This window comes from Pinus tabuliformis, chromosome J (genome assembly GCF_031772625.1).
Source record: "Pinus tabuliformis cultivar Carrire ecotype Pingquan chromosome J, CPIR1, whole genome shotgun sequence".
Lineage (NCBI taxonomy): Eukaryota > Viridiplantae > Streptophyta > Pinopsida > Pinales > Pinaceae > Pinus > Pinus tabuliformis.
This window is the reverse complement of record NC_142295.1, coordinates 601,673,909-601,745,997: the sequence shown is the minus strand read 5'-3', so window position 1 is coordinate 601,745,997 and position 72,089 is coordinate 601,673,909. Positions and strand designations below refer to the sequence as shown.

The 72,089-nt window shown below is 36.7% G+C and overlaps 2 protein-coding genes and 1 long non-coding RNA gene across 3 annotated transcripts; 1 reads left to right on the top strand and 2 right to left on the bottom strand.

Moving 5' to 3' along the window:
* The first annotated feature begins 20,006 nt into the window (after nucleotides 1–20,006).
* On the top strand, nucleotides 20,007–22,438 carry LOC149228408 (uncharacterized). Its single transcript, XR_016247863.1, has 2 exons — nucleotides 20,007–20,398; nucleotides 21,918–22,438. It is a non-coding gene; the product is annotated as an uncharacterized LOC149228408 (long non-coding RNA).
* Nucleotides 22,439–25,757: 3,319 nt separating this feature from the next.
* LOC149228407 (uncharacterized) lies at nucleotides 25,758–28,232 on the bottom strand. Its single transcript, XM_089380769.1, has 4 exons — nucleotides 27,863–28,232; nucleotides 27,660–27,759; nucleotides 26,502–26,745; nucleotides 25,758–26,180 (listed from the first exon to the last, which is right to left on the bottom strand). Exons 1-4 carry the CDS (start codon nucleotides 28,230–28,232, stop codon nucleotides 25,800–25,802), a joined length of 1,095 nt encoding a protein of 364 aa, XP_089236895.1. The 3' UTR covers nucleotides 25,758–25,799.
* Nucleotides 28,233–53,785: 25,553 nt separating this feature from the next.
* Nucleotides 53,786–54,664, bottom strand: LOC149228406 (uncharacterized). The gene has a single exon (XM_089380768.1). The coding sequence runs from the start codon at nucleotides 54,662–54,664 to the stop codon at nucleotides 53,786–53,788; it is 879 nt and encodes a 292-aa protein (XP_089236894.1).
* Between the last annotated feature and the right edge of the window lie 17,425 nt (nucleotides 54,665–72,089).

Genomic DNA, 72,089 nt, shown 5'->3' with positions numbered 1-72,089 from the left:
CAGTGATAGTGCTGGGTTTTTTCCTCCCACACTTTTCTCAGAACTCTCCGAACTCAGAACCCTTTACACATAATTTTCATACAATAAATAGACTCAGGAATGAGAAAACAAATCGATGAGAATAGGGGCGGTTTCACCTAAAATCATGAGAATAGGAAAAGTCTGCTCTAAAAAGGAGTGGCATTACATTTTGTTTGTTGATGACCAATTAAAAGACGGAATATGGAACATAGACCCTTTGATTTTGCAACTGCAGCCAAAAATAGACCGTTGGTTCTTTTTTCTTTGCCATGGTAGATGTCTTTGTGGCGTTTCGGGCTTTGACTTATCACCTTCCCCGTTTGAATTAAAACCAATTTTTTTATAATCAGCATCCAGATGTCTAGTTTTACCAGCATATCTCCCAACGTGTCCTGAAAACATTTCATAGCCGCCATATGCTCTATATTATTTCCATTCTTTCTGTTGTTCACTTTGATTTGGCTGTCGGTCTTTGATTTTCCACCTAAATTATAACATATTAAGCACAGAATTTGAACAGAGTGAAAACTGGAATCTTTTTTATGATATAGACATGCAAGCTCGAGGTTTCTTGACCAGGAATGTTAAGGGGTATCAAATTCCCAACGCATTCACTTATAGACTATAAATTAAATCACGCATAATTACTTCTTATGCAGAATTAATGACAGGTATCAAGAATAGATTCAGGCACCCACTTCGTGCTATTGGGAGAGGCATGCTAGTGATGAAAAACACATGCAGATGGTTGTTTCTTCTCTCTTTGGCAAAGATGCCAAAGGGGCCACCGCCGCCATTCCAACTGCCTCTCACCCGGTGAATGCCGATGTAGGTAGCCGCATTGAGCACTGGACTCACCCTCCCAGCTGCCCCACTGATCACCAAAATCAATGGAACTATGATCTTCAACTTCACATGATTGCTCTGGTTGGGCTTCATTGAGATTCTTCGACTGTAAGTTTTTCCAGTGTGATTCTAATGCCCCCTCTAAACCATGAAGGAAACCAATGTTGATACCTGGAGAACATTCAAGAATCGCATCTACAATTGCTTCTTTCAAAGAATGTTCCTCTTCCCATGAGAATGGACCTCCAGAGCCAGAACTTCTGAAACTTTCTCCAGCTAAGGAATACCCAACAATTGAAAGGATTATGGCATCTCGGATTGAAAGAAGACCAGGAGGTGGTTCATGACCCTTGCCTTGATTTTGGGTTCTCCATATAACACTTCGATTAATAAGATCTTGTATTTGACTAGAGAGACTTTGGCTTGTATCTCCAGCACTCAGCATCAACATTCTCTCTACACTTGCAAAAGCCTCCCAACATGTACTCCATGGCTCACTCAAGGCCACTTCAACAGCTTTTGCTAGTTGGATGATCCCTCTATTTCTCATGATGCTTGCTGGGTTTGAGGCTAAGGCATTTATGAAGGAACGCAAATCAGATGCTGTAACAGCACCAAGGCGACTTCTTATACTAACTTTTTCTTGACAGAGTGCTTCTTGGAGCCATTTCTTTATAAGCAGCGTCCCATCTTTTGTTCATCTCTTCAAGTAATGCTTCTAAACAGTGCACATCGTTACAACTTCCAGAAGAAGCAAGTGACCCATACATTGGATCTAGCTAACTGCACCCTTTCTCTAGGAGAAGATTTCTACTCTTATCATCATGCGCACCTGAAGTTAGCAAACCAGAACTCCCCTTCCAACCTGATAAAAATGCAGTTACACCCTCATTAGAGAAATGGCCCCCATTGTTCATAGAATTTCCTGGCTTGAAAATGCTCTCTAGTGGAATTCTAAAATCGGTTGTATGATGTCGCAAAGAAGATGAGCTAACTGTGTTGGTTGCACCATTATCTGTTGATTGTGGAGTGAATATGCTTCTGTCCCTCCTAGGCAATGCTGAGAACATTCGATCAACTAGTGAATCACCATGACAGCATGGTGTCACAAGATCAAGAGAGCGGTCTATAAGTAGTAGGCCTGTTGATCGTTTTGTACGCCATCCCACATCATAAAGGCTCGATAAATCTGTCAAAACTTTTCCGATAGCTTGAGACAGTGGGCCCAGAGTAAAAAATCTCCATTTTAAGATCCATTTGACTAGCAAGATGATGAAGAAAGTGTGCAATTAGAGTTGCTCCTGGTGGAATATCATCCCCATCAGAAGTCAATTCCATACTAATTGGTGGCAACCCTAGGCTCAAAGAATTTTGAAACTTGTCAGATAGGCGTGATTCTACAATGGCATTCTTTGATGGTAAAACAAAGAATCTGGGTGAAAGTGGGCAAAAGACCATAGGAAAGTGTTTCACTGATACTTTTATCTGTTTCCAAGACTCTTCCTTTGTCATTGTAGAACTGAGATCATCTAAGCCCTTTCCAGGGGAATTGTCTTCAAGACCAGAAATTGTGGCTTCACTTGAAGTTGGCCACAACCTATCCTCTTCCTTGACAGCAATGCTTTCCCGTAACACCTGTTGATTTTGTACTGAGCTTCCAACGTCATCTGTTTCTACAAATCTTTGGGCAAAGTCAGATTTCAAAACAAGCTCTTGGTAATCCTGCAATAGCAAGGCTTCGTATTTTCGATAAGCATCAGGGCCCAAGGGTGCATCAACATATGCTGAATGTGCATTCTGATCAGATATCTGGCGAATTCATGAAAGGTATGAGTGAATTGGTGCAATTTCAAGCAATTTTCGGGCTTGAGGATATATGCGCCACGCTCTTCATATGCGTCGCGCCCGTTATAATTTACACTGGGTGAAAACTCCCGGTGCACCGCGCGCTCTATGTGCGTCGCACCACCTGTTATATGCGCCGCGCTGCCTCCAAGTCACACAATCGGCCTCTTCCACACACTGTTTTGCTCTTGCGCTTTCAAAACACAATTTCTCCCTTGGATTATGAAAGACACTGGTTGCAAAGGGATAAATAGCTTTTATTTCTTCAAGAACCCACTTCATAATGTTTTTGACTCTGGCACTTTGTCATTTAATGAAACTCTGTCTTTTGGCTTTCTCATTGATTTTCTGGACTCAAAATGATGAAATTGGTTGATTTTTTGCAGGGATATAGGCATGATTTGACTAAGGGAGACCAGGGCCTGCTTTTGAAATATTTTATGGTGGAAAGATTACAAGTGTTTTGTTGCAAAACAAATTTGACAATTTCTTATTCAAAACGAAGTTTTGAACAAGAAATGTCCTCAAATATGCCTGATGATGAAATTCTGACTGAGAACTTCTTTGAAAACCATCCTCATGGCCTGTGGGCATTTATTAAACATGTCAAAAGACTAAACCCTAGACTCAAAAACTAAAAGATTCTTTTTGACCAAAATAATCATCTATGACTGTGAATGACATGAACTAAGTTTTGACGATCATAGAGAGATTTTAACCAGCCCGGCAGGTACAAGCATGAGGGAAACAAGAAAACCAAGCCCTTTCGTCAAAGAATGGCATGCCCCTAGCGGAATTTAATGAAGTGAATCGAGCGAGACACCTAAAAATGAAATGCAAAAAGAGTCTTGATCTTTGATGGAGGACTGACAAGACCGACTCTAACAAGGGGATCGAATATGGTCTTTGGGCTGCTCCAGGCATCGAAGCCTCTGGCCCCTGAAATATTTCCTCCACAGCACTAGCTGAACCCATCCTGGCTTTAGTGCTATGGTCTTCCAAATCAGTTTGGCTCCCATTGCTAAATTCTGAGTGTTCAGATTTTTAAAATTTAATCCTCCCTCTTGAAGTGGCCTCGAGACTGTTTCCCGGTTTACTAAGGGGAGTCACTTCTCATTATTCTTACCTCCTTTCCAAAAAAAAATTCTAATAAGCTCCTCCATGTTTTTGATAATTCCCATTGGCGCCAAAAGAACAAAGAAATTAAAGAGTGGCAGGCTGCTTAATACGGATTTGATAAGCACTGATTTCCCGGCAATGTTGAGCCAAGTTGACCCCCAGGCCTGCATTTTTGTTTTGAATTTTTCTATCTGTGGGAGCCAGTCCTTGCTTAGAGCCCTCTTATGAAAGATGGGCAGCCCAAGGTACTTAAATGAGGTCCAAGATACTGAAGCTGCAAAGCCCAGGCATCTGGCTATGGAACTTGCTGCAGTAGCTGAAATATTCCAGCAATAAACATGGCACTTACCCCTGTTCAGTTCGCTGCCCGATGCTTGGCAGTAGTCTTCCAACACTTCTTTGAATTTACTTGCCGACAGATGAGATGCAGCCCCAAGAAGCAGAGTATCATCTGCAAAGAGGGCATGGTTGATGCTTTTGATCCCCCTTGCTATGCACAGTCCACCTATCTCTTGATCTTGTTGTTTCTTGTTTAAGTGAAAACTGAGGACAGAGGCCTGCAACACAAAGAGGAGAGGTGACAAAGGGCACCCCTGCCTCAGCCCTCTCGATGCTTTAAAGAAATCTGCAGCCCTGCCATTCACTAAAGGTGCAATCCAGGGTTCGGAAATACAAGCTCTGATCCACTTGATGAATTTTTGACTAAAACCAAGTTTGTGCATTACATCAAACAGAAATCTATGTCTTACACGATCAAATGCATTGGCTAGATCGAGTTTAATAACCATACCTTTTTCTTTTCGACGAAGACTGGAGTGGATCGCCTCTTGGACCAAAATGAAATTATCTACCAACTGCCTGCCCTGTATAAAGCCGCCTTGATTCTCCGGGATGACTTTAGGGAGGATTTTCTTCAATCTGTTTGCTATAACCTTTGTGATCACTTTGTATCCAATGTTACATAAGGATATAGGACGAAATCTATTGAAAGAATTAGCACCTTTTTCTTTAGGAATGAGGGCGAGGAATGCTGAGTTTGTGCAGCCTCCAATCTTCTGGCACTCTTGAGACTTTTGGATCATTTTCATAAATTCCTTCTCAACTATCTGCCAGCACGTTTGAAGAAATCTGGGCGTGAATCCATCTGGACCCGGGGCTTTATCGGGCTCCATTGCAAAGAGAGCTTCTTTGACTTCATTTGTGGTGATTTTATCTTCGAGAACCTGGTTCATTTTTGCAGTGATGAGCTTGGGGACTGCGTCTATCAGATTGTCGTTCAGGCTGGCCTCCACGTCCTCAGTATACATCTTCTCAAAGTGGTTTGACGCTGCCCTCTTGATGCTGGCAAAGTCTTTTAGCGTGCTATTATCATTTTTAATTTCTGATATAGAGTTTCGGCATTTTCTAGCTTGAGCCTGCTTGTGGAAAAAGGAGGAATTTCGATCTCCAGCCTTGAGCCATAAACTCCTTGACTTGAGCCTCCAGAATTCTTCTTCTGCCAGGCAAGCCCTATGGAATTTTTGTTGGAGCTGATATTCCTTGTCTAGCTCTTCTTTGGTGATTTCGGCAACTTCCAGGTGAAGATGATGATTTTCCAGGTCGATTTGAATTTTTTTCCTTTCTAATGCGGGATTGGGCAAGGTCTTTACCCAGCCTTTCAGCATCATTTTAACTCTGCGAAGTTTTTCCTCCCATACAAAGAATGGGGAGCCCTTGACTGGCTCTTTCCAGCAATCTCTGATTTTTTGCAAGAAATCTGTCTCTTTGGTCCATAGAGAGCTAAATCTGAAAGGTATAGGTCCTAGATCCTTAGTAGATATCAGATCTAGGCTGATAGGCTTATGATCTGAGACACTACTATGAAGAATACGCATTCTAGCCTCTAAACCCAGAAGGAGGAAGGAGATTTGAACAAGAAATCGATCAAGTCTTGCCGCTATATGACCCGGTCCCACTCTCTTGTTTGACCAGGTGAACGTGCCTGTGACTGGTTTTATATCTAGCAGATCCCAGTCTTGCATGAGGTCTTCCACCCATTCTCTTGCCGGATCCCTGACTATGCTTCCTCCTCTTTTTTCTAATGCGAGGAGGGTGAGATTTAGATCTCCAACTATAATTATATTTTCCAAATTTTCTCGATTTGCCAGACTTTTGATGGAGTCCCAGCAGTTCTTTTTCTCACCTGCATTGTTAGGAGCATACACATTGAACAGACAAATAATCTCCTTTGATTCTAAATGTTGCATTTTTTAAAAAATCCAATGGGTATTCAGGGACTCAGAGATTAATGAAAACTTATTTGTGTTCCAGAGTGACCCAAGCCCTCCCGATGCTCCGCGGGCAGAGATTGCATGCACTCCATTTTTATTCCAAAATTTTTTGCTTGCTTGGAGGAAGGCTGCATCCTCCAATTTGGTCTCCTGGATGAGGAGGATATCTGGGGATTCCAATCTTATTAGGCTCTGCATTGCTTCTTCCTTAGCTGTGGTACCCATTCCCCTACAATTCCAGGAGACTATCTTCATCATTTATTTTTGCCTTGGTGGGCTCCCTTAGAGCCCTGGGATTGAATCCTAGTCATCTTTGGAGTTTTAGCTAAAAGCTTCTCTAGCGTTGGCTGGCTGCCCTGGAGCTTGTCCTTATAGGTTTCTTGTTCTCTCTTTTCTTTTGCCGATTTGCGTCCTCTTGTAGATCTTCTAGGAGAGGACTGGGATTCCTCGATTTCCCCTTCTTCCTCCGATTCCTCGGACTCTTGGGTTTCCTCCTCTTCTTCTGAAGCCTTCTCTTTGGATCTCTCTGGAATGCTTTTGATGGAGGGGGAGGCTTTAAGGGGGGAGGCCTCCTTTGGAATTTTTGTCTCCTACATGTTCATGATTTCAGATCTGAGGATTTCAAATTTATTTCCTTGGCTTTCCCTGGCTGGTTTTTGAGCAAGGCCCTCTTGAGGAGTTTTGGCACTTCTGTTTGTGTTCTTCCTGTGGGCGGTTTTGGATCTCTTTGCCTGATTCCATCCATCTTCCTTTCCTTTTTCTTCCACCCCTTTGGATGGGCAGTCCCTGGCAAAATGCCCGTAGACGTGGCACTTCCGGCATTTGAATGGCAGCTGCTCATAATCCAATTTCTGTATATGAGTCTAGGGACCTACAACTATTTTGATGGCTTCTGGTAGTCCGACCTCCAGGTCTACCTCCACACAGATTCTCGCACAATCGTACTAGTCCTTACTGTTAGCCTTGTCTATAAATTTTCCCAGGGTATTTCCGATGTGCTTCAACGAATCCCAGTTCCAGCAATGAACTAGGAGATTGGGGAGTCTCACCCACACCAGGACCACTGTGGGCACATCCACCGCCAGATCAAAGTCTGGCGTCCACTTGTTTAAGTACAGCCCTTGGGGGCCCATGAAGTAGGGGCCATTCCTGAAAATGAGATCTTTGTCTTCTTTTGCAGAGAATTCGAACAAAAAATATCCTCTCCCGAGGAAGTAAGAGGTTACCTTTTCTTGGATCAGAGGTGCCCAATTCCTGGCTACCCAGTTCTCGGTCGACTTCGTGGAAGGCCAAAGTCCTGTAAACTGTCCAACCAGAGCCCGATCTGCCAGAGAAAGTGCTACTTGGATCGGTCCTTCTGGCGGAAGAGCGATCTCGGGGATGTCTTCAAGTCTTTTCACAAACTTCGCTACTTCCATGCATTTCTTCTTAGGTAGGGAGGCCAGCAGGGTTTTGAAGGCCTCTGCTGCGGAAGGTGAAGGAGGAAGGGGAGATGGCTCCTCCATGGAGAGCCAATAGCTCCAGCCAGGGCGGCCGCGGCCTGAAGCCGAACCCTCGGCGGACCCCCGCAGGCATAGAGCAGATCCCGCCGCGAGCTCCCTCGCAGGCTCCAAGCAGGTCTTCCGCGGACACCCCTGCAGGCTCAGAATGCACGAATAGCGGGCGCGCTCGCAGGCTCAGATCGCGCGGAAAGCGGATCTCGCAGGTTGCAGGATGTGGTATTAAAGTTACCCAACATCTCAATACAAATTAGGCATAAGCCTTGAATGTTTCACTTCCTCACAGGAAGTTATTTCTCAAATTAAACAAAATAAATATGCATCAGAGGAAAAACTTGAAATCTTGTTCCTGACCACAACAACATAACAATCATGCTCATGCAGATGAAGTAACCAAGGGTTTGGGTCATTCAACCTGGTAAACATCAATTGACAAAGTCCCATGAGCAGGAAGAATACTTTAAGTCTCTTCATCAAAAAATAAACGTTTAAAGAAACTTGCAAGCCATAATTACCTGTGCATATATGCCACCACATATTTTATGTTAAAATTTATATACAAAGGAAAATACTACATAATATATATATTAAGAAGTTATCAAAAGGCTATGGAAGTAATAAAAAGAAACATTACCTGAACAAAGTCTAGAAAATATAGAATACCTTGTCATTCATCTACATTAAGAAGGAATTCGAGTTAGTATGAATGAATCTGCATTTTGTGTAATATCAATTAAATGCAAATACAATGGAAGCAAATGTTAGCATATGCAAAAATGTATGGAACATTAAGACCTATAACAGGATTAAACTTGTCCAAAGAAGTTAGGAAGAATACACTGGATAACCCAAAGGGTTATGGTATGTAACTTTAGATACAAATTCTAATAGTAAAAGACATACGAGTTTGAAAAACAAAAGATAGAGCTGAACTTGGAAATGAAATATAGAGTCAGAATTAAAACCCTACTGTGGAACATCTAGGGTAAGAAAGAAAGTCCCAGTCACATAGTGTATCTATATACATAAGGGAAAATGAAAGAAAATATACACTGCAAAAATCAAGCTTTAAATACTCCATTTGTTGCTAACCCTATGTTCAAACTAAGTTGACAAGAATGACAACCCAAAACAAAATCATTGAGAAATGTAATCTTATAAACCCATACAAGAGTAAAATAAGAAATATGCTTTCCAACTAAGGACTTTAATGGAAGTAAAGTAGTTGTAAGAGTAATTATTTGCATAAATTATTCTAACTTGAACCGCAAAGAGAAACCCTCTGAAACCTCGAGCCGAAATGTACTATACAAGTATTAGAAGTTGGAAAACTAAATGTCATGGCTGGATTATCATGACAAAGTATATATATATATATATATATATATATATATATATATATATATATATATATATATATATATATATATATATTCCAATAACAAAAACCTAGGGTTATAAAAAATACCAAAGAGTTGATGAGCAGTGACTATTAGTTTGAAGTATATTGTCATTGCATGTTCAAACCAAACGATGAAGGTTTTAAACTTGCAGAAATATGGTGATAGAAGTGTAATTGCTCAATACATTTTAATCTAAATCAAGAGACACAATTCTACTCTACTGCTCTGCGGAAATGAATTCACAATTTAGAAAGCAATCTTAGACATGCAATAAGAAATAACACACAAGCACAATATTTTTGTTAGGGGAAAGCAATTGCTAAAAACCCCTTAATCCTACTTGCATTAATCATATGAATAGAGAATTTATTACAATTGCTAACTCGCTTTGAGCTCAACCTACGAGTGAATAGCCTATCTCTCTACTCAAAGAGAAGCTCTGACCCATACTTAGTCAATTTCTGCCTCTGCTTGAGCCCCTATTTCCTTATGTAATTCCTGAGGAATTAGGTCCCTATTATTTAGGAATTTTCTTCCAATTGATTGCGCAATTCCACTGCATGTAACACTTGTACACTCAAGACTAGTCTACAACTGATGTTACACTGCCTTGGAATCTCCACCACAACTAGGGAACTTGAATTCTCTACATGCACTAGCTATTTTTAGTTGATTGATCAGTTAATTGAATGATCATTGAGTTAGACTATTGTCCCACTGCACAACTAAACCTTCCACTAGTTCTATCAACAATTAGAACTAGTTTAACTGAATACAATTAAAAATAATTGACATTGATTGCTACAAATTAGCAATAACACATACTTAACTTAACTCCAAGTCCTCTAACTCAAATTTATCGAGGTAACTGAGTGACAAGAGCCATGTCAAACAAGTTAACTGCACCCAAGTTGTCTGTTGATGTGGAAATTCGAATTTTCTCAATTTGACCAAGGCAAAATCAAATTGATACTTTCTCAGCAAGGAAGAGATTTTCAACCACCCCTATCTTGCACCTATGGAATTCAAACCTCCCTCTTGACAAAGCCTTTTTCAAGATGTCAACGTCTTGTTCCTCTATCGAAATGTATTGTAGCAACATTATCTGCCTCTGCACACAGTCCCGTCAATGATGATACCAAATATTTATATGCTTGGATTGATCATGAAATACCAGATTCTCAAATAGATTAATGAAACTATGATTATCACAATAGATCACAGTTGGATCCATAATCTGACCAAACAGTCCCACAAGTATATTTCTCATCTAGATCACCTCACATGTTGCTTGACTTGCAACCATGTATTCTGCTTCTGCCGAGATGAGCACCACAACTATTTGCTTCTTGTTGTTCCAGGAAACCGTTGCGGACCCAACACTAAAAATTCCACCTGATGTACTCTTTTAGTTAGATGGACTCCCTTCCCAATCTGCATCTGTGAAGCCACACAACTTCACTCCTTTTGTCCGTCTGTACCATAATCCATACTGGGTAGTGCCTCCGAGGTACCATAAAACATGCTTCGCCGCCTTTCAATACAGTTTGGTCAGCCTAACCATAGCTTGGCTCAGTTGGTTGACTACATAGAACATATCTAGTCATGTGTTCACAAGATACATTATTCAAACCACTAGCTGTTCGTAAATGCTAGCATCAACCTCTTCACCTGAAGTGGCATCCTCCTTCCTCTAATTGGTTGTTGGAGGTGTATCCATGGGTTTACAACTCTCCATGCGAAATCTATGCAGTTTCTCGTTGGCATACTTGCCTTGAGACACAAATAATTCCCCATCGCCTTACCATACTTCAACCCGAGGAGGTAATGCATGGGACCCATGTGCTTCATTTCAAATTCCCTTATAAGGTCCTCCTTGCAAGAGATTATCAACTGCTCATCACCTGTTAATATTAAATCATCAACATAAAAACATTGACAAGCAATTTACCTTCTACCAATATATGATAGAGGTTCACATCTGCTTCACTTTTGGTGAAGCCCAAACTAGTGAGATAATTGTCGATCATGGTGTACCAAGAATATGGTGCTTGTTTGAGACCATACAATGCTCGCTTAAGTCTGCACACATGAGACTCTCGATCAAATGTCTTAAAACCTTCTGGTTGGTCAATGTACACCTCCTCCTCAATAACACCATTGAGAAATGTTGCTTTTACATCCATCTGGTGGATCTTCCACCCCATCTGCACATTCAATGCAAGAATTGATCTAATGGATGAATACCTTGCTACAGGAGCAAAGGTTCCCTCATAGTCAATTCCCTAAACTTGAGAGAATCTTTTGGCCACAAATCCCGGCCTTATACTTCTCTATGCCTATGTCTATTGTGTGCTTAACCTTGAAGATCCATCTCAAACCCACAAATGATTTATCTTTCGATCTTGGGACTGCTTCCCAAACACTGTTCTTTACAGTGGATTCATATTCTTCCACCATTGCATCAACCCAAACAAGTTGCTCTACTGCTTCCTCGAAAGAGGATGGCTCAATTTCTACAAGCTTAGTCATTAGAGCCATGTAGCCCGCATACCTCTCAGGTGACCTCCTTTGCCTACGCAAATTTGAAGGAGTTCACACATTCTCCCTCGTATCTTGCACCAATCTATCACCTTCCCTGGTTCTTTTTCTACCTTCTATGGATGGTTCTGCTTGAGCGAATGTCTCCACTCTGCTTCCTCTCTACACCTCCAATTATGGTTGCTCCACAACTTCTTAAGGCTTCTCCCAAGGCTCCTAAATTGGAGCTAAAAGCTCCTCTTCTGGTGGGATCTGAAGCTCCCTCTCAAGAGAGCACTACATCAGTTTCTACTAATTCAAACTTTACATCCCTTCGCACAACTATCATTCTCAGGGAAGGTAAGTACACATGTAATTGTGTGGAGTTTTGGTGTAACCCACGAAAACTCCCAACTTTGTTGTCGGCTCAAGCTTCTTCCTCGAATCTTTGGAGACATGGCAGTGAACAAAGGCTCGAAAAATACTAAAGCGAGACACATTTGGATTTCTCCCCAAGAAGTCCTCCTCCGGTGTAATCATACCAAGAATCTGATAAGGACTCTAGTTCTACAAGCAGACTATTATGTTACATGCCTCTGCCCACAAATGTAGTGGTAGGCCTTGGTCATGTAACATAGCTCTTGCAACTCCAACAATGCTATGGTTCTTTCTCTCAGCTACCCCATTCTGTTGTGGGTTGTGGGGTGTTGTCAACTCTCTTTGAATGCCTTCTTTTGCACATAAATCCTTGAAGTCATTTGAAACATACTCACCTCCATTGTCACTCTTGAGAGCCTTCACCTTCTTGCTGGTCTCTTTCTCAACTAGTGCCTTGAATTCTACAAACTTGGAGAATGTCTCATCCTTCTTCCACATGAAGAAGATCCAACACTTCCTTGAGAAATCATCAATAAAAATAACAAAATATTTATGTCTAGCAGTGGAGGTTGTCGAGAAAGGTCCACAAACATCAGAGTGGACTCTTTCCAAGACTGCATGTGCTTTGTTGTCTCAATCATGGAATGTGGATTTTACATACTTCCCTAAGGCACAACTTTTGTTGCATAATATTTAAGGCACCATGATTCGAATGGCCCAATATCTCATGCCAAAGTTCGCCAACATTGCGGCTCTGCACTTTCTCTGCCTTACTGCTTAATGTAGCACAATCTTCCACATCAAGTTTATACAGGTTCTTCACACGAACCCTGATCTACTTCACCTATGTGTCTTAGAATCTTTAGCTCTGCTAAAGATAACATCATAACCACGGTCTTCCAAAATTGCTACAGAAATGAGATTCTTCTTTAGGCCTGGCACAAGCATGACATATTTGAGGTGAAGAGGGGATCCCAAGTCCCTCTGAAAGGTTACTATACCAATCTCGGTAGCACTATACCTTCTGTCATACCCCAGCTCAATATTCATCTAGAGATCTTTCTCCTCCAGGTCATTGAAAAACTCCCTACACCCTATCATGTGGAACGAGGCACCAGAGTCCAAGTACCACACACTCCCCATCATTGTGTTGCCCATGCATGCGATAAGGGTGAAGTGAAGCTTGATCTATGCAGGCAAAGCTTCACCTGCTGCTCCTCCTGAGTTCTTCTTGCTAGACTTTTTGTGTGGACACTTCGTAGCATAGTGCTCGAATTCATGACAATTGAAGCATTTGATTTTGGACAAGTCTTTCTTCTTCCCCCTTGGGCTAGATTCTGGTTTGGTTTGATATTTTCCCTTTTCCATTCTTTCCCTTTCCAACTAATGCAAATTTTTCTTCATCCTCTGCTTTGGATGAAATTCTATCCCAGTTATTTCTACTGAAATCTTCTTGAACCAAATTAGACCATAACCTTTCCCACTTCAGTTAATTTTACCTTCCATTCATCAAGTTCTAGTAGCTATGCCAGCTTTTGGGAAGGCCTGGAAGAGTTAGGCTCACCAGGTCATCTTCTGTAATAGTCACACCAACCCATCCAAGCTCATCACGAACTTGTGTAAATTTGTAGAGATATTGCGGAATAGTGTCATTCATCTACATCTTGATATTTCAAAGTTTGTCTTTGAGGGCCATTTTCCTATGATCAATTCTATTCTCGAACAGCTCTATCAGTGCCTTCCACATTTCTAAAGGAGTTTATTTCCCATGTATATTTAAGACAATGTGGTCTCAGACTCCCTCCAAGATTATTCTCCTCGCCTTGGCTACATCTTTCTTCCATTGAGCTAGGTTATGGGAATCAGATGATATTGGTTTTGCAATGTCCGCCATGACATATTCTAGCAATCCATTGTCATCGAGCACTGCCTCTATACAAGGAAATTCGAGCTTCCTTCCAAGGCATACTCTAATCTCAACCCGTTGAAGGTCATATTCCCAACTCTTAAGAGATCCTGCTACACTGAAGCTGCAAATTTGAACCTCCTGAGGAACAACTTCAAAATTCCCATTCTAATGTGAATCTCACTATGATACCATGCAAACATATGGTGATAGAATTGCAACTGCTCAAGAAATTTTAATCTAAATCAAGAGACACATCTCTACTCTATTGCTCCGTGGAAATTAATTCACAATTTAGAACAACAATCTCTTATATGTAATAAGAAATAACACAAACGCATATTATTTTTTTATAGGGGAAAGCAATAACTAAAAACCCCTTAAGCATGTTTGCATTAATCAGATGAATAGAGAATGTATTACAATTGCTAGCTCGCTCTGAGCTCAACCTGCAAGTGAATAACCTATCTCTCTACTCAATGAGAAGCTCTGACCCATACTTTGATCTTGATGGTTTCATTATGATTCTTTCTCTATGATTGAAAGCTAATTAACATGCTACCAAATGGGAAGGATCCCTCACTTGGAACATGTTGCTACTTTTTACATTGGTTAGTGTAGCCTATAGTTAGAAGGTTTCATTACAACAACTATGTTGCTTTCCTATAGTGGTATATTAACTCCGACTTGTGTTGTAATATGCTATATTTGTAACTGTGTGTGTAAAGTGTTTGTCAAAGTAAAGTTGTGTGACTTTATATATATGAGCAATGTTGATGTTTATTCTTAGGCTTGAATTTGATTAAATATCGTATTAAGATTTGCACTATGTAATACATTGCTCCTTTACTTGGTTTAATTTCTCTTAGTCTATCATGAGATTTAAAAGAATATCACTAACCTCTGATATTAAATTGATTACATTTGTTATAAGTACAACAATGCTTTGAATATTTACGAGATTAAGTCATAGGAACCAACAACCATTTCATTCCTAATTGTTATACTTGGGTTTCAATATTCTATTTGAACAACATTTGATTAAGCATTGATTTAGTTCATAGTTTTCACATATGAATTTGATATTCTATTTGGATGTTATTTGTTGCCTCTATATAGCTAATTTGTTTCATATTCTTAATACACTGTTTACATAGTATTTGGTTAGCATCAACTTTGTTCATAGTCTTTACACCTAGGTTTGATACTTTGTTTGAGCGCTCTTTGATTGTCTTAATGTAGATACTTTGTCTGACATTTTCAATGCCCTAATTTGAATTTCCAGCACTTGGTCTTGTGTGATTAAGTACAATTGCTAGAATCCACTAATTCTTCAATCCAACCTTCTTTTGATAACACGAACACTGTCTCACAGAGTGAATGATTGGATCCTTGATTTTGCAAGGGGATTTAGGGAAAGGAATAGTAATTGGCCTTTAAAATCAAAGTGTGTTTACTAGCATCAAGTCTTCTCTTATGCATAGATCACTTAGTTGTTTATGATTACATTCATAGGATTCAAAATAAGAAGCTTTTGACTATTAATTGAATTTAGTATTAGTTTTGGGACTAAGCTAGAATTTATTTATTGATTTAGACCATAGAGTGATTGCTCTGCTTGATTAGTCAGTGGGACAATTTATACTCCATCTCATTTCCTTCACATATTATGCCAACAACTCGCAAGTTACAACCCTAATTGACAAAGTAAAGGATTTATTAGTGACGACTAAATAACACAACACATGTTTTATAGGTTTAACATCTACCAACCCCACTTCTTCTATCTTATATTTGCAAAAGTTTACCATATGATCCAAACTTACATCCCCCATCCTATCCAACCTTACATTCCCCCCCCCCTTGCCCTCCCCACACACACCTTTGATCTATTTAAAGTGAAACTCAAGTCTTCCCCAACAATTGCCTCTCATTCATTGTGCACTCCACAAAGAAATAATCCTCCTAATATGCTTTTATTTCATCACAAGGGCCATAGCAATTAATCACATAAACCTTCTGACCTAATTGTTGAAATTTAATATATGTCCATGAACTTGATATATACCATAATAATTGACTAAGGAAATGGAATTTTTCCTAGCAATTAGGAACCCCTAAAATTTCCTATTGTTTCCACACACAGAAATCCCAATCCTTCATTACTTTTCCTAAAAAACCTATAGTCTTATGTTGGTAGGTTTTTGTCATAAGAGAAAACAAGCCCCTTAACTTAATGGTTGTGGATAAAGAAACAAACAAATGATAAATGCATTGAAAATTGTAGTGCTTAGTTGTGTTTGCATTAATGGAAACTTAATTGATACAAGATTTGAAATCCAACTATGTGAAGAAATATACTTAACATGAAGAAAGAAATAACGAATATGAACATTTTATCTCTTTAATGGTATGGCAAAGTACAACAATACTTGATGGAGAAGCTTGATGAAGGAAAATTGGTTCTAAAGCCCCTCCTTGGGATGGGACCTTTGCATCCTTGGTGTGCTCCAACTCCAACCTTGATTAACAAAGAAGGCAAAACTCTGAAAAGTATAATCAAGAGAAGAATGTTCTTAGGATTCTGGTGGTGTTATTACAACATAACCTTATATGGATTGATGTGGATGAGTGACCTCAACAACTTTATTTATAGTTATAGGGTGAACAATCTTGTTAACACGGTCTTCCTTGCAGTGGTTAAATATGACTAGATCCATGGTTAATGATAGAAATTAAGGTTTGATGAGGTCTACGTATATCTAGCATTCCATTACGACAAGTCAAGTGTGTAAAAATTCCTTGTATATTCAAACTACAAATTGTAATGTGCTAAAACAATTGGCTTGAATCTACTCTACTCATTAGCGGAAACAATAAACCATCGATGAAATCACAAAGCATACAAGAGAAATAATTCAATCACACACAACACAATGATTTCCTGGGGAAAACAACAGCTAAAAGCCCCTACTATCTATATATTGCATTAGTCAGAAAATATGAGAAGATTACAATGCTTTCCTCAAGTCTGAACAACCTCTGCATTATCTCTATTTGCCTCACTTCTTCTTAAACAAGCGTAGACCAATACTTAGCCAATTTCTTGCTTTCCCAAGTCCCTATTTCCTTGCGTTGTTCCTCACGGAATTAACCGCTATTTAATTGGGAAATTCCTCAATTATGAATTGTGCAATCCTCATTGGCATTCCTCTAATTGCATGCACCATCTGTTTAATTTGGATGATTTTAAAACTGATAGTACAGTGTCCCAGAACTCCAATCTCAACTGGGTCTTTCTCTGATTGACATGCATGAGTTAATTATGAGTGAACCTTCAGTTTACTGGTTGATCACTTCAGGCAACACCACATTGCACTTCAGGCAACACCACATTATACTCCAGGCAACACCACACTACACTTCAGAAAACACCCCACTGTACTTCAAGCAACACCACACTACACTCCAGGCAACACCCCACTATACTTTAGGCAACACCCCACTTGACTACAGGCAACACCCCACTCGACTGCAGACATCGCCACAATACTAGACCTCCCACTAATTACGCCATCAATTGGAACTAGTTTAACTAACTTTAACTCAATTAAACTGAATTCATTAATTACAACTCAAAATAAACTCAACTAGTGCTCCTAATTGTAGGAGATACTCTACATGACTCTAGTTAGACCCTCAACTCGAATTAACTGAGCTAACTAGGTCAAATTAACTTAGTTAACTATTACAAGTTTTCATGAGATGTGGAATTACAATTTTATTCCCAATTTAATTCAAGAACAAAATTAAATTAGGATTTTCTTTTTGCATTTTCAACAGAGTGCATTAATTGGATAAAAAAATAGTTGAAAAATAATGAATTTTGGGGTAGTGCAGTTTTTGGGCTTTTATCTACACTATTTGCACACAGTTAATGAGCCAATACTTGCATTGGATAACTTCGGTTAATTTCTAAGGTTGGCTTGACTGATTCTAATAAGTTTGAATCATATGACGATGAAATGGAGCAAAGGATGATGGCTATGCATACCAAAGCAATATATTCAAGTAAAATTGCTTAGATTGATGCAAGTGAACAATTTTAAGGTGATAACACCTTATGCCCTTCAACCATTGTTTCTTACAACAAAATCACATTTGGTTCGTGAAGTACCACTGAGTGAGACACATCATGTTTTTGGGGAAATTTCTTAGACCTCCACACTCATGGATGAAATAATCATTGGGTAACCCTTGAGGGGGTTTGTCATCCTCCAAGGACCCCTCTAATTGATTTTTTCTTACCTCGTTGAATTTCTTTTAGAGGTTTTTCTAATACATAATGGAGAAATGAGATTGGATCCCTCAAATGATTAAGTCCTAAACCCCATTCAGAAGCTTCTTCCCCAATGGATGTTCCTCCCATTCTAGATCCTAAATGATATCTGAACATACTATTGGCATCTAGAGGCTCCTCCAAAATAGTTTATAAGGACCATGACTCTTGTGTTTAAAATCTTCCTAGGACCAACTACCATTTTGAAGTGATGGGTTACCATTCTCTTTCGTGGGGACTATGTTATGGTCACCCTACCCATTTTTGGATGATTCATTCCTTTTATTTCCTTGAAAACCTCTTGATGGGATTCTGCATATTTATACAAGGGTGAGCCAACTGCCAGTGTGCTAAAATTAAAAGTACCCTTTTTCAAATGAGGAGTAATTTCATAATTGCGAGGAACATAGTTACTTGAAACATATTTGATTGTTATAGAGTCCAACTCTTCTATGATGGCTTTTTATCCTGTGTGTCATCTCTTTTCGAAAGAGAACTTTGGCTAGGTTCTTCTTGAGATATTTGATTGACCTTCCCTTGCACCATGTAATCCTCACTTGCATTCAAGACTAGGCTATATTGGATTGATTTGAGTATGTTTTTCTTCTTCTTCTTCTTTTGTGTCAAAGCCAATCCTACAACACTTGGCATCCTTTTACCATCCTGTCCATTCGTCCCTTGAATTGGCTTTTTTGGCCATAATTTTTTAGAAAAAGATTGAGTACAATCCTCCAAAATGTACCATAAACATTTTGAATATGGGTTACTTTCCATGCCACAAGCTCCAAACTTTTGAGAGTCCTTCCTTGAATTCAACTCCACCAAGATATAAGTCAATGTCCTATAAACATTGGATTTGTATGAGTCATCAACATTAATTGTTTTGTCTAGGCTATCTCTAATTCCTCTTAATATTTTGTTAGTATAAAAGCTCAATATAATCCTAGGAAGCTTAACCCATTTCAGAATTTTATAGGAGGCTTCCATCCCTAGGTCAAAACAAGTAGAGAAACTCTGTAGAGATAAGAATGAGGACCCCTGATACCTTGAGCTTCTAACATTTTTTTCTAGGCTTCCTTCCATCTAAACATAAAAGTGAGCCAAAGTTTTGTGAAAAGATGAATTTTTGTTCTTTAACCTAGTACTAGAACCTACATTTTGTAGCCAATGAAGCATGTATGTTTTGAAAATTGGTGACATGAAAATTTCATATTAGGGTTTTCTTTAGAATACTCAATGCCCTAATCCAACAATAAGTCTTCCTCTAAAATCATTCTAACTTGATTCTTCATTTGGTTAACACTATTATTTTCCCTTTTCACCCTATTTTCAACTAGATTGCCCTAACTATTCATTATCGATCTCTTATTTTTGCTAATAACTTCCAGATCCAACCCACTCCCTATAAACCTTGAACCATGTAGAACCTCCTATGAACTCGAGATATTGCCTAGGCCATTCAAAACCTATGAAAAAACCCAAACTCTGGCTCTAATCAAGTTGGGTCCTCTAGATACAAAATTGACATTAAATGCCCCTTTACTTTCTACCCTTATAATTTGTGCCAACAAAACTTATAGTGCAAAATTGTGTAGATACTATATACTTTACAACCTAACAAATTTTACACTTTATGCTATAGATACATATTTATACACCTTTCCCACTTTTTCTAAATAATTCACTACTTGCCCACGAAACTTGATTGATTCACCCCATGATTAGGACCTTGCTCATTAAAGAGACAAAAACTTAACTTATTTACTTTGGTAGGAGTGCTTAGGGCCATGCTCATTGAAGAGACAAATTTATCAACTCTCATAGCAACATTTTGTGTAACCAACAAGTTGATCACCGACTTCCTTCCTTGCTTCTTATCTCTCCATCTCAATGATATGTTGTTATTAACCATTCAAATTAAAAAACTATATAATATTATATCTTTTAATGAAAGCAAATGTTAAAAACCATGCACTAAGCCAATAATTGACTTAGTGCTTTTTTCATCTTGTATATTGAATACAACTTTATTTACATCCAACCAACCATGAAGATGAAAAGATACTAAGCCAATTATTAATTTAGTCATGGTCCTTAAGATTTGCAAAATAAATGTAAAACCCTAAGGAGCTTCCTTTTAGCGTCTGGCTGGAGATGTGGAAGGCAACTCTGTTGGAGGGTTAGAGTAAGCGTTCTGGCGATTTGATAGCGATCGGAAGGTTTTACTCTTCGCACCTGCAATGAGGGCCAAGGTTAGTCTTCGTTTCGATTTTACGGACTCTTGCGTATATTTGTTCGTCCTTTGCTTGGGTTTGTTATTATGCTATGGTTTTTTTGCTTTTTGGTTATTTATTTGGATGTCCCTTAATTCAGATGGAAGGCTTTTCTTTGAGATGCCTGTATTCTTCGTTTTTTTCCTTTTTTTGCTCCATTTACAAATTTATGGCTTGGTTGTTTGTTTTCCTCTTCTATCATCTGGCTGTCCAGGACAGGAATTTTGCTGTAATTTTGCTGTAGAGGTTATCTAGTAAATGGGCCGCATTGAGATGTAATTACAGTTTCAGTCTTTCCCCGTTCAGAGGAATTTTCACTGCTACGATTTTGAGTGACCCAATGCTCCATTTGCATTTACACTCTTATGTAACAAGTCTTGGAAGGCCTGCACTGTAGACTGCAGTTGTCTATTATTTGGAGCATTTTTCCCATTCTCGATTAGGTCTTTCCATTATTCTATTAGGAAACAATCGATGCCCTTGTATGTAATTAATGGGTCTACGCAAATGGGATATTCATTCTTCTATTCCATGGCCTGTAAATCTCCTGATTGACATTTTAAGGTTATTTGAATTAATTGCCGTCTGAACGTAGACGTTAACAGAACTTGAAAAATTTCTCTCTCTTCAATCTGGAATCTGGATATTGATAGCGCAATATTTGTAATCCACGAAAGTCTCTATATTTAATCCATGCAAGTATTTATATTTGATATTTTATAGTTGAAATCAGAATATACATAGACATGTCTCTTTTCGATAACATTCAGAGCCGAATAGATGTGTACTGTCTTCTCTCCAAAAAAGACTGAAAAAAGGAGTAACAGATGTGTAATCTCTAATTATTGTTCAACATTTTTAGAGCACTTAATTGCAAGTGTATCCTTATTTTTAATATTTATTGCATTTTACTACTTGTGTATTGGGTTTTCTTATCCAAAATTAAGTGGAGTCTCTTCAATCTTCAATGTCTAGTTTTTAATTTCAAACATATATGGCCTTCAAATGTCTAGTTTTTACTTTCAACATATATGGCCTTTGTTGACATAATGTATAAATACATCAATTGTCATAGATATTCAGTCAAGACTTTCGGATCTTTTCATTTCATTTCATCAGATTTGGAGAATATAGAACTTGTATTGTAAATAAAATTGTATTTTCTGTTCCACGGGATTGAAGGTCAAGACTTTGGGATCTTTTCATTTCATTTCATCAGATTTGGAGAATATAGAACTTGTATTGTAAATAAAATTGTATTTTCTGTTCCATGGGATTGAAGGTGCTCGAGTAGGAGATCGGTTAGACTGAGTTTATTTCATGTAAATGTTTGCTCATGCTGTCATTGTTGGTTCTCCTGGTTTTAGATATCTCTGACATTGTATTACATTATGTAAAGGATCTATCTAGTTTGAAACTTTATTCTATTTCCGGTTTCTCCAGTGGTGGATATTTTTCCCTTAAATAGTAATTTTAAATTACTTTATTCTCTTCACAGTGGAAGAAGAAGCGAATGAGGAGGCTCAAAAGGAAGCGCAGGAAGATGAGGCAGAGATCTAAGTAACTTAACATGGGTGGCTGTTTCCGGAATAGCTTTGGATGCTGGAGACATCTAATACTGTTTTTTGCAGTTTTTGATGGTGTGCTTCCTAGCCCTTGCTGTGGTGGAGAATGCAATTTTTTGCATGGTGTGTAGCCTGCTTGGATGTTCTCATCTTTATTTTCATCAGAGGGGTAGCACATGGAAACATACGCTCTACATGCGTTTCAGAGGCCGTTTCTTGTTATTTGCCACTATCGGACTATAATATTTCGCTACAGTTGAAATGTTACAATGGACAATACTTTGTTAAAGTTTTGCTAGTGTTACCATATTTTGAATTCAGTGCTTTTTAGAGTATTGAATATTGAAAATATTACAATGGACAATACTTTGTTAACGTTTTGCTAGTGTTACCCTATTTTGAATTCAGTGCTTTTTAGAGTATTGAATATTGAATTTGTTAGGTTTTTTTTCAATACTTTTGTTTTCATTACTGAAAAAAATACTTGTATTATCTATAAGTACCTTTGCTGGTAAGTGCGTTCCGAGTGGAATATCACGTTACAACTACTTTTGTCATTGTCTATCTGCTTTAGTGTTGTTGACTTGTGATAATTTGATGCCTTGGAATGTTGTGGCCAATAAGTAGACATTTTTTTCTGTTTGTTGTGAAAAATGCGTGTTGGTAAAAGTGGGATTGCAGGCATTTGAGAGAGAAAGGGCAATGGATTTACCATTTAAAGTATAACCTGAAGAGTTTTAAAAAGGTTGGCTGTGCGTTTGGGAATATCACGTTACAACTACTTTTGTCATTGTCTATCTGCTTTAGTGTTGTTGACTTGTGATAATTTGATGCCTTGGAATGTTGTGGCCAATAAGTAGACATTTTTTTCTGTTTGTTGTGAAAAATGCGTGTTGGTAAAGTGGGATTGCAGGCATTTGAGAGAGGAAGGGCAATGGATTTTACCATTTAAAGTATACCTGAAGAGTTTTAAAAAGGTTGGCTGTGCGTTTGGGCTTTCAATCTCGTTCTCCTTGGAAAATAACCGAGGGTATTACTTTGAATTAATATCGAAGTGTCTGTGTTATGCATGTGCATGCTAATGCTGTATGTATATGATCGAACGGTAAATTTATTTCGGGACGGTCTATAGAGTGTTTCAAGATTTGCACATGTTGTGTGAGTAGATTTCTCTTATACTATCTCAATGTTATAGAAAAGCTAGGGTCCTTTCTAATCAATGCATGTTTTGGCATAGGCTTGCAACATGGCTAGGCCTCATTTATTGGCTCAGTTATTAGATAACCTCAATAATGTGAAAACAATGAATCTAATGTTAATTAGATAATGAATTGCAATGTAATAATGAATTTTACCATTTTCTTTTAAACTGAATGAATGGTTCGTATTCTGGTGTTTTAATTTATTATAGTTCGGAGGACATGCTAGGGTCATTTATGTTTATTTTTTTCACTGTAAATATTACTTTTTTGTTATTCCTTTGAATAAAAAAGTACATTTTTGCTGTTTTACAACTTTTCAGTTTTTGTCTGAATCTGCTACCAGTGTAATAGCTCAAGGCTCTACATTTCAAGACTGTCTGGGAGAAATCTGATTACATTCATCGATAGGACCCAAGAAAAACAGAAAATTTAGGTGGGTTTATTTTGTCAAGTGAAGAAGAGTTTTAGCTTGACTAATCTTGGCAGGGGTTATATTAATCATGAAGCCTATCTATTGTACAATTTATTACTCGACCGCTTAATTAAGTGATTCTTAGTGCTGCCATTTAGCTATTCGTAGGTATGAGAAATAGGTTTTTAATTTTACATACCTTTGGATTTCACGCGTTTACAAAAACAGTTCTCTTTAATAGTATTGAGAAAATTGAAATCCACCACCATAAAATAGCTCCACAAGCACGTGTTAAGAGTAAAGACCCCCATCTGGAGTTGAATTAAAGCTTAATTTGTTTTTTTATTCTTTTCCTTGTAAAACCATCCAAAATTTCTTAATATTTATACAACATTACATTTTTCATAAGCATATTAATCTTCTTCCTAAAAAGCATAGACGCATGCAAACAGTCCTAGCTTCTAATCTTTCCCCAAAGAAACGACAATAAGCACGTGTTCCGAAAAAAGGCCTTGTTAGTATACAAAAAGTCCACGAAATGATATATTTCTGGTTAAAAATCATAGCAGCATGCAAGCACTTTTTCTGCTTCTTTTGATCTTTCCTACAAATTAGTCCGCAAAAATGGTCCATGCATCACAACAATTGGCAAAAAGTTCAAAAGTTAAATATTGAATAAAAATACAAGGATCAACATAACAACAAACGATTCAGTAAAGTTATATGCTCTGTTACACGGGAACGGCTCCCTAGAGGTGGGAAACCCGTTCCAGTGGTTCTCGCGCTCCCGGAAGCTTTGGAACTGTATGGGAACATTCCCTCTTTTGTGGGAGCTGCAACGGGAGCTTGAGAAAGTTCCGGGAGCTTTGAAGACTTTTTTTTGGAGTTCCCGCGTTCCCTGGGGTTGGGGAATACAAAGCACGTAGATAACTATGTTGAATTGCCCACAAAACATGAAGCTTTGTTGAAACCTTCGCAGGAAGAAAGGCCAAAGACATCCTTAACATCGATATCCTTAATTGAGAAACTGGAGCAATCTCTTGATGGGTTAAGGAAGCGTGTAACACCTCAATGTGAGGGCGATATCTGGGATGTCATGCTGATGAGTATTTATTTTTTTGTTTATGTATATGTATTGTAGAAGATTGTGTGCATGTTGTATGTGGCAGTCAATGCTTAACCATTAGAGTCACTTTACTTTTTCTCATAAGAATAACTAGAGAAACATAGGTAAAATTGTTCCTTTGTATTTTTAAGACCGATTGTTTCAAATACTGGTCATGTGTCAGAGAACTGATAATGAACTTGACATTTTAATATTTTATATATATAAAAGGGAGAGACTCAGGAAGAGAAACACCCAGAGAATATATTTATATATAAGAGAGATTATATATTTAAATTGATTTTAATATTTGAATATTTTGATTTAATATTAATTTTGATTATTATATAATTATATATTTTTTTATTTTTTTTATTATATAATATTACTGTTCCCAGTTTCTTGTAAATTTTGGGGAAACCTTTACCCGTTCCCGACACCCATACCCAAGTTCCCAACGTTCCCATTTTCCAGAAACTCATGCAACATAGGTTATATTAGACTCCGTCTTGTCAGTCAATGAGAGATTGATTCTTCTTCAGCAAGTTTGTATCTGGAATGGCAAGACTGCTGAGGAGCTGACAAGGGCATAGAGGATGAATCCTTGTCAAACAGAAGAAAACATTAAATATGAACAAACTTATAGGCAGAGCATAAAATATTATGAATTCTACCTAAACACTTCATTTGTTCAATTGGAAATGATCATGAAGTGAAATGAAAACATAACAGGTTACATATGAAACAGAAGGAAAACTTATGCTAAATTGTCATACCACAGGAATCTCAGGGGTCAGAGCGGTATTATTCATTAAAATCTCTGTCTAAGACTGTACAATAAAAGCTCTCTGTTCTCCACCAGCTCTCGAAACTCTCTCCTCCTCTCCCACTCTTACAAATGATTTTTAATACATTAAATAAGACTGTTGTAGGAGAAAACAGATCAACCCAAAAACCTGGGCGCTGTTTCACCTGAAGTTACATAAATAGAACAAAGAACAACTTTCTCCTCGAAATTCTCTAACCAAAAAGACTAAAAATTGGAGCGCAGACCCCATTGTGTGACTAACTGAGGTCATAGATAAGAATACGAATCCTATTCTTCTGGTAACAGATGTCTTTGTTTATTTTTAGCTGAAGTGAAGGGCCAGGTGTCAAGGATGTGCGCCAAATTCTTCTCTGCTCCGATCAGTGGATCTACTCGTGATGGTGATATGCTGGAAATTATGTATCTTAGTTTGCTAGTGTAGAAATTCATTGCAGATATATTTCTTTTCTGAACAGTAAGCATCACTGCCTTCATCTGGTTCTTGCGTGCGATAAGCATCAAAAATTTGCCAAGCCCTCTTCCTTGCACACATTTCTGTAACTGAAGTTTATAAACATAGACTACAGGAATTTCTTCCTCAACAATGAATCGATAATGCACAAAAGCAACCGCAGGGTCTCCATCACCTGTCCACTGACACTCATGCACCTCTTCTTTATTATTTATATTGCAAAGATGTTCATTGTCAGCACTTTGAATACTCCGCACAAAAATATAGCAGTTGTTTATAACGCGACTTTTTGAAAGCTTTTCTGGCGGGTTTTTTCGGTCGAAATCCGGCAGGAATTTATTGGAATCACAAGTTTGATAGCTAGTTTCTGCACAATGAAAGCGTCCCAGGGGTTTTTCAGGGCGCTGAATCCAAATATGCAGTTAAAAATCCATTTTAACTGCAACAAATCAAGATTTAACCTCAATTTCTTCCGCCGGATTCCGTCACCGGAATCTCCAAAAAGTCGCATTATAGACAACTCCAAAAATATATCGCGCTTCAGGAGCAACCATTTCTCTGCGTTTTATTTTCTCTTCCGCGGCCCATTCGGCTACATATGCACTCTGCATATTCACCTTCAAAAGCTCTTGGATGTAACGTTTTAGTGAGGAGGACAAATGTTCTCCTGATCCTGATCCCAGACGAACTAATAGGCCATTTCGGTCATATGTATGAAAAGCTGGGAAGTCGACGAGATGATCGTCTTTCATATCTATACAACTGCATTACAATCAAAATTGCAAGAGATTCCCAAATATTCTCAAACAAAGAAGCTCCAGGCTTCGACCCTGTATATGGATAAAGCAATATCCTTCTAGAGAGCCACATCTGTAAACTTGGGAAGCTGCTCAAAACATAGGTGAAGATAAAGACCAGCATGGCATAAATCAGTAAAGGTAGCCACAAACGCTTCCTTGTCTTTTCCGGCAGTTGTCGGCCTATGATCCAAACCAAAAGAAAGATGAGGTAGCCAAATGCTATGTAATTAGGATTGACCACGTATACTGTGACAAGTATGGTCAAACATGCAATGTAGGTCCCACAGGAGCGATATGTTGCTTGAAACATTTGGCCTATGGTTAAAAGATATATATATTTTTTATCCAGTTCACTTGCTGAGTGTGGTGTGGATCACTATCTGTCAAATTCTGGGATGAACATATTGTCCACAGTACAGATTTGTTGAACCCATCTTTCATGAAGCCAAAACCAAATGGTGATTGCGGGCTACACTTCAGAATTGCAGAAAATGAATGGAGTGCTTCTATGCCATGATCTTGAACTGCAGAAAAGCATAATAATACTGCAATGCTTAGAAAATCCCAAAGACCTGCATGACTTGATACACCATAGTGAAGGAGAATTGACCTTATTGAATCCCCTTTGCTGTCCAGAACCTCCGAAAATAGATCTAGCTGGAGTAGGTACAGAAATGAAAAATGTAATTCACAAAGGAGAACTAGAAGCTTCCGTGTTTGTCTGCCCACTGTTGACCTCATCAAATATATCAAGAAAAACACCATATAAAAGGCATGGAGTAGCCCAGGTTTCACTCCCAAAAGGAATATAAGCAACAAAGAAATTGAACGTGAGCTCTTGCGGAAACACCATGCAACTACAGCAAAAATCAAAACCTTTTTTCTTTCTGTTGCCCTTCCATCTTATGTTCATCTTTGCATGATCTCAAGTTGTCATTTTTCAGGCTCCAAATGAAATTACTCACATAGATAACCACTGCCACAAGAGTACCAAGAAAAAACTGGGCAAAAATGAATAGCCCTGGAATAGAGTAATGGAAAAGCCCAATTGCGTCCCAAATTTTAGTATCCTTTTTTACTCTCCTTCCTCCACACATTAAAAGTTGCGTTGAATGCATATGTTAATGCAAGAGCAAGAAGAGACACGGGAAAACCATATGTGAAGAAATTGATGACAATATGCTGGAAAATGACACCCTTTGCCACCTCCTCATTCCACATAGGAATGTATATTGATTCAGGAGATGAAATTGATTGCTGAGGAGGCAGAAGATGCTGTGTCATATTATTGCTTGACTGCGACAACAGGTACTCATTGCAAGTTACTCTTGAAGTCCTTACAAGAGAAAACCTTACAGATTCCACTTTCTCCAAATCATGTAGGGCACTGCAAAGCAAAATATAGAAAATCAGAGGGGAAACTCCAGAAATAATTTCTGGCCATCCCATGTCCCTTGACACTTTATAGAGACCGATGTACTCAGCTGCCGTTGAAATTAGTTCATGTCTTCTGTTTGCTCCAGCATGTGCACTTCTCCGGAGCCAGTTACACGGAGATATCTTGGATAAATGTCAAACACGTTGACTGCATTACTTGTCCCATTCAAGACATCTAGTAAACCTGAAGAGTTAACTGATTTAGTTGGATTGTATTTTACAACCTCCTTTCCTTTTGGTCTTTCCCTTGTGAACTCAAATTTCTCATAGACAAATTTCATGAGACTCTTAACCGTTGAAGGTGGAACCGACCAATATGTGTTTGCATCAGCTTGACAGCAAATCAATTGAATATCTTCGGAGTTATATGTTTTCAGATAACCATCAGGATCCAGGTTATTCCCTGCTGCTAAGATATCCTCCCAAGAAAGACAACGACAAAGACTGTTTTGGTAGAGTGTCAATCTACCGCCTCCTGTTTTGATATCAATCTGGGCGCTTACATCTTTAATTGGATTTGCAATGTTAGTTGGATTGCCACTACTGTACATCAACATAGGAGCCCAAAGGACACACATCAGAACAAGGAACAGACATATGCCACTGCAAAATTTCCTTGCCTTACTTTGCTTTTCACCTAGCCGATGCTCTGTTCTGGAAAAGTGTTATATCACACTTGACCAGATACAAACTTGCTGAAGAAGAATCAATCTCTCATTGACTGACAAGACGGAGTCTAACAGGTTATATGAGATATTTAGATTCCATTAACAAAGATATTTAGTAACTCCCTCTTCAACCCCACTAGAGCCAGGAATCTACTGTTATCTGCACCCTAGAGGGAATCTGCCACTGTTGTAAGCCCCCAATCTATAGGTTGCAAAGAGATATCTATGGAAACTTTATTTGTTTCAGCGGACAGGACCTAATAACAGTTACTTCATCTTGAGTTTTCCTGTCATCCAAGTTATAACTACTGAGGAGTTTCTGAAACCAGAAGAGATGACTTCTCTTTTTCTGCCGCCAATTTTAAGAGAAGTTTCTGATCGAACATCTCTGCAAGAAAATGTTTGACGTTATTGTCTTCACCCAGTCACCTTTTGAAATGCCCAAAATATACTAGTTTTATGCTTTTATGATTTCTTTCTGTAAGAGGATTGTGTCTTAGTGTTCTATTTTAACTGAGGAAGCAATTAGTATAATAGCACCTTTTTTTCTATCCTAATTGCTACCTTGTTTGTCTTTGTGCCCTCGATACTATATCTTTTGTGTATTTTTTTGGGTCTTACCGTCCCTGGTTAAGGCCAGCAACTGTTCTCTTAACTTTGCGCTAATGATCTTTTATTATATGAGAATTTTTGCTGTGATATTACACAGGAATAAGCAGAATTGATTTTCATATGTATGTATGTTACTGCAGGTCCGTTATAGTACTTTCGTACAGGCTATTGCCAATGCAAGTCTTTTGCTTAATGCTTTCTTTTCGTATAGGATTAACGTAAATGAGTGTTTCGCCAGATATTTTCATGACTGTTAATACAATACCTTTTTGCTTGTATGCTCCTATCCTGGATGTGCATTTCTGTTATGATATCTTTCTGCTTTGTTAGGATATGAAATCCTGTATGTTGGTTATTTCTTTGATTTATGATGTTGTGTGTTTCTTTTGAATATTTGGGAAAATATGAAAAGCATGTTTGACGAGCTAAGTTGGTTTCAATGAATGTGATTTGGATTTTTTATCCTTGTATAGGAACTGTGGGACTAGTATTATAATATTCAGCAATACTGCTATAGGGTGAGATTTATATATAATAATTGCTATAGGGTGAGATTTATATATAATAATTGCCTATTACTGTGTTACAGCTAGCTGTCATGTAAATAGTCCAAATTCATATACCAAAAGTGTTGAGTTCATGTGTGTGCGTGAGAGGGAAAGTATTTCAAGTAAATTTTGATATGATACTTTATCTATGAAATAAGAATTGTGATGCACTAGTCTTATTTTTATAAAATTTCAGCAACTAGAGGTTGAGGCTTATATGCAAGAACTGTTTTGTACTGTGGGATGGGTTGCTGCCATTTGAACAGGACCTAATAACAGTTTCTTCATCTTGAGTTTTCCTGTCATCCAAGTTATAACTACTGAGGAGTTTCTGAAACCAGAAGAGATGACTTCTCTTTTTCTGCTGCCAATTTTAAGAGAAGTTTCTGATCCAACATCTCTGCAAGAAAATGTTTGACGTTATTGTCTTCACCCACTCACCTTTTGAAATGCCCAAAATATACTAGTTTTATGCTTTTATGGTTTCTTTCTGTAAGAGGATTGTGTCTTAGTGTTCTATTTTAACTGAGGAAGCAATTAGTATAATAGCACCTTTTTTTCTATCCTAATTGCTCTACCTTGTTTGTCTTTGTGCCCTCGATACTATATCTTTTGTGTATTTTTTTGGGTCTTACCGTCCCTGGTTAAGGCCAGCAGCTGTTCTCTTAACTTTGCGCTAATGGTCTTTTATTATATGAGAATTTTTGCTGTGATATTACACAGGAATAAGCAGAATTGATTTTCATATGTATGTATGTTACTGCAAGTCCGTTATAGTACTTACGTACAGGCTATTGACAATGCAAGTCTTTTGCTTAATGCTTTCTTTTCGTATAGGATTAGCGTAAATGAGTGTTTCGCCAGATATTTTCATCACTGTTAATGCAATACCTTTTTGCTTGTATGCTCCTATCCTGGATGTGCATTTCTGTTATGATATCTTTCTGCTTTGTTAGGATATGAAATCCTGTATGTTGGTTATTTCTTTGATTTATGATGTTGTGTGTTTCTTTTGAATATTTGGGAAAATATGAAAAGCATGTTTGACGAGCTAAGTTGGTTTCAATGAATGTGATTTGGATTTTTTATCCTTCTATAGGAACTGTGGGACTAGTATTATAATATTCAGCACTACTGCTATAGGGTGAGATTTATATATAATAATTGCCTATACTGTGTTACAGCTAGCAATCATGTAAATAGTCCAAATTCATATTCCAAAAGTGTTGAGTTCATGTGTCTGTGAGAGGGAAAGTATTTGACTTGCAAACCAAATTGATGCAAGTAAATTTTGATATGATACTTTATCTATGAAATAAGAATTGTGATGCACTAGTCTTATTTTTATAAAATTTCAGCAACTAGAGGTTGAGGCTTATATGCAAGAACTGTTTTGTACTGCGGGATGGGTTGCTGCGATTTGAACAGGACCTAATAACAGTTTCTTCATCTTGAGTTTTCCTGTCATCCAAGTTATAACTACTGAGTTTCTGAAACCAGAAGAGATGACTTATCTTTTTCTGCTGCCAATTTTAAGAGAAGTTTCTGATCCAACATCTCTGCAAGAAAATGTTTGACGTTATTGTCTTCACCCAGTCACCTTTTGAAATGCCCAAAATACACTAGTTTTATGCTTTTGTGATTTCTTTCTGTAAGACGATTGTGTCTTAGTGTTCTATTTTAACTGAGGAAGCACTTAGTATAATAACACCTTTTTTTCTATCCTAATTGCTACCTTGTTTGTCTTTGTGCCCTCGATACCATATCTTTTGTGTATTTTTTTGGGTCTTACCGTCCCTGGTTAAGGCCAGCAGCTGTTCTCTTAACTTTGCGCTAATGGTCTTTTATTATATGAGAATTTTTGCTGTGATATTACACAGGAATAAGCAGAATTGATTTTCATATGTATGTATGTTACTGCAAGTCCGTTATAGTACTTTCGTACAGGCTATTGCCAATGCCAGTCTTTTGCTCAATGCTTTCTTTTCGTATAGGATTAGCGTAAATGAGTGTTTCGCCAGATATTTTCATCACTGTTATTACAATACCTTTTTGCTTGTATGCTCCTATCCTGGATGTGCATTTCTGTTATGATATCTTTCTGCTTTGTTAGGATATGAAATCCTGTATGTTGGTTATTTCTTTGATTTATGATGTGTGTTTCTTTTGAATATTTGGGAAAATATGAAAAGCATGTTTGACGAGCTAAGTTGGTTTCAATGAATGTGATTGGGATTTTTTTTTTTATCCTTGTATAGGAACTGTGGGACTAGTATTATAATATTCAGCACTACTGCTACAGGATGAGATTTATATATAATAATTGCTATACGGTGAGATTTATATATAATAATTGCCTATACTGTGTTACTGCCATGTTGCTGCCATTTAAACAGCACAGGTTTATATTTTGGAGGGTGTGGTCTTTGTGTGTCTGACATGTTTGACAAAGATCATGCATTAATGACATTTTTTAATCCAATTGTGTGTTCATAAATTTATGCACCCCTTTAGGTTGAGGTTGAAATTAATGGTCATAATAGTTAGAAAACCTAAAATCTTTTTTAAATTGTGGCAAATGCCAAATGGTGACTCTAAAAATCATGTTAAAGGTGGGTAGGTGAAGGGAGCACATTTTATGAAAGGATCGTCTTTAGTAGCGTCAAGGGTTGCAAGTTGAGATATGAAAGTAAAATGCTTTGAGAACAAAATAGACTAACCATTTATTTATTCAAAAAAATATTATCTCAGTATACCCAACACACAAAGACATGGCTTGTTGATAAGGCTTATCTTCTCGTAAAAGCAAGTTCCTATTTGTAAGGAAAGTATGAAGGTCCTTGATGTTATTGCAATCAACCCTAGTGTTATTGATGTGACCATTAATAGGATCACAATGAGGATTTGGGAACCTTTAGGCAATTGATATATCTTAAATCCATGGATACTTCTTTCAATTGGGCTTTAGGGTACCAATGGTGGGCACACTTTGGGATTTGCACCCATTATCTCGCAATCATGTGCAACATATGGAATGTGCAAGACAACTAAAACAACATTACATTGGTCATATCATGACATCATATGTATAATGTTGGAGTCTCAATGTTATCATCACAAGGATTTGGGGCTATGATGGATGTGTGTAAGTTTTTGCCAAATGTAATCTAAATGGCCGACTTAAATGTGTATAATGAAAGATTTTAGAGATTGCAAGTTTGTTTTGATGTTAATTTGGTGGAAATAGTGGCATATTGTGTTTGTGCATTGGCTTTATCACTGCGTTGAGTTTTTAGTTTGTTCCTACTAATTTACTAAAGGATTATTATTATTCAATGAGTTTATTGATAGGAAGCAATGTTTATTATTGTGAAATTAAAAAATGCCTTCGATGTTTTACTAATATGAAATAACATTTTTAAATATGATGTTAGGTTAGACTTCATCTTCTATCTTGTGTTTTTTATGACATTTTTTTTTTGGATTTTATAAGTGTTGGATTTATCTTTGTTTGTCCCTTTATTTGATCATGCATATACATTATGTCAAAAACATTTATGCTATGAGTAGTAGAGTCAAGTTGATAAATGAGCACTTTTGCTCACCCCACCTTGCTTTCATTGATGTGGTTCCCATGATTTGGGCTTCTCATTTCGAAAACTAGGTTGGCATGGTACAATCTTTACCATTTTCCCACTTTGACATGCGGGCAGAACTCATGTTTGATGGCAAGTCACCCTTGATCATGTGAACTCTTGTGTGTTGAAGACTTATTATGACATAAATCAAATGCAACATCGTAGAATCCCAATGGGAGGCCAAACGTGTTCAAGTACGCTAATAAAAATGAAACATGCATACAACTCGAGTATTTGATGGAGCTATTATGTGGAGACTTGTAGACATGTGGTAGTGCACTTGAGTAAATGCATTTAAATAACAAAGCTCACATAAAATGTTCAATTAAATGAAATGTGGTAAGGCATGCATATAAGCAAATTTTCAAGCTTTGACTTGTCTCACAAGAAAGATTTGTCACATGCTCATTTTGATTGAAATGTAGAGAATGATAATAAGAAAAAAAACGTTTAGGGCATCCCAAGCATGACAATCTAATAAAAATGAAACATGCATACAACTCGAGTATCTGATGGAGCTATTATGTGGAGACTTGTAGACATGTGGTAGTGCACTTGAGTAAATGCATTTAAATCACAAAGCTCACATAAAATGTTCAATTAAATGAAATGTGGTAAGGCATGCATATAAGCAAATATTCAAGCTTTGACTTGTCTCACAAGAAAGATTTGTCACATGCTCATTTTGATTGAAATGTAGAGAATGATAATAAGAAAAAAAACGTTTAGGGCATCCCAAGCATGACAATATCATTGGTCTTCAATTTATCATAATTATCATATTATGCTATAGGATTAGAGGAGTAGGATGTCTCATGGACATCATGACTCATCTAAGTTATCTTGTGTTCCCAATGCTTTAACTCTTTGTAAGGTTATTGATTGGAGTATTAAAAACCTTTGACATGGAAAATACATTGATAAGGGCAATAAAACAAGGCAAGCCCAACATGCAACCACATATGCATTGCCAAGAGACTCAATAACAAAAACTAGAAAATATTGATGTGAAAGTCATTATGCATGTGAATTAATGCTCCTAGGGAGTAAAATCACTAAGCGAGCTAGTAGCAAGAGATAAGTATCACTTATAAACCCTAACTCAAAGTTATAAATAAACAGGCTATATGCTTATAGTAATATGAATGGTTGAAATCTATCTATAAATTACCCAATTCTATTGCTTATGTATTCACATATCATAATGAAAATTGTTACTTTTATATTGGGATTAGATAAACTATGCTAGGGTTGCATAACAAATTATTGTACTACAAATGGAAAATATGTCTCCCTATGTATTAAATATTTTTTGAATTTAGAGACGTTCTAGAGATTCCCATTAACATTGATATGATTCCTACATGGCCCAAACCATCCTTGTTCTTAATTTGAGACACTATTTTTAGATTTGTAGTATAAAGAGTGTACTTCATTGCGAGGAGGAACAATTTTCTAAAGAAGACACTATAAAATTGCATGTAGTTGCTATATTGGGGTTAATTGTTATCAATTTTAGTAGCACATTGTACCAATTTTATATACTATTTTCTTTTTTATTACTCAATGTCTAGTTATGTGTGGACTTTGCAATGTGGTTCTTTTTAATGAGCTTTTTAATGATCTGAAGGACACCATTATATGTTATGGTGCATTATGTTGATTTTTTTATCTCATTAGATGTTATGTTGCTTTAATTTCATCATGTTTATTTTAAATAAGCACATGCTTTGATAATAATTAGTGTAAAGGAAAATCTTAGAAATTTGAAGAATGATGTTCCAGAAATAAATCCAAAGTAGTCGTTTTAAGGTCTATGTTTCAAGTCACAAACATGACTCATCATTAGGACGTGTTTGTTGAGAGAAGGGAGAGGAAGACAAATGAATAAATATATAAATATAAATGAATACAAGGAAGGAGAGAAGAAATAATAGATGAGTTAGCCCACCAAGAAAAAAGGAAAAAAGCAAGAGGGAGAAATGAAGGAGGAAAGAAAGAGAAGGAAAAAGGGGGAGGGAAGGGAGATAAGGGAGGTTAGATGTGTGAGAGTAAAGGAACCCAACTATTACTAACCTCAGCCCCCCCATCCCTATTAAGATCGTTGGGATGTTTAATGATCTCTAACGTTTCTAAACTTGCGCTTGAAATAATGACATTTAGTGATAATTTTAGTTTCTTCAAGGCACAAGTGGTGCTTAGTTTTTGACGAATTTTTAGCAAGGGTAGATGGGCGATTTTTTTCTTTCTTTATGTCTGCCCATGTTCCTTGAGTCTTATTTTGAATGATCGACTAGTCTCTCCAATGTAGCACATTCCACAAGAGCAGTTAATCATGTAAACTCCTTTAAACTGAAATTGGTCAACCTTATCTTTAACATATCTCATTTTGTGCTAGATGGTCTCAAGGAGTTTGAATGATGTAATAATTCCATTTCTTTTAAGGACCTTAGCAATTTTGTCAGTGGTACCACAAATGTATGAGAGGAATGATTTTCAATTAGGATTAAGAGAGCTCGTTGTGGCTCTTTTGATAGCTCTGTAAATGCCTTTGTAATTATAGCCAATATCAAGAAAAATCTTAGTAAGGTGGTCAATTTTTTGATGCAAATACTCCTTGTCAGATAATCTTGAGGCTCTACTGATCAATTTATTGAGGGTCCCCATTTTTTTTGTGCAGGATGATGGTGAGAATAAACCTGGAGATAATTGTTTGTGTGAATTTTCTTCTTGTATACTTGATGCCCTATGCTTCCATCTTTTTCCCTTCTGAGGAGAACATCTAGAAAGGAATGGTATTATTATTTTCGAGTTCCATGGTAAATTTGATATCATCAGAAATTCCATTTAGATGTTCCAAAAACTTGGCAAGTTCCAACTTACCATGGGGCCATTTTTTATTTGAACTTAAACATGAATGCAACAACTTACATATATAATCATAAATAGAGAAACACAGAAGAAAAGATAGCTCAGGCAATGGTAGCTTATCTCTAATGTGGCAGCTACGTGCCTTTGAACTGTGTTACAATGAGGCTCAAAGGCCTATTTATTATTGAGAAACAATGGAAAACCCTAAACATCCAAAAACCTAACATTAGGAGATGAAGCACCAAAATTGTAGGCCCCATTTGGGTAAATTGGTATATCAACTTCCCAGGGTCATAACTTTGGCATACGATCTCCGTTTGGCTATCATAATACCTTGTTTCGAAGATCTTGAAGAGAAGGCCAAAAAATTATGAACAATTTAAATTGGGACATTTTCAGTCTCTCCGTTTTCCCTAAAAACGTCGTTTAGGGCCTCAAAACAGCTCCAGAAGTTTAGGACCCGAAAAACTGCCAAAAATAGTAAACTGTGCTACAATTAAGGAAACCAAAAAACTGAAAGAGACAGAGTTGGAGGTCCAAGTGGAATAGGCGGTTGGCCACCAATATCCACCTGGATCAATTTTACATCGGTGTCATCCACATACCTCTTTCATCTTTTTGGTTTAAAGGGGTAAGATTTGATGTCTTTTTCTCAAACATCTCCATTAGAAGATTGACAACAATGGGTGATAAGGGAGAGCCCATTGCTACACTAATGATTTTCTCAAAGAATTCCCCTTGGAAACTAAAAAAAGTTGATCTAATGCAAATTTCAGTGAGTTTAACAGTTTTGGGGTCAGTTGCGCCTTTGACAAACTCAATTGCTTCATTAAGAGGAATTTTGGTAAATAATCAAACAACGTCAAAGCTCATGTTTAAATCACCAGGGTCATATTTGTCATCCTTAATCAGATCAACAAAGTTTTTTGAATCTTTAATGAAGGAATCAATGTTACTAACAAGAGGGTTGAGGATACCGACTACATATTTTGCTAACATATATGTGGGAGAGCCAATGGTATTCACAATATATCTCAAGGGAACTCCTTAGTGAATTTTAGGGAGACCATAAATCCTTGGGGTGATCTCACTGCACTAAGGTTTTTTTGTTTATATATAATCATTCAAATTTGATTATTTGATGGCTGCTTGACCTCCTTAATAATTCTTGAAATAGGATTATGTTGTAGCTTATTGCAACTACCACTATTATAGAGGTAATCTCTCATCTTAAAGTTATAATCCTCTCTATCCAGAACCACCGTGGCTCCACTTTTATCTGCCTTTAAAATAACAATATTATCATTATTTCTCAAGTTTTTGAGAGCGGTTAATAATCTGACTTAAATTGAATTTGAAAGGTTTGACTTTTCTCATGATAAGAGTTGGATTTCAGAGATTTGAATTTTCTCATGATAAGAGTGCAATCTTGACAACTCATTCTTTATCTATATCACTTAATCTTTGAATACCGTCCTCCACACTACAAATGATGCTCTCAAAGGGAATTCACTTTGGGGCAATAACGAATCCTAAGCCTTTATTAAGTACCTTGAGTTCATCATTTGTTAAATTTTATGAAGAGATATTGACAACCTTTTTGTTTGAATGGGTGGAGTTAATATCCATGGTAGCTCAAGAGGTAGGTGCAGCGAAATTGTTGACAGAAGGAAAATTACTATTGTCGATCTCTTCAGTGATTGCATTAATACTACGCTTCGCGGTTATTTTAAATGAGTGCAATTGTCGTTGTTCCATATCACTTGAGTTACATAACACATCAGAGGAGGACAAGTTATTGATATTGTTAGCGTGCCTAACCTCAATGTTTTTATAACCCAGGGAGTTAAATGTGGTCACATCAATGTTATTGCCATCAATCACTGTCATATGATACATCGCGCTACTTTTATTGCCATTACCACTATTAAACTCAGCGTTGGGGTTATGTTACACTGTTCAACATCCTCCATTTTAATATATTATAAATTTCCTATGAAATTTATTATATTAAAATATGGACCCTTCAATTGGAAAAAAATAAAAAATAAAATTATAATCAAAGTTTAATACTTAGGCTTTTTAATTAAAACCCAAATATTAAATCTTGATTATCCCAAAAAACCAAATTAAATAGCCCCCGAGACACAAACTATACTTAGGCTTAAGTATTAAACATTATGGGTTATTTGATTAAAAAACAAAATAAAATGGATTTTTTTAAAGATTTCCGAAGGTTGAAGTCTTTACAAACTTCAACACTCCGCCATACCCCGCATCACATATCCCATAAAAAATAAACATAAGGCAATGACCAGACCTGAATGGGTTATTAACTTCTTCTAAAAACAACCCCACGTCGATCGCAATCGCATGATCCACTATTATATAAGTCCATACCTCCTACCTTAGTCGATTGCAATATGCGATAAAGCCTGGACCTGATAGAATTATAAAATCCATTCCATAATTTCCCCGTGTTTGGAGCTATCGTAGTTTCCAAAAATCCATACCTCATTACCTTTGTGATTTGCGAACTGTCATCAGGCTCGGACCCGACGGGAAAGTTAATGACAGTTCATAAAATCCGCATCTATAGGCTATCGCAAATTTCAAAGGCTTAAGTCCTGCCCCACTCTGAACTGTCGATTGTGATATGCGATAAAGTCCGGATGCGCTTGGATTACACACTGCGATTTATATAAATATCGCGTCCGGGACCTATATCACAATCGCAAAGTTTTAAAAAGTCATGCCTCATCCCAATGTTGATTGCTATATACATCCCAATGCCGATTTTGATATGACGTCAGATCCACATCATCCTCCACGTCACCTCATCACGTCATTCGTGACATCACTGCCACGCCACCCCAGGATCCTACAATCGCAAGTTCAAAGGGACATAACTTATAATAAATCCTTCACCCCAGCCGATTTGCAATTAAATCTCGACCCGATGGGATTATAAAATACATTTCATAAATTCCCCGCGTTTAGAGCTATCACAATTTCCAAAAACTCATGCCTATTGTGATAGCGATTAAACCGGACCCGACGGGATTATTCACTCCAACTCATAAATACCCTGCGTCCGCGACTATCAAAAATAACAAAAGATCACCACTTCTTGCCTCTTCCGCCCATTCCGATTGCGATTGCGATGTGATTCAAGAAGGCCCATTTGAATTTTATTTGGAATACTCTCGGTCTAATCTGATTGCAATTGTTTTATGATCTGCGCCAAACTTTGATTTCCGATTGCGATAAGCCATAAATTCCACCTCTTCACTCGCATTCATCTCCATGATGTCTGTGTCGGGATTTATTGCGCTCTACGTTTTTCTTGATTTTCTGCAAAACATGATTTGTTTCAAATAAAATTTGCTTATCAGTTTTATTTATTTCTAGCTTATCGATTCCTGTTTTTCTTGTTCAGGTTCATGACAGAAGAGGACAATTGTGTTGATAAGTGGCATATCAGTTCAAACAGGCAGACAGACATCCAAAGAATTTGATGGAACAACCAAAGCTGATGAAGACAACAAATCACTTTCAGGAACTTCTACCAAAATACTGTTTTCCTTTAAGCATTGTTGAAGGGATATGTTTAAAAACCCTCAACGCTTTGCACAATAGATTCAGTTGTTTTCTGCTATTTAAGCTTACTTTTTGTATGAAATAAAACTCCAGAATTTTATGAAGAAAGGTTTATGAAAGCTTGCACTACTGTACTTTCATAATTTTCTGATGCATGAGCATCTAGCTCAACAATTCATTATATTCTAGTTAACTTAGGGGGTCTTGTGTTTTCAAGGAAGTTGGATTCCTATGTATCAAATTAATGTAATTATTAATGTTTTGAGTGATTTGGAATAGGAATTAATTAAATATTGAGAGGATTTTGTAAATGTTCTTGAATGTTGGAGAACATGAGAGAATTAGGACAGTTGAGAGTTCATAGGGATTGATAGGTTTGGAAATTAATTGTAAAAGCTTAGATTAGGAATTAGTTGATGATTTTGTGGATTAGAGAGGATCCTTAGAGATAAAGAAGAGATTTAGGATTTTGTTGAGAAGGTTATGGATCTAAACCAGGAAATGGGTTACAAAACCTTTTGTATAAATGTAAGCCTAAAAGGCATAGAAGAGAGTTAGTTAGTTAGAGATTTGGAGTTCAGAGATTAGATAGGGTTTGACTGTAAGCCTACGGGCAGGAAAGAAAAATGCCACTGATTAGAAAATTAGGCCAGAGAGAGAGAGAGAGACTCATTATGTAATTATTTTTTATATATACACAAAGATTTTAATTCTAAATTGTGCAAGTGTGGATTGAGTAATTGAATTATAAATTGTGTGTGGATTAGAATAAATCTGCGTAACATAGGTTTGCAGGTGTGCAAGACTAGAAACGAAGTGCAGAGAGGAGTGTTATGGGCTTGCACACAGACAGTATTGGTGAAAACCTTTAATGTTATAACGAAGGTATAACTGTAAGGTTTCCTAAAACCTAAGGATTCACGAAGGAAACGTAAAGGTGCGAAGGAGTGAAATAATGGAGTTGAAGATCGGGATCAGAACAATTGAAGACCGTAAGATGAGAATAATTACACAGGCATAGAAACGAGAAGACTATTACACAGTGAGATGCAGAAGAATGTAGCAACAAAGCACAGTCGTTGGATCAGTTAGATCAACGATGAGAGTGAGGGAGATAGATGGCTAGGATTAAGTTGCGCAAAATAAAGTCAAGAAGTGAATGGATCAGATTAAAACCATGTGTTAGCAGAAGGATGGAGCGGTCTTTGCAAGTGGTAAGCGGTATCTTGCGCGCCCTAAAAGCTGTAAATGGTATTCCTCAATTTCACGCGATTAACCTTAGCGGACGACACATAGCACGAGAAAACCACTTTTCTCACGTGCTCTCGGTCTGATATCGGTCGTGTAAGAATTCACGTGAGATTGCGCGATAGCCGTTGGATCACGCGAGATTGATTGACGGTGGAGATCAGCCAAGCTAGTTGGCGAGCGGGTGACGCGATAGATGTTGGATCAGACAGGATAGATCGACGATGGAGATTTGGGGTGCAAAAAAGTCAAGTGTTGAAATAAATATGTTAGCTATGCAACACATGATTGACGATGATTGGTCAGGTTTGTTGTGAATTAGACGGTAAGAAGATCTGCGGGTATAATCTGATTAAGATGTGATTTATTAGCTTTCGCTTAATCATTTAATTAAAGAGAGTTAAACCTTGGGTCATGGAAGGTTTTACTAAACAGGGATATTAAAATTACTGGGACATGTATTTTATATGCATACTGTGGGTAAGCGCAACTTAGGCTGCATCATTTTCTCAATCGAACGACTGGAACATTGTTTAGGAATTTTCATAATTTTTTTGAGAAGGTGCATTACTGTACTCTTGGAATTATCTTTGTGGGAAGGAATAAACTGCTGCTATTTCTTTTGTGAGCTGAGCGAAGTGTATCTGGTATTTCTATCATTGTACCTCTGTTTTTTTCATAATTAAATAGTAAATTTATCTTTTCAAATTGCTTATTACTTGATATTTAAAGAATAGTGTTACATGTATTCACTACTGATCATGATGTCATTGATATTTTTATACATGTTAAGCAATTTGATTTGATATCCTAAATGCGATATGAGTTTACACATTATTTTAATTAACTATTTAATCAAACTATTAATCTTGAAATAGTTTCACTTCCATTGGTGTTTGGGCAATCTATATTGTCATTTACTAAGGAAAATCATTATAGATCGCATATAGATAAAAGTTAAACAATCCTGGGTTATAGAGTAGATTAATGCATATATTTTTCCATTTAATTCATCACTGCAAATCCATCTATTTCACTTCACTATAAGCATTAAACACATATTCAATCACCTTTCATTGGGAAATTGGTCCCATACAATCTAGTCAGAGCCACTACGTAAACCGAAAAAAAGTTATCTTAAGGTCCAGACCGGGTGGTTTTTACCCTGTGTTGAAGCAACGATTTTCAAGGCCTCAACAATTTTTGGCGCTAGAAGGAGGGCATGAAAACTATGAATGAAAAGTAAGTCCAATCCAAAAATAAAAGGCCATTCCAAGAGTCATTCTCCTTCCAAATCTCCTACAACTTCCAGATCTCCTCCAGAATCTCCTACTTTTAGATCAGGAGTTGTACAATCACCTCACAAGTCTCCTAGAATACTTCCTGAGGTAATCCCTGTGGATCATACTCCAGAATCACCAGAACTTACAACTTTGATAAAGAAATTGGAAGACGTCTCCATTTCAACAGAAAAGCCTGGATCATCCGAAGATTTTGAAGGAGGAATAACCTCTATTTTTCAAGAAATTGGTGTTTTAACTCGGTCCCAAAGTGCAAAACTTGGCATCTCGCCATTCGAATTTCCACTTCAATCTCGCCGAGCGAAAACTGCTACATCAGATTCCCAAACATCTACTAGTGCGATTACCTCACTCTCTCATTCACCAACATCTCCATTTCTTCCTTTTTCATTTCCTTTCTCTCTACCATTCACTTCATCTATATCCATTTCCTCTACACAAACAACTAGTGCTACCTCAAGCAGTATTATCACATCTACCAATTCTTGTTTCATCACATCCACCTCCCCAAGTGTTACAATGGCAGCTAGACCATTGTCCAATCCAGGAGCTGTTGAAATGTCATCCCCATTTCATCCTGTACCAAAACATCCTGAAATATGGCTTCCCAAATTCAATCCTAATGATGGGTTACCTGCTGAAGAGCACCTTCATAACTATATGTTAGCCATCAATCTCAATGAGGTAGATGAAGAAGACGTTGTTGTTAGATTATTCCCGTACACTCTTACAGGATCAACAGGGTCTTGGTACTTTTCATTACCAACCAATTCTATTACTAGTTGGGATATTTTTGAAGAATAATTTTTGACTAAATTTGGTAATGATCACTCAACCACATCTCTTATCAATGAACTTTCCAATTTAAAAACGAATTCAGGGGAAAAGATAAAAGATTTCAATTCTAGATTTAACAAATTGTTAAATAAAATCCCAGCTACTTCTAGACCTGGTGTCGATGTACAAATTGAATGGTATATTTCATCTCTTCCTTCTAACATAGGAATTTTTGTAGATAGAGCTAATAAAAATACCTTGGTAGAAAACATGAAAGAAGCTGTGTCTGTAGAGAAGGGGATAAATGCACTAGAAAAGAAAAAAGATCAGGAAGATAGAAAATTAAAAAGAGTTACATTTAAGGATGAAGCTAAAAAGAAAGCACCTAAATATCCCTTTGATCTTGAAGGCTTACAACAAGTCCTTAAAACTTTATCTAACAAGATGGTAGAGATAAAAAAACAAGTAGCTGAATCCTCTTCCAAAAAACCTTTTAGACCATTCAGAAGAAATCAACCACCTAATCCACAACCTCCAAACACGATCTCTAATGTAAAAACTGATGATGAAGATGAGGAAGAAGCAACATTTTCTGCTGATGAATCCCAAGATGAACAAATTGTAGGTTTTAACCCTGTACAGAAATTACCTACATACGAATTCTAAAGCAAATAAAATAAACAATGCGAGAGCATAACACATAAAACACATATACACAGAGATTTTCTCCTTGATCCCAAAACCGGGACTACCAGCTTGATTTTTCATTATATTTCTTTCAATGTTACAATACATATTTATACATGCCGAAGCATCCAATACCATGGACCGAAAAACTATCGCGTCCAAAACCATGGACCGAAAAACATCGCGTCCAAAACCATGTGCAAAAATCATGCACAAAACCATAGGTAGGTCCGCCCAACCTAATATAGGGTCCAAAAAACAAAATTTTCTGGGGCGCTGCCCCGGACCCCATAGAGAGAGGTTACCTACACTCCTCAAACCCCCTGTGATGCCCCAGCAATGCAATCAGCGCAACAAAGGGGGGGCTCCGCCCCCCCTCTAACCCCCCGGTTAACTACGTGGGCTAGTCGTGGAAAGAATATAACACAACCCAACACAAATAGCTGAGTTAAATGTAATATGGGATTTCATTCTTCCTATTTCTGATAGTGAAAATGAACATGAAGCATTACCTGTTAAGACAAGAAGCAAAAGTACAGTTGATCCTATACAAACAATTCAAAAACGGAAACCTTCAACTTCCACTGCTAAAGATAAAGCTGCTGTTAAAAAATGCACTTCCACTTCTCCCCAAGTAATTCCATCTTCATCCAATTCTCCATCTTCACCCAGAACCTTAGTAGTTTTAGATACTATTGAGTACAATATAGTTGAGGATATGAAGAAAATAAAAGCAAACATTTTCCTCCATGAACTCACTAAACTCAAATAACAACATAAATTTTTACTGATAGAATTGAATGCAGTACCTGCTTCTCTTTTTCCTACTGCTGTGGTATCCAAATATTCTAAAGGAATGGGTAAACCTCCTGGTCATCCATTATTCGATTGCTCTGATTCTATTTTGATAGATGACAAGTCTAACTCACATACTCCTTTTCTTTTGACTTTTGAAATATTTAATAAAAATGTACATAACTGTTTGGTAGATTCAGGGGCTTCTTCGAATATCATGTCGTATTCAGTTCATCTGAAATTAAACATGTCACCCTAGAAAACCCCAGTTGACATTGTGTAACTCGATAGGACAAAAGTCAAATTATAGGAGAAATGAATTCAGTTCTTATTAGATTATCTTAGAATCCTAAAGTTTGTCAAATAATTGATACACTTGTTGCTGATATCCTAGATTTCTACGGTTTAATTCTTAGTAGAGATTGGTTAGAAAAACTACACAATTATTTTGCCACTGATTGGTCTCACTTATGGCTCCCATTTAATGGAAATTCGAATCAAATTAGAATCAACCGAGAAAAACACATGAACCATTCAGTAACAAATTTTGAAGGTGAAAATGAGGCAGTAGTATTTAATAACAACATTCTTGGAAACTACTCTACTGAATCATTTTTTGAGAATTTTAAAGCACAAACGTCACCATTTCTGAGTAATTATGTAACTTCTCAAATTGAAAATTTTTCACAGACAAACTTTTCTAGACGTGTAAATATGTTAGAAAAACCATTAGTTAGTTCTTTATTCTGGACATTATATTTTGATGGGTCGAAATCAAGCAATGGTGCAGGAGCAGGTTGCATATTGATTAATCCTAAAGGTGTGAAGACAATGCTGATTTGCATATTGGAGTTAGAATACACAAACAATATTGCAGAATATGAAGCATTAGTCCAAAGTATGTATAACACAATTAGCCTTGACGTTAAATACCTTCAAGTTTATGGAGATTCAGAAATTGTAATTAAACAAGTGAGAAAGATGATACATTATATCTCTATACACTTGAAGCATTATTAGTCTTTGGTTCAGTCTCTCACTTCACATTTTTTAGCGTTTAACATTTCAGCTATTCATAGGATTCAGAATGCCAGTGCTGACCTTCTTGCTAACATTGCATCAAAATTGATCCCATCTGAAGATTACAGTCCTGATAGATTTTCTGTAGAATTAATATTTAGACCATCCATTCTAGATAATATCACCAACCGGTGGGTATTTAATGATGATGAAGCCATTTTAAGCTTCTTAACTTCTAAAAAATCATATGATGATCAAATAATTGATGAGGATGAACACGATGATAAATTAAAACATAAAATTGATGATAATCCCATACCCAAATCTGTAGTAAAACTTGAGGATCTCTATGATTTAAAAGACATATTTAAAAGAGTTACCAATTCAAAACTACAGAATTCAACTCTGATATTTGAATTAATAAACCTTGGGACAGATCTTAAATTTCATAATGTTAATTTAGGACTTCGTCTTTCGTCTGAAAAAAGATTATCCTTCATTCAATTGTTTAAAAAACATAAGAATGCTTTTGCTTGGAGTTATGAAGATCTCAAAACATTTGATACTTCCATCATTCGACATACAATTCCAATGATATCAAATGATAAACCTGTCCAACAAAAGTTAAGGAAAATTCATCTGAACTTAGAAAATCAAATCAAAATGGAATTGAATAAACTCCTTAAGGATAAAATCATTTTTCCTTGCTTGGAGTTATGAAGATCTCAAAACATTTGATACTTCCATCATTCGACATACAATTCCAATGATATCAAATGATAAACCAGTCCAACAAAAGTTAAGGAAAATTCATCTGAACTTAGAAAATCAAATCAAAATGGAATTGAATAAACTCCTTAAGGATAAAATCATTTTTCCTGTTAGGCATTCAAGATGGGTTTCCAACTTGGTACCTGTTAGGAAGAAAAATGGTGATATCTAAATTTGTATAGATTTCAGGAATCTTAATAAGGCCAATTAAAAGGATAATTTCCCACTACCCACTATGGAACAAATTTTACGATCAATTGTTCGTTCCGAACTTATGTTTTTCATTGATGGTTTCTCTGGATATAATCAAATTATGGTCCACCTAGATGATAGGCTAAAGACTACTTTAAGAACCAAATGGGGAACTTATGCCTACCAAAAAATGCCATTCGGTTAATAAATGCAGGGGCCACTTTCCAACGAGCCATGGATATAGCATTCAAAGGTCTGTTAAATAAAACAGTCGTAGTTTATTTAGATGATATTACTGTTTATTCAAAACATAGAAATAGTCATTTACAAGACTTAAAACACATTTTTGAACGCAGTAGAAAATATTGCATTTCATTAAATCCAAAAAGGTCTTTTTTGTTTTTTTTTTGTTGTTGTTTCGCTTGTAGTGAAGGGAAACTTTTAAGATTCATTGTGTCAAAAAATGGAATTTACATTGACCCTAATAGAAATAAATTTCAGAAATTTCTCTACCATATAACAAAAAAAAGCATGCAATCATTCTTTGGACAAATCATTTTTTTAAAAAGGTTTGTCCCTGATTTCTCACAAATCATTTTACGGTTAGAACAATGATTAAGAAAAACACAGTTTTAAAATGGGCCAGCGTGAAAAGCAATCATTTGATTTAATTAAAATGCAATTATCAATGCTCCCTCTTTAAATATTCCAAATTTCTGTAATCATTTCATCTTATATACCTTTTATTCTTTAATGTCTTATGCCATTGTTTTGACACAAATTGATAATCATAAAATTGAAGCACCCATCTCAGTTTTCAGTTCAAATTTCCAAGATGATGAATTGAATTATTTAGAAGTAGAAAAACAAGCATATGTTGTATATAAATCTATAAAACATTTTCAACATTTTCTTTTAAAAACACACATGAAAGTAATAGTCTCATTCCCAGCAGTGAGACAATTATTAATGCAAAAAGAATTAGAAGAAAAGAGAGTGAATTGAGTAACAAATCTACATGAATAAGATATTGAAATTAAACAGACCAAAATTGTCAAAGGGCAAGGTTTTTGCAAGCTGCTTACATGAGAATCCAACATACCATCCGAAGGGGACACATGTAACAGTGAACACATTTATGAGATAAATGTATTTGACGTTGATTCTCAATATGCTGATTTAATTTTTTATTTAAAAAATGGATATGCACCTCCTTAACTCAATTATAAAAGAAAAAGAGATTTACGATTAAAATAAAAAAATTACGAGATTGTTGATAACGTGTTATTTAGGAGAAACTATGATTCCATATTGTTAAGATGTTTAGAAAAGTCTGAAGCACAAACAATTTTGCAGGAATTTCACGATGAACCGGCAAGTGGACACTTTGGAGGAGATACTACAACACGCAAAATCTTACATGCTGGATACTACTGGGCCACTTTATTCAAAGATACCCACGCATATGTGAGGAAATGCAAAACATGCCAAACTGCTTTTGGAAGACAAAGGAAACCAGCTTTGCCTCTGTAGCCAGTCAACATCGAACAACCTTTCGAACAATGGGGACTGGATATCATAGGTGAGATCGTTCCTCATTCTTCTAAACAACATAGATATATTCTCACTGCTACAGATTACTTCACTAAGTGGGTGGAAGAAATTCTGCTAAAGGTAGTCAATTCTAAATCTGTTATTGAATTTATTGATCAATTTATCATTACAAGATTTGGTTTGCCTTCTGCACTTATATTTGATAATGCATCTTATTTTTCGGGTACCAGTATGATTGAATTTGCAATTAGGAGAGGTTTTAAACTCAAATATTCTACTAATTACTATCCCCAGGGAAACGGTTTGGTAGAATCCACTAATAAAAATCTCCTTAGAATAATCAAAATAATTGTAGATCAAAATCAAAGAAACTGGCATAAAGCTTTAATATTTTCTCTATGAGCTGATAGGATAACTCAGAAGGCCTCTATAGGCACTTCTCCTTTTAACCTAGTCTATGGGAAGGAAGTCATCATCCCATCACATTTATCTCTTCCTTCATTAGCCCTAGTTTAATTTATTGAAGAAACACAGTCTTCCTTACAATTAAGAAATTCACAAATCCTAAAACTAGAAGAAGAAAGGGAAAATGCCAAACTCACACACACTAAACATCAACAGATGGTGAAAGCTTCTTTTGATGCAAGTTCAGTCACACAAAGATCCTTCCAAGTTGAGGATCTAGTTCTAAAGTGGGACAAAACACATTAAGAAAAAGGGAAACATACCAAATTTTAGAAATCATGGCTTGGCCCATTTCAGATTGTTGAACAGATAAGCCCATATACATTTATACATCAAGATTTATTAGGAAAGAGAGATCCTCTTCCTGTAAAATGGGCTCATCTTAAATAAAGTCTTTTCTTATATATATATATATATAAAGAATAAAATATGTAAAAAATCATTCCCATTGTACATCCCGCTGCAATTTATTTTTCCTTTTACAGATTTTGTTAATAAAATTTTAAGTAGTACTCTATTGACTTTTCAAAGATCTCTTGAAGTTATTTTTACTTTTTCATTTTGAAGGTAAGAATTTTTAAGAAGTGGTTACCAAAATTGAAAATTAGATAAAAATTATAGAACTCTAAAATTAATCTTTTTCATTAAGTTGTAAAATATTTAAAAACCTCAAAAAATTATATCATTTTACTCTAGTTTAAGTCAAAAAAGTTATCCTTAAAAAGTAAAGACCGTCTTACGACTAAAACACTTTCAACTCGAATTTGTCATTCAAAAATCTTAAGGAGTCAATAGTCCTCCCCATCCATTAAAAAGGGAATTTTTTTAGAGTGTAATTCTAAAATATAATAAATCTAAAAAGATAAGAGATCTCATCACAAGCCTGCTTACCATGTTCATAGGGAACCAATTAAACTGACATTACTGCACTGAACACTAAATCATGGTAATGACTTATAATTTTTAATTGTAAGATAAGGGGTCTCATCATGAGCCAGATTGTCCAGTTTTGATTATTACCAATGAATGGCATTGTCGTTATTTGTTCACCAAACTAGGACAATGGCTTTTTAGCATAAAACAAAAGAGAAGAAAAAAGAAAAATAAAATTTACCTCTAAATTATTGCACCATTAAATGGATGGGATACTGGATTGTTGTTGGTTAAAAGGTAGCCCTATCGAGGCTATGAACGTCTGCTAGTAGCAGTGGCTCTACCTGTCACAAACGAGTACATTTTAAGATAAGTCGTAAAAGGCCCCCTACTTTATTTTTATAAACTGATTATGACTTATACATGTAAATAGGTGTTTGTCATTCAAAAAAGGTTTTTAAAAGAGATTTCAATTTAATGAATTTGATAGCCAGAGTAATATTTTTATCTAAATATTTCGAAAAGTAGTTTTCACTTAGATTATTTTTACTGAATTTTTGGAAAATTTCATTTATCAGAGATAACTGGTTCTTCTAGTGAATCATCAACTATTATAATATTCGACATTCCCCATTTTAATATATTATAAATTTCTTATGAAATTTACCATTTTTTTGTTGTTGGAAAAATTGTAATCTTTCATTATATGGTGAAAAATTACATATAGTATATGCTATTCAGCATATGCGATTTGTGTCAGTATGTCCAAAATATTTACAATTCCATTCCTGTGAATGGATGTGTCAAAAATAAAAAAATCATCACACAGGATGATGTTGTATAGAGTTCATATAAGCATATTTACACCTTGCAGGGTGTTGTTCATAAATAAAACTAAGTTATTTACATCATCATATATGGCCGATAGCGCTGCAAAGTTTAGAAACCATCCACCTAATGGTAGATTTGATCTATATAAGGCCTGTGGTAGTACTGGTACTGAGAGGTACCCCTCTATTCTTGGATTATCCATTGTCCTCTTGGCAGGTGCGTGGCTTCCTTGGATAATTTGTCGGCACTGTGGTTATGCTCCCTGTAGATATGACGAACAAGGATGGAATTAAAAAGAGATTTGAAATGCATTACTTCGTCCAGAATATTTAAGAGTGTGTGTGCGTGACATCTAGTATTCTTGTTGATCCAATTTATAATATTATTTGAGTCACCATAGATCTGTATGTCTCTGCAGTCATGATATAAAGCAAAGTGCAAAAGATGTCGAAGAGTAATAAGTTCTGCAAAGTTGTTCGTTCCTACGCCAAGACCCATCTTGACTTTGAAGTAATGCTGTTCTGAGAGGTATAGTATGAACCCCCCCCCCCCCCACATCTGTGTTGCTGAGCAGCTCCATCGAAATATGCCCATGGAGAGGAGTAGTCTATAGGGTCGGGGGTAGCAGGTCTGCGTGGGCGAGGTGGGGTATATTCAGGCAGTTCATGATAGGATGCAATGATTTTAGCAATAGTGGACTGCCAACAGATCGTGCCATTATCAAAAGTTAGTTTATTTCTGGCCAGCCATATTACCCAACATATGATCAGAGGTAGGCACAACAGGTTTGTTCCTGCATGTGCTCTGTTCCAGGCTTCCCATGCTGCTGATATGTTGTCACCTTCCCATGTTCCCGTGAACCTGATCTCAGCAGCCACGTCTTTCCATATTTGTTTAGTAGTAATGCAGGAGAGGAACAAATGTTCTGTCGATTCAGTGTTTTGTTTGCAAAGTATGCACCAATAAGGACCATACAAGGATCTGTGCATAAGCGAGTCCCCTGTAGGAACCTTATTCCGAAGGATGCACCAGAAAAAAAGTCTGGTCCGGGGAGGAGTTTTTAATTGCCAAATGAGCTTCCACCATCTCTGTATGATTTCTGGTTGTTTGTTTTGAATCAGACACAGGTAGCCTTCCTTAGGAGAATAGAAACCAGATTCGGCCTTGCTCCACATGAGCTCATCTGGGCCTTCCTTGATGCGTATATGAGATTCACTCAATGCGTTAGTATATTCATCCCAAATGAGGTGCCAGTGGGGAGGCAAGTTAAGCTGCACGACCGATTTCCAAGCTTGTGAAAGAATGGAGGAATTCTCATGATCCGCAATATGGGCTATTACTTTTATGTTCTGTTGGTTAAGTAATCGGATAAGCTCTCGTGGGAGGAAACATCTACCCCCTCCTCCGGTCCATGGGTCCATCCCAATGCGAGCACTGGTTCTTGCATTGATTCTCCAAGTAAGGTGACTGCGAATGAGGGGGAGTGAGCACAATAGAGCTTTCCAAACTGATGATATGCCTGTTCTATTCCAACCAGGCAATCTAATCCAATCCATGACTTGGAGGGGCCAGATGTATTTGTGGTATGAAATGGATGTCCAGAGATTATGCTTGGTAAGTAATGTCCATCCCATTTTTGCAGCCAGAGCATGTGCAAAGGATGGTAGATCTTTAAGGCCCCATCCTCCCCACTTTTTTGGCAGGGCAATCTTGTCCCAGCTTATCCACGCAAAGACTCATTTGTCCTGACCTCCATTCCAAAGGTATCTGTAGCAGATTTGCTTGAGACGAGCTAGAATGCCTCTAGGAATCCAGGCTAATGCCATCCAGAAAACTGGGGTAGCCTCCAGGACAGATTTAGTAAGCATCAGCGATCCTGCTTTGGATAAAAAGCGATGGCTCCAGTGGGATATCCTTTTCTCAAATTTGGTGATCAACCAAGTCCAATCGGCTATCTTATGTCCCAAGGGCTTGATCCAGAAACCCAAATATTTGAAGCCCTGGTCAAGTGGTCGGGGGTTATAAGGGAATCGATGCAAGGCAAAATTGGACTCTTGTGCAGAAGTGTATGCCTGAGAAATGGTGGGTTTTGTATGATTTTCCATCATACTAGTAGCTCTGAAAAAAGTAGCAAGGATATTTTCAAGAGCGATCGAGTAACGAATACTTCCATCCAAGAAGATGAGGACATCATCCACAAACAGGAGATGAGTCAGGTAACACTGATCAGTGATCTTTAAACCTAATAATCTTCCATTATGCTTTTCATGATAGATGAGTCTACTCAGGCATTCCATGACAATCAGGAAGAGGAGAGGAGAGAGTGGACAGCCTTTCCTGAGTCCTCTTTCAGCATGGAAGAAAGGAGAGGCAGAGCCATTTATGAGAAGACTGTAGGTGGGGGTTGATATGCATGCCATTATCCAAGTGGTAAATGAGTGGGGGAAGCCCAGGTGGATAAGAAGAATTTTGATATAAAGCCAACTCACTCGGTCAAATGCCTTGGCCAGATCAATTTTGAGGATGATACCTTTTAGTCTTCGGATGCCAATGGAATGAATGGCTTCTTGAGCAGTACCAATGGCTTCATGTATCTGGCGATCTTCGAGAAAGGCAAATTGTTCAGGGAGGATATGCTGAGATAGGATAGGCCTGATACGATTAGCAATGATTTTGGTAATGATCTTGTAAAGGCAGTTGCAGAGGGAGATGGGCCGGAAATCATTAAAGGAAACGGGGGAATCAGTTTTAGGGATGAGAGCAATAAAGGTAGAGTTGATAGCATTATACAATCTACCTGATGATCGACATTCCTCCACAACCTGTAGTAGGTCCAGGGCCAATAGGTCATAAAAAGCCAAATAGAATTCGATTGTCCACCCATCTGGACCCAGGCTTTTGTCCTTTTTAAACCACTTTAAGACCCCCTCAAGTTCCTCCAGGGTGACAGGAGAATTTAGTTCATTCGCAGCTTCCTCCCCCACAAATCTAGGGAATAGTCCAGCCACTTGTATGATATCTGCTAGATTGGCTTCTTGGGGAGATCTAAATAGATTTCGGAAGTGGGAGGTGCCCAATCTAGAGAGCTTTTGGAAATTGTCAGCTTGCTCTCCATCAGGTAGGGGCATTTTCCAAATAGTGTTTGCAGTCTTCCTTCCCTTGGCAAAATTTGGTGTTTTCATCACCTGCCTTTAACCAAATAGCCCTACTCTTCAGTCTCCATGATTCTTCTCTCTCCTTGAGAATCTTGTCTTTCTTCTTTTCAAGCTTAATCAGCTTAGCTTTCTCTTCTGTTGAGGTAAAGCCAAGATTTCTGTCATCCATCAAATTGTTCAACTCAGCTTCAATGGCTGTAATTGACTGTTCATCCTTAGCCTTCTTCTCCTTTGCCCAAGCCATGGTTAATTGTTTAAGCTGAGATAAGTTGTGGCAGAAACCTTTAGCCGCTGATCTGTGATTTGTTATAGGGTGGGAGGTCCAAAAGTCCTTGACTAAACATGTATATCCCTCATCTTGAAGCCAGACATGATTGAATTTGAAGGGGGCCTTTGGCTTGGCATCAGGTCCAAGAATCTCCAGGTAAATAGGAGAATGATCTGATATTCCCCCTGACCCCACCCATTGTCTGTATCTGGATAATCTTTGAAGCAGGGGAATTTTGATCAGAAATCTGTCGAGCCTTCTAGCCAGGGCTGCTTCCCCTACTCTTCGGTTCCTCCACATGGGCATAGGCTTGTTCATGGGGACATCTGTAAGATTGTGCTGGTCCATAATGTCCTTAAAGAAATCAGACATGGGGTCAACTTGGGCTTGTGATCCCCAGGATTCCCCATATCCTATGGAGAAATTTAGATCGCCCCCTATGATAACCTGATCCATAGATGTCATGTTTGATTGAAGAAAGAACTGCCAGAAATCTTCTCTCCTCTGGCAAGGACCATATACATTGATGATTCTCAAGGTCACACCAAGCTCAGCCGAGAAAAGATCCATTCCTATAAATCCCACTCCTCCCCAAGTGGCAGATACATTGATGGATCGAGGATTATATCCTATGGCTAAACCCCCAGCTCTACCTATGGCATCCAGGGCATGGAAGTGCCACCCAGGTATGATGGTAGTTAGGGTTTGCTCAATAGAAACAACATTGCCCAAGGTCTCCTACAACATTATAATATCTGTCGGCTCATTTTCAATCAACCTCTGCATGGCTAGTTTTTTGGAGGTACTAGCCAGACCTCTGCAGTTAAAGGAGAGGCATTTCATGGTGGAACCCCTCCAGGGGTATGCAGTGCTCTAAGAACCCCTTCCATGGTGGATTTCTTGCCAGAGGCAACTTCGGCTCCGACTTTTTGAATGGCTTTTGTTAGGAAAGATTTACGCCCTCAGGAAGATTGTGAAGAAGGTCCAGGGTAGGTTAGACCTAGCCCAGATTGAGAGTCAGGACCCGGTAAGTGCCGAGAGTGAAGATTGTAAGAGTGAGGCAATATCGAATGGGAGCCGGCTGAAACCCCAGATGAGGATGGGGTCGGATGAACGGTAAGGGAGGAAGGGGCGATGATGGGCGGAGGGATGGATATCTCGCATGTGATTGCAGGTGCCAGAGGTGAAGTAAAATCCAAAGATGAAACAACGGAATGAGACAATGTAGATAAGTGAGAGGAAAAGGGTAAGAGAGGAGTAGTACCCGATTTTCGTGCCAACTCCGCAGCTGCAGCAGCTCTTGCCCGAGTCAAAGGGGGCGAGGGCGGCTTGAAGGTCTCCTCTGCAGCCTTTGAGGATTCACCCAAGTTGAATTGTTTTGGAGCTGAGATGCTGATCCGAGAAGCCGAAACTGCTTTTCCTTTTTGAAGCCATGGTGAGCCCAGGGGATCTGCTGGTTTCGTGAGCAAAGGGAATTCCTTGAATACGTGCCCTACCTTATGGCACCTTCTACAGCGGAACGGAACACCCTCATAATCCAAAATCTGTACTTTGGTGTAGTGCCTCCACTTCAGGGTAATCTTCTCTTCCAGACCCTCCCTTGTGTCCAAATGTACCAGAATTCTCGCCAGCGCACGGTTTTTTGTTTGTACATAGGTCTTATCATATTCCAGATAAGTCCCAAGGGCATTTCCAATCCTAATAAACACTGCTTTAGACCAGAATTGTAGAGGAAGGCCTGGTAATCGCACCCATATAGGTCCTGCTCCAATTTTCTCCCGTTCCGGATCAAAAAGTGGTGACCACCGCTTGAGGAGGACTGGTGCCATCTCTATATGCCAGTATTTCGCAAGTATCAGATCAGTATAGTCTGCCTTAGAAAAATGTAGGGCAAACCAACCTCTAGCCAAGCTCTGAACCTCTGGAAGTTCCTGAAGTATGCCTCCCCAGATCTCTTTTACCCAATTTGTGAGCCTGGTTGCTGAGTAAGCTCTTCCTCTCACATGCCCAACAAGAACCCTATTGGCCTTATCCACCACCTCGCCCATTGGGATATCTTTGCCAAATGTAATGGTGAGGTCCTTTGCTGAAGATTTCACGCACTTGACCTTTCTCTTCCCTGTTCTTGGCGCTGATGGGTGTTCTGTCAACGGATCCGTGCCCACATCCTTCAGAGGAGTCGCAGCTTTTGATTTGATGACCGGAGAGTCGAAACAGCCCGAAGGGAGGGTATTAGGGTTTGCGGAAACCGGGGGAGAAGAACACGGAGGGGGCGTAGGGTTATGGGTGGGGAGCGGATCGAAAGCAGGCGAAGGAGGCGATATGGTGGTAAGGAGCTCGAGAGTGCCGGGGGAAAGTGGGGGACAATCAAGGCCCGCTGATTCCAATGAGAGAGATCTGAAACGTAGCGGCGAGGAGGAGGTTCCAGGAAGCGAGACAATCGGCAATGAACCCTAGTAAGGTAGAGCAGTGCAGTCAATGTTAGGGTTAGGGCTACGACTGCCGAAAATGGTTTGTCCCTCGAACGGATCCAAGGAATAATCAAGGGCCTCCTCTTCAATGTCCATCTTGTCCATTGACGGAAACCGCCACCGAAACCACCAGAAAGATAGTTGACCATGCGCACAGGAAACAGATGCCGACAGGTCGAAAGGAGATGTTAACATCTATCGCGGGAACCCAAAATTACTGAATTAAATATTGATGTTCTGTCTCTGTGCAGGTGTAGGGATGCGCGTGCGTCACCTGCCTGCCTGTGGCCACATCAGATCCCAGAACATTTTCCATGAAATTTATCATATTAAAATAGGGACCCTTCAATTTAAAAAAAAATAAAAAAATTATAATCAAAGTTTAATACTTACGATTTTTAATTAAAACCCAAATATTAAACCTTGATTATCCCAAAAAACCAAATTAAATAGCCCCCCAGACACAAACTATACTTAGGTTTAAGTATTAAACATTATGGGTTATTTGATTAAAAACAAAATAAAACGATTTTTTTTTAAAGATTTCCGAAGGTTGAAGTCTTTACAAACTTCAACACTCCACTATACCTTGCATCACATCCATACCCCTCATCGCATATCCCATAAAAAATAAACATAAGACAATTACCAGACCCGAATGGGTTATTAACTGCTTTTAAAAAGAACCTCGCGTCCATCTCAATCGCATGATCCGCTATTATATAAGTCCATACCTCCTACCTTATCTGATTGCGATATGCGATAAACCCCGGACCTAGTGGGATTATAAAATCCATTCCATAAATTCCTTGCGTCTAGAGCTATCGTAGTTTCCAAAAGTCTATACCCCATTACCTTTGTGATTTGTGATTAAAACCGAACCCGATAGGATTACAAAATCCATTCCATAAATTCCCCACATCTAGAGCTATCGCAATTTCCAAAGACTCCTGCCTATTGCAATAGCGATTAGACCGGACCCGACGGGATTATTCAATTCCACTCATAAATACCCCGCATCTGCGGCTATCACAAATAATAAAGGATAACTGCTTCTTGCCTCTTCCACCCATTCTGATTGCAATTGCGATGTGGTTTAAGAAGGCCCCCTTTGAATTTTATTTGAAATACTCCTAGTCTAATCCGATTTCAATTGTTTTATGATCCGCCACAAACTTTGATTTCCGATTGCAATAAGCCGTAAAGCCCACCTCTCCACTCCGCATTCATCTCCATGATGTCTGTGTCAGGATTTATTGCGCTCTACGTTTTTCTTGATTTCCTTTAAAACGCGATTTGTTTCAAATAAAACTTGCTTATCAGTTTAGTTCATCACAAAAGATTACAACTGTGCTGATAAGGGGCATATCAATCCAAACAAGCAGACAAACATCCAAATAATTCGATGGAACAAACAAAGCTGATGAAGACATCAAATCACTTTCAGAAACTTCTACCAAAATACTATTTTCCTTTAAGCATTGTTGAAGGGATCTGTTTAAAGGCCCTCAATGCTCTGCACAATAGATTCAATTGTTTATTTCTATTTAAGCAAGGTCCAAAATTTTATGAAGAAAGGCTTACGAAAGCTCGCACTACTGTACTTTCATCCTTTTCTCAATAAAACAACTAGAACATTGTTTAGGAATTTTCATAAAGAATTTTGAGAAGTTGCATTACTGTACTCTTGGAATCATCTTTGTGGGAAGGAATAAACTGCTGCTATTTCTTTTATGAGCTTAGCGAAGTGTATCTGGTATTTCTGTCATTGTACCTATGTTATGTTTATAAGTAAATAGTAAATTTATCTTTTCAGATTGCTTATTACTTGATATTTAAAGAACAATGTTACATGTATTCACCACTGATCATGTTGCCATTGATATTTTTATACATGTTAAGAAATTTTCTTTGATATTCTAAGTGTGATATGAGTTTACACATTATTTTGATTAAATATTTAATCAAACTAATAATCTTGAAATAGTTTCATTTCCATTGGTGTTTGAGCAATCTATATTGTCATTTACTAAGGAAAATCATTATAAATCGCATCTAGATAACTATTAAACAATCCTAGGTTATAGAGTAGATTAATGCATATATTTTTCCATTTAATTCATTACTGCAAATCCATCCATTTCACTTCGCTATAAGCATTAAACACTCATTTGACCACCTTTCATTGGGAAACTGGTCCCATACAATCCAGTCGGAGCCACTACCTAAACGGAAAAGGAGTTGTCTTAAGGTCTGGACCGGGTGGTTTCCCCCCTGTGTTGAAGCAATGATTTTCGAGGCCTCAACAGGTTATCATCGTTGTTATCGTTGGATGGAGTATTAGATATGTTATTGGTTGTTACAAGAATGTCCGTTTTGGAGGTAACATTCTTGTTAACATGATAATTTTTTGGAGATTCCAGTTTATGAATTTTACGGGATTGTCGATCTCTAGAAATTAATCCTTCCTTATTAGCTTTGAGGGTGGCTGAGGCATCAATCACAAGCCATAGGTCATTACAGATGATCCCTGCAAGTTTTAAGTGCAGTGTAGGAAAGTCGATTTAATGTAGCTCAAGTCCCTAGTTCACTGCGAATTAATGATTTCATTGTGACCGTTACAAAGTCTGTATTTGAAAAGGGAAAAGGAGGGGGTAATACTAAAATAATTAAAATGATTAGGGTATATATATATATATATATATTTTAAGAAATGGGTAGTGATTTGTATTAAATATAAGTCCAGTTACAAGGCCAAAACCTTTACCTATTTCAATCTCCTTTCAGGTTTGAGATAGAGCACAAAGGCTCAATCTAAACCTTCAAGCACATGCCCCATGATACAAAACTTTTAGTCCCTTTGTAACTAATTTTTTTCGAAGAAACCTAAATATCCAAACACATTTACATACCATTTTTCACGACTTTTGATTTGATTTAGTTTGACTTCTTGTTTTCCTTGGCAAAATACTTTTTCCTTCCCAAATTGGATCCATCCCGTGTTTTCTACTAATTTTTGCGGGCCATTCTTTGGCAAGTGAGTGTTGCTATTTTTGAATTCTTCCTCATCCATTGTCCATCTGATCTGCTCAAGAAGTTGTCTTTCCAGCTTTATTCCTTGTGGATTCAGGAGGGGATCCATTTTCCATGAGGGCTTCCTGCTATTCCACTTTCGTTGAGTCCAATGGATCTTCACTAACATGCGTTTTTTCCTCACTGTTTTTTGTTTCCTTTGATGCTATTCTTTGACAATATCTACTTCCTACTTATCTTATGGTTCTTTCTTATCCTGAGACCTATCCTCTTTGTATAATGTATAATTATCACCCTGAATTCCTTCCCACCATTTGGGCCTTCTAGTCTTTATTTTTATTTTTATTTTTCTCGATCTTTGTTGTTCTACAAATGCTTGGGGAAATTTTTTATTACATGCCCCATTTCATAACAAACTACACTGGAATGAAACATTTTCATAATTGATCTTTTGAACCCAAACATAGTCTGGAGTCGTCAGATTAATCTCAATGGGAAAACCCTTATTGAAGTCCATTTCCACACATATTCAAGCATAATTAGTCTTATAAAAATTTTCAGTTTTTGGGTTGCGATAATAAAACTTTCATAATGCATTCCCGATAGAGGATAAAGATGGGAGTTTCTAAAGATGCAGGGGAAAATTCAGAATCCTTACCCAAACAGGAGTCATGGAGATTGATGTTGTAATCGAATCAAAGGTGGGAGATTAGGGATGCATGAAGAGATCGAAAATACCCCAAAACCACGATCTGAATTCACAAATGGCCTTCTTGTCCTCAATATTGTAAAAAACAACAAAACTTTGAGCCATAGCCTTAAATATTCAGATCATCCATCAAGAGAGGTTTCCATGTCTCAGAGATCCATTTGTGTAGATCAGTAAGTTTCTAGTTGCTGCCAAAATCCATTAAACTTGTAGACCAAACCTTGCTTTGATTTTTTTTTTTTCACAATTGAAAGCTTCCTCTAAAGGAACATTGAGGGAAGGAACTTCTTGAACTAGCAAAAGAATAGATCCAGATTTTAGCATGGCTTTATACGAAATCGAAGAACTTGTTGGACCGACAACCATTCCTGCAAAATATACTATCTTCTTCGCCAGATCACTAAGATTCATCATTGTTCAGATTGTAGTAGAGATTTGCAAAAGAAATCCACGTGATGTAAGCATAGATCAACTAGCTAGGGAAAAACCCTAACCGTCGCAAGGATTTTCAGAGCTCCATCCATCTCTCATAATAAAGCATTATAATTATTAATAAGCATGTATTATAAGACTAAAGTATATCTTATTAGGAGTTATAAGGTGAAAAAACCTAGGGAGACCATGACCCATTCAAGTTACACATGCATAACTTGATTAGCATGGTGAGCTCTTTACATGTTTTGTTTAATCTTGGAGATAAATATATTCTTTAAAAAAAATTTATTTGCACATTTACCTTTATGAATCAAATTCTCTAAATATCAAAATTAAAAAGAAGTAACTTCACGCCTTTAGAATATTTAGAAAAATTCAATATAAGATAAATCTAATATTAACTCTCATTTGTTAATTAAAATTAATTTTCTAAGACATTATTGTTTTTTAATTTATACAATCAAAATTTCATTTTAGAAAATTAAATAAAATAAAAACATATATAAAATTATAAAAAATTATAAATAAAAAATAAAGAAAAATCCAATATTAACTCTAATTTGTTAATTAAATTATTTTTCTAAATATATTTTAATATTTATTATTATCTTTTAATTTATATAATCAAAAATAATTTTATTTTAGAAAATAAAATAAAAACATATATAAAATTATGAAAATTTATAAATAAAAATTATTTAATATTATTTTATAATTTATATAGTCAAAATTAATTTTATTTTAGAAATGAAATAAAAAGATATATAAAATTATGAAAATTTATAAATAAAAATTAGAAAATAGTAGTAATTCCTTGTTGATTAATTTACCCATCATTCTCTCACCATTGATAAAAACACCCTTTGTTAGGAAATCAAAATAATTATGATAGCCTTGGGTTTTTGAATACATGGGTGAGTTTGTTTAGTTCTTCTCTATTATTTTTGTTTATTCTAGATAAGTGAAATTATTGGGATTTGATAATATTTTCATAAATTTTCAACATTTCCGTATGTATTTTAAAGGTTTTTATTTAAAAAATTATAAAATTTAATATTTAAAAAATTTAATATATATTTTAAAGTTTTTATTAGTTTTTTAATTAGAATGATAACATTTGTATTAACCCTTCCAGATTTATTTTAACACCGGATCTATCAAGTGTCAAGAGGGATTAAATCTCTGGAGGTGCAAACCTATTTTTGAGTGCAAAACTTGACGAAAGGTTTGCACCTCGAGAGATTTGATCCCTCTCGCCGCTTGATATATCCAGTGTTAAGATGGATCTAGGTTGGTTTCAGTCGTGTGCGATCATACAAAATTTGCTGAACATGTAATTATTTTGATCATTTTAAATATGCTAAATATGTCTAAGATTAATTTGGTCAATTTAAAAAATGATGAAATAAAAATTTTGAGTGCAAAGTGTAAATGTAACAATTTTGATTGATAGAAAATGTCAATAATAAGAATATAGTCAATTACAAACAATCTTCATTGCGATCAATGTGAAACTATTTTCTTCTACTGTTCCTATTGTCACAACCATTAGTTTTTCCATTTTCTCATATCGATCATATGAAAAGAGTAGTTGGAATCATAGACCATTCAAATATTTAACTCGAGCTACTGTAGTAAACAACATATCAAATATTTAACTTGAGCTACTGTAGTAAACAACATACCTTGTCTCTGTTGCTCTCTAATATTAATAGTAGTTTTCTCCAAAGTCAATAATTGTGACTTGTGGAGTGTTAAACCGCAAATAATTTTCAATGAGAATAATAAGAATGTACCCAATTATAAATAGTTTATAGTTTCAAGAAGAAAACATTTGGGGTAAGGAAACATTTTATTTAGGATGAAAATTCAAGTATTGTATTTATGGTTGAATAATTTATATGTGCCTACATTGATAGAGAGTGTGTGTGTTTTGCGGGTGAGAAGGAGAGACAAGAGGAGATAGAGATCTAGATGGGGGGGGAGAGGGAAGAAGAGAGAGGAAAAGACAGGGAGGGAGGAAGAGATATATATATGGAGAGAGAAATTTTAGAGAGAGAGAAGGGGAAGAGAGAGAGAGGGAGGGGAGAGAGAGGGAGGGAGAGAGATAAACAGATAGAGAGAAAGAGTGTGTATGTTTAGGGGTTGAGATAGAGAGATAGAGAAGGAGAGACAATGGGAGATAAAGATATAGATGGAGGAGGTAGAGATGTGCTTACACTGAAATCAATGCACACTATTAATCTAATTACTTTAAAATTAATGTACATCATACATCTTGTTGCATCAAATAAAAAATCAACATCTACACTAAAATCAATGCATCTAGTGCAAACAATCAAATAGGATTAGAAATCAACATCTACACTGAGATCAATTCATCTAGTGCAAGAAATCAAAGAGGATTAGAAATCAATATCTACATTGAAACCAATGCATCTAATGCAAACAATCAAATATGAGTAGAAATCAACATCTTCGTTGAAATCAATGCATCTAGTGCAAACAATCAAATAGGATTAGAAATCAACATCCATACTGAAATCAATGCATCTAGTGCAAGAAATAAAATAGGATTAGAAACCAGTATCTACACTGAAACCAATGCATCTTATGCAAGCATCAAATATGATTAGAAATCAACATCTACTTTGAAATCAATGCATCTAGTGTAAGTTATTAAATATGATTAGAAATCAGCATCTACACTGAAATCAATGCATCTAGTGCAAGTGATTAAATAGGATTAGAAATCAATATCTACACTGAAATCAATGCATCTAGTGAAAGAAATCAAATAGGAGTAGAAATCTCTAATATGAAAAATATTGTTATTAGTCCTGAGGATGTAGGGTTTAGATATACCTCAAAAGTAATTATAACCTTTTTGCTCTTAGATTTAATTAAAAAATGTTATAAAATTAAATTAAAATAAAATATTTGTAAAATATTTTTATTTTTAAATAAGTTATTGTTTTTGGGCATGTGGTATTGATAAGACATGGTATTGACCCATGGTATTGTAACAATTAAAAGGCTAGATTCGTAAAATAATAATCAAAAGTCTAGGTGGCCCATGGTATTGATAAACCATGGTAGTAGCCCATGGTATTATAATTTTCTTCCCTCCTCTCCCTCTCTATCTTTATCTTGTGGGTATTGGCCCATGGTATTGTAAAAAACCTACCTAGAAGTTATAGTATCCATGGTAAATATGCATGATTAAAAATCTTGTCATATTGTAAATATTGAGTTTTTATCCTCCAATTGAACCTTCTTTTTGTTTTGGAGCTGGCGCATTACTAGATAACTTAGCTATATATATATATTCATCAAAAGCACTGGATTTATATTACCATGAAGAAAACAAGTACATTCATATTTTCATCAGCTCTTCTTGCCTTATTCTGACTAGACTTGTTGGTGAGGAGAGCTGGAATAACTTAGCTATATATATATTCATCAAAAGCACTGGATTTATATTACCATGAAGAAAACAAGTACATTCATATTTTCATCTATATATATATATATATATATTCATCAAAAACTGGATTTATATTACCATGAAGAAAACAAGTACATTCATATTTTCATGAGTCCTTCCTGCCTTATTCTGACTAGACTTGTTGGTGAGGAGATCTGGAATATGAAACAAAAGATTTATCGATTGACCTCTTATTTATGGAGGGCTACGAAGCCATAAAAGCCAAAAAAATGACAAATAAGTAAACAACTAGTCAATGACATATCAACGTGGCGGATGCAGATGGTGCATTGTCGGAGTTTCTAGCTGACCCTATTGCTCGTGCATGTGGTAGTCAATGTGCTCCACGCGGGCCTCTAACTCTTGCAAGTGATCCTTTGTTCGCCTTTGGCTTCCGCGAACATTCTCCAATTGTTCTAGGATTTCCAATTGAGAGAATTGTATATCATTCATATATGCCAAAATTTCATTTCGATCTTCATATATATGTTCTCGGAGGATATCCAGGTTGGCCTACATCCCTCGTAATTGATCAATGATCGTTTCCCGGGAAGAGGGCTGAACAACATGACTAGGAGAAAGAGCTAGGTTTTGGGCTAGCTCCTCCTCCCTATCTAATCTAGCCAAGTGTTCCTCACTGGAAGATGAGGCGTCACCCACACGAGTGGCTAGATGTCTATGCTTTCCACCCCTTCTCCGGGGTCTTCCTCATTGGCGCGACATACCTACAGATAAGTGGATTTCCTAGGACTGGACAAGACCCAGGCCAATTGTTCCACAAAATCACCACTACACTAGAATCCCCAAATTTCCCACCATGGGACAACACCGGGGCAGGAAGTCGATTCAATTATATCAATGCACTAGGACCAAGCTTCCCCGGACCCCGACACAATAGAAAGGAACCAACCCTAAAAATGGAGGTGGGCCCCAAAACTTTACACAGCAAAACCCACGAAGTAGAGCCGAGAACCTCACAAACCGTCGGAGGCTAACTACCATGACTTTCAAGGCCTCACAGTACATAAAAATAGACTCTCAATTCCACCCAAGCTCTAAACCAAGATGGATTAGTGCTGCAGACGAACAGAGGAGCCCCTACTTAGCCAAATAGATTTAAGCCCAAAATGGAATTCAATTTCTCCCCAAATTTCCATGAAATTTAATGTAACATGCCATCCGCTCAACAATGCATCGCATATACCACCGTTTTCCAATCTTAACAAAAGAGAAAAGTGGAGATTTTCAAAAGATGGGGGTTGCATATAATCAAATTTCGTGCCTGAAAGAATGGAGAGTGTAATCTTGGATAACCTTTGTTTTGTAAAGCCAACTCCTCTGCCTCCAATAGACCTATACTCCCATATTACCATTGCGCCACCCCTTTGATAAGGCTTCGTAAACGATGAACCAAGAACATATCTGATTTCCAAGGACAACATCCCTATGTGGAGAGGCCATGTTGACCTCTAGTGGCACAAAGAAGTGAATCCTATCGTGGGTAATTCCTAGATAACTGAATGAGTCGATTGTTGACACGTTCCAAAAATTAAAGGCGTTATCTCAAGAGGCCACAATTTTACTCTGAAAGTCTTTTTTAGCCGTAATCTGACCATTTTTGTTTTAAAAAATATAGCTATAAAAGTGTTTGAATCATTTTTTTAATGGTGAAAATGCATTCAACACCATAAAAAACCCACCACTGTAACCCGAATTTCTCCAAATTTCTGTTATATTTTTACCAAAATCACACCAAAATTTTCACTATTTTCTGGGCAAAATTGTGGCATATTAGACTACTCTAAATTAAAGGTTCATAACCTCTACATTCCAAATCATACAAAGCCAAATGATGGAGTCATCGAAGCCTGCCTCCCTTGAGTTTTTATAAGCTTGCCATTGCATGTATTTTAACTAGATTAGTGTTACTTGGCACCACCACTATTGATTAATTTTTGTCTTAATCTTCTTGTCTTCCATAATTTTATCGGGTGGAGCAAATTGAAAAATTATTTGTTATTTTAATTTTTCCCAAGGTTATTGAATTCCAAATATTATCCAATGAGTCTGCCAATTGATTGTGCTGTCTCAAAACATGATGTAATTCATATGAACCTGTTTTTTCAGTAGTCCTTTTTTTTAATAATGGATTTCAAGTATAGATATTTTGGGAACATCTTCCTTATTAGGATTTGAGTAATAATCCCAGAATCTCCAATAATTGAAATACTTGATATCCTCAGTGTTCGAGCTAGCATTAACTCCTACAAAATAACATAAGCTTCAACTTGATTATTGCAACTCCTTCCTGGCCCCACGAGAAGTTTAATTTAATTGAGTCATTAGAGCAAATCATAGCCCCTCTTGAGCTCCCGTCCTATAATTCTTATTTTTGTTGTTGTTTTTTATTATTTTTTGACTAGAGGAATCAATAATTAATAGGTCTTGTACTCGCCACTAGTTGATTCCTATAGATACCACTATAATAGTCTAATTGGAGGGTCAGGCAAGTGAAGCACCCATGAGATTTCAAACTAATGAACATTACAAAAAAAAAATACCTTAATAGTGCACCCATTCACCAACCATTCTATATCTTATAGGCTCATAAAATATAAAAAAAAATATAAAAAATTTTGAAATTATACTTTAATATTTTTAAACATATTTTAATATTTATTTAAATTAAAATTTTATTTTGAAAAATTAAACACAAAACAGATATAATATGAAATCAGAAGTACTAATTTATAATTAACAAAATTCCCCATCTTTCTCTTACTCATAACTTACATGAGTACCTTTTGAGGAAATCAAGAATTATGATGACATGGGGCTTTGAATATGTAGCTTGTCTTGTTCTTTCCACTTAGTTCTATGGTAATTTTTGATATATTGGTGACTTGAACTACCATTCTTTTGGGCATCAACATATTTGATAACCATATTAGGGATACAATTTTGGGTTTCTCGTTGTTGGTCTTTCTCAACTCTTAGAAATCTATTTTAAATGGGTTATATTTTATAATGGTAGTTGTATTAATAACTTTCAAAGTCATTATATTTCTATTATCTCTTCTATATATTATACAAGGTCATTCATTGATATATATTCTTTAACTTTATGAACTCTCTCGATGGAAACACCACCTTTGTATTTTCTAACTTGTTAGATATTGCATATCCATATGCACGGAATTTGCTTATTGATTTACATCTACCTTTGAAAACATTACGTAGCTTCCTGATTACTTTACCATGATCTCTTTTTGTTTGCATATTATGGGCGGTTAGACGAAAAAAGGTTTATAATTTAGAGTTTGAGTTAAGAACTAAATTATATTTCGAAGAACAAACACTAAATTGTTTTTTTTTTTTTTTTTAATAATTTGAGCTCAAAGAATTTGTCTTAGGTTAAACAAATGAATATCAATTTGACTAATTTTAGTTCTATAAGATAGAAGCTATATTATAGAAGTGTGAATTTTATTTTCAATGGTGTGTAATTAACGTTTTTAAGGTGTGAATATCATTGCTTTAAAAGTGTGAATATTGTTGCTTCGAAAGTGTGAATTTTAATTTTGAATGTGTGATCAAATTTTAAAAGTGTGAATATTAATTTTAAAAATGTGATTTTATTTCCAAAAGTGTGAATATCAAAGTCCAAATGTGTATGTTTTAATTGTGATAATGTGAATTTAGATTCCAAGTGTGTATTTGTAATTCTAGTGTTGATGCCAAAATTATTTATATATGTGCATGGATAAAATTGTCATACATTCTTAATATATTGATATATAAATTCATTAATCATTAAAGAAGAGTACACTAAGGATTAATTCTAGCACCATACATGATAACGCATAATATCCATACAAAATTAAAACTATTAATCAATCTTACATACCAACCTGGTTAGCTTATCCATAAGCACTAGAACTATATTACTAAGGCAATATACACAAAAACTATTATACCATGCTAGGACAAAAAAAAACAATTGATTTTAAATGGTTTAAATACAAGTATTAAATAAAGACTATAAATGCATACTCATCATTCCTTCTATTCTATTAATGGGAATCATTCTCACTTTGACTTATTTGTTCCATTCTAAGAGCTAATTGTGCCTTAAACATTTCAAAACCCTTAGTTATTTTCAAATTTTCCCCTATACATATTTCCTTTAGTGACCATCCTCATATGATACTATTAAAATCAATGGACATCATTCTTGTTACTCTAGCCAACCATTGTTGAATTTTAAATATAAATGGTTTATGTAAAAAATTTTGTTTACATTTGATGTTGAAGTGGGATTCCACCATTCAACTTCTACCTTGTAAGACTTGAAAATAGCACATGAATCTTAATTTCCCTTTTCCCTTGCTAGCCATATTGCAAAAATTCAGATATGTTGATTGTACTATGAGTATTTGAAAGCCAACAACACATAATTTGGAGAGAATTCTTTTCCAGACTTGTTAATATAAGTAAATAGTGTAGAAATTTTTCCTCAAGTATACTTCCATGGGATCTTCTATGGATTGTATATTAACCTTGATTTCTAATCCATACATTATATATGGCTATAAATTCCATGGAATCTTCTATTGGTTGTATATTAACCCTTATTTCTAATCCATACATTATATATGGCTATAAATTATTTCTTGAATAATCATTTTTCTCAAATGGATTAGTCAAAGCCTTTGAGACATTTTTCCAACCAATTATCTTTGCATGCCAAAATCGTTCCCTTCTCTTATCAAGGAAAGTCTCTTTCCTTGAGAAGGAAATATATTTTCAATTTTTTTTCTCCTTGTCAATATCTTTCTTTGAGAACGAAATATTCATGGCATCTTTGCAAAATTTCTTTGAGAACGAAATATTCATGACATTTTGCAAAAAAGTGATTTTTTTGTAGTTGCCACATTTTTCAATATATTTCTCATTATTATGTTAAAATGGGATTGTGATAGTTGGATAAAAATGGGATTGTGATAGTTAAGGAAGATCCAAGCTAATTACATCATTGTTAACTATTTTAAAAAGTGAACCCTAAGTTATTTTTGAAGAAATGATTTGAGAAGTTCCTTGTTTTATCTTATTATTTTTGAAGAAATAGTTTGAAAAGTTCCTTGTTTTAACTTATTATTTTTGAAAAAATGATTTGAGAAGCCACTTGTTTTATCTTAATATTTTCAATAAATTAAACATGAAACTTTATATAAATTTAACTCCAAAATAATTTTTGAGTACTTTAACAAGAACGAGTACTCGATTGTATGCCCGGTCGCGGAAAATATCCGCTCATGAGCTTCTGAGATAACATAGCTACCATGATTACCCAGACCCATATTACATCGAAAGTCCTTGTGAGATAACATAGCTACTATGATTACCAAGACCCATTTTACATCAAAAGTCCCAGCTATACAAAGTACCCTTGTTAATCTACCTGATAACTGCGACAAAAGCTAGATACATTTAAAACCATTCATTATTAACCTATGCAGAAGGATCAGCAGGATGGTTTAAATCAAAGTCTCTCACTACCTCCAGGACAGGGCTGTCTGGATTTGCGACTTGGAGTTGAAGATTGACAAGAATGGATCTCAGGGAATCCACTTCGTCCTCCAAACAAGCCATTCAGTGTTGTTGAGCTTCAGTGAGATCCATCGCTGCATTCCCAGAATTCCTCTGCTGATAAACCATTACTTGAAGATCATAAATTTTCTGACTTAACTGAGCATGAGCCTTCCGACAGTGAGAACATACTAAAGAGGCAGAGGAATCCGAATCAAAGAGGCCAGAGTCCATTTTGTAAATGATAATGGGGATACTAAATGGAAAGAACAGGAATCCAATAGGCAATTGAGGGCCAATATAAATCTCCGGCTTCAGAGAGAGATACCCTGTTGCCCCGAGACTTCCAACAAAACTTCTCACAGTGAATGCTATAATCCCACAAACATACTTAAGACATAACTTCTTCTTTAAATTATTGCTTAGCCTTTGAAGGCTTCTACACTGTCAAATTCAAGAGAACTGAGGACCAGATCCTCACGGAAAGGAGACGAGACTTTTACCTCAGAACTTGATAAAATGAAGCACAAAGAGAGCCAACGACAATGGTGCTTCAACCACAGGCAGAGCCCAGAATCAGAGAGAACCAAAAACACTGTCCAGAGCACCCAAGATCTCAACCAACTCGACGCCGCACTGCAGGCCCAGATAACCATCCAACCACTCCCAGACAAAAGAAAGACTGAATTTTCTTGTGACCAAACGAGTGAGAGCTTTGGCCTGATTACCTCTCAATTTAACTAAACGGCTGAGAAATTCCTGCACGAGGATCTTCATCTTGCCATAATTGGTTTCAACATCCCAATGTGCCTGTGTCTTTGAAGTTATATCTGAATTGACCTCCACGACGTCACGCCTCAACCCAAATTTACTCTGCGACGTAATTCCCACTCCATTCAGCTTCCACACAAGAGAAATGGAATCTATCCATGAGATTTCTCTTTCGTGCCAAATTACCCATAACATCTCTGTGCCATCTGAATTGATTGTTTGCGCATCTTTCAAGCGCCCAATCTCGCACGCAAACCAGAGCTTCACCTTGGCCCTTAATGGAAACATGCTGTGAAATGGAAGGGCAGGACTTAGAAATCCTAAGCGCGTAGTGTAACGAGGAGGAGGAGTTACTGGGAAAGTTATGGAAATTCTGATCATATTTAGAAAAAATCCAGCAAAGATTTTTGTAAATCTAAATTATAATAGTTAAACTTCAAAATTTTGAGATCCTAGATGTTTTTGATAGCACTGAATCTATTTCTACCATAAAAACATAATTCAAACACTACCTCTATAAAATTTTTTAAAATTGTTTTATCAAGATTCCAACCTTTTACGACAACTCCAATCCTAAGTTGCTCCTGGGAAAGGCTAATCAATAACAATACGGGAAGGTACAATACGGGAAGGTACAATTGCATGCGCAAAAGGTCTGAGGTGTTGTCACGACTGAGCGCCCAAAATTCTGACACGGAACCTGCGATTCGGGAGGGTAAGGGTGGCGGAACATGCCAAATACATGTATGCCAAAGGAGTTCGGGAAGGGAGGAGATCATGGGTAGAATGGAGTAATGAGGGGGGAAAATAAAATATCTTCGGTACAATAAGACTAGAGGGGGGAAGAACTATATAAGGGAAAAAATATTACCATGAGCATCATTACGGTATGAAAGCAAAACCATCAAGCCCGTTAATTTCAGTATCACCTTCATTCAGATTAAAAGCCTTGTTGGCAAGAATGTCAGATTCCGAGTTTTGGGATCAAAAGGATGTGGAAGTGTGAGCCGAAGAGAAGGCTTTACTTTTAATTATGAAAAACAATATCTTGAGTACATTGTAGTTTCAGATAGGAGATTATGAGGAAGGAGTCCTTCAAAATTGTTATTTTTTTTGAGTTATTGTTAATTTCATGAAAATCTTGTAATTTTTGCCTAGTTATTATATATTTTTTAAAAGTTTTATGAGAAGTTATCCATGATTATTTTTCAGGATTAATGAAAATCCCTCTCTCTTCACACCCATAGGTTTTGTTTTGAGGCCCCATTGAACTATAGGATCCAAGACTTAACATTTCTCCTCCAATCTTTAAATTCTAGAAATGACAAGTGAATCATCCATTGTGGCTTGGGGGTTGGGGGCTTAACAAAGGGGTAAGGCGAATGATTAGAAATACAAGGAGATAACCGTTGTTGCTCTATTAGGTCTAGGACTGGATCAATAGAGATTGAATTTGTTTCAAAGTAAAAGGAGAGGGCCTTCTAAGAAACATATCTAATA

Coding starts and splice junctions, on each gene's coding strand:
- LOC149228407 (XM_089380769.1), bottom strand. CDS start 28,232: ATGGGATGGCCAGAAATTATTTCTGGAGTTTCCCCTCTGATTTTCTAT. Junction 27,760..27,862: donor TAATGTGTGGAGGAAGGAGA/GTAAAAAAGGAT, acceptor CTCTTGTGGCAG/TGGTTATCTATGTGAGTAAT. Junction 26,746..27,659: donor GGGCAACAGAAAGAAAAAAG/GTTTTGATTTTT, acceptor ATTGTAATGCAG/TTGTATAGATATGAAAGACG.
- LOC149228406 (XM_089380768.1), bottom strand. CDS start 54,664: ATGGATCTTTTCTCGGCTGAGCTTGGTGTGACCTTGAGAATCATCAAT.